Here is a 72089-nt window from a genome sequence, read left to right as displayed (position 1 = left end):
AACATGGTATCAAAGCTAAGGTGACACATCAAGGATGGGGAAACTCAGGAACACTCATCAAGGGGAAGCATCTACAAAGTTGAAGCATCAAACCTAGAAGTCTCAATCACTTCAAGGACAAGAAGGGTCTACAATCCAACATCCATAAAGGAGGTCTACAAAGCCAGAAGAAGAGCCTTATATAAAGGCACCTACAAAGAAGAGTAGATTGAAGCAGGACCTACATCAAGCTACAAGTCTTCAAGCAAACCTCATCACCAAGCAAGTCCACTTGGAGAAGGCAACTTGAAGAACATCAAGATCCAGGGAAGACAAGCCATCAAGCCTTTAAGGAGGAAGCAAATCCATTACATCTCAAAATCTATCAAGTAAGTACATGTCCCCTTCTGAATATATTTCAATGTCTTTTTGCAAGGAAAGCAATAAATTGGTAGGTACCAATAAGTTTCTTGCATGGAGGAAGAGGATTGATCTACTACTCAAGGAGAATGAACTCCTAGAGCATGTCAAAGGGAATATCACTATCCCTGCTAAGGAACAGACTCAAGCCTTAGCCAAGTACAACAAGGATGAGACAAGAGCTCAAAGGATTCTAATAGAATTAATCAAAGACTCTCTCATTCCCTATGTCTCCAAGTTTGAGACATCGAAAGAAATTTAAGATAAGCTAGTAGAGCTATTCTCGGTATCCACAACCAGAGAAGTTATATCTCTGGGAAATGAATTATACACGATGAAGATAACAACCGAAGGAATAGCTCCCTACTTTATGAAAATCTCTTAAATGAGAGATCAACTTCAAGAGCTTGGGGAAGTCATGTCTGACAGAGAGATGCCAACTATAGTACTCAATGCTCTACCTGAGGAGTGTGGAAACTTCACATTTAGCATATATGCCAAGAAGGAAGCAACCACTCTCAGTGAAATGTGGTCTCTATGTAGTACAGGGGGAAGAAGCTCACTTAACTCAAGAGATGAAAGAAGAAGGAAAGAAGCAAAAGAAGGAAGATCCTCTAGATCTCTACTATGACTAGGTCAAACTCTTTATTTCTAGACTTCTTTCAAAGTTTTGAGTAGTATAGGAGCATGTAGGAATAAATTAAAATTGCATGGATAGAAACATCCTCTAGAATCTAGCAGCATGATGTACATAGAGTTCTAGATACTCATGTAGATGTAGCATTTATGATAAGAACAAAAATGCATAAGTAGAAATATCTTCTAGAATATAGGAGCATGGCAGATATAGCTCTAGGTATTCATGTAGAAGAAGCATACCTAGTATAGGACCTCATACATGATGAAAGAAAATTGATCATGATAAGAATCTTAGAAGACCTACATCATCAAAAGAAAGGAAACATTTGAAAGGCAAGGATCTTTAAGATCCTATGATGGAATCTTCAAAAGAAGGTTCATGGACCAAAGTAGATGTTTCATTGGCAATCCCATTCATGGGTTTCAAGAAAAGAATGATATGCAGGAAAGCTAAGATGAAGCAAGAAGGGCCACACCAAAGGATGATCAAAGGAGAACCAAGATGAGGTATGTATGCATCAAAGTTTAAGTCATGTTATCATTTGTATATTATTGAGTCATGGGTATAGTTCTATAACATGATCAAGCATGAAAGAATCTCTTTCACCAAGAACATGCTCGAAGGCATGTACCACGATGCAATGAAGGTCAACAAAGGAATGTGCTCACATAAGGAGCATAAGATTGCTGACTAAGAAGCAAGAAGAAATGCTGACAAGTCCAGAAAGCAAGCAATGAAGGAATGCTCTCACAAGAAGCATTAGATGGTTGACCTATCTATCTAAGAAGAAGCAAATGAAGAAAGAGATCAAGCATGTGAAGAACACCATGATCACCAAGAATCACTATCTGACAAAATGCCTTGAAAGATATCTCCCGAAAGAAGGCAAGACAACTCTGATAAAGGAAGAAAGGACCCTTGACACCTATGAAGGCCTTGGAGATATAAAGGTGCAGATAACTTATTCTACTCTACAGAGATGTCATGATGAAGAGAGCATCCAACACAAGAAAAGGTAATGTTGAAGCAATATCAGGATGAAGTCATGATGGGCTACTAGGTCAAAACATGTAATCAAGCAAGTACAATTAAGCATCCATGAGAAGAGTATTCTGAAGTGTGGACAAGATGACAAAGGAGTAGCCAAGATGACAAGAAAAACTTGATAGTCACTTTCCATGAAGCAATGACATGACAAACCAAGAAGGAAAGTGATCGATAGATGGTGCCCTACCGAGAAGAAGTTCGAACAAAGAATTCATGACATCAAGAAAGGGAGGAGATCAAGTAGCTGAAGGACCCACGAAGAAGAAGCTGCTAATGAAGGAAAGAGTCCCCAGTTAAGAGGGAGCTTTGACAGGTCCCTGATCAAGAAGGAGTTTTGGATCATCCTTGATTATAAAAGAGTGACAATTGTGTTTTCCATTTCATGGGTCATGTACTAGACTAGGACTAATAGCCGTAAGTCTAGATGAAGGCCATGAATGAAAATGTAGACACAAGATAGACACAACATTCTTGTCTTCACTCAGGAAAAAAGAATGGGAGGATTAGGTAATCATATGGCATCGGATACTCTTTGAGGATGTGTAGGGTATCCAAGACAAGAGTAGGCAAGAAGACCGATATTCTTTGAGGGCTGGGAACCCATGATAAGAATAGTCCTAGAAGGTCATACTCGGAGAACACCCAGGTGGGTATGTACCTTGAGAGACAATGATGAAGATGTCTATAAATCATTGGTCTTGCCAACATTGTAGCTCATGGTCTCGTAAAGAGATGGAGCTGTTTGTCAAGGCATTGCACTATGACAATGATAATGGATATGATGCTATAACAAATGGATTGCTAATTCGGTTTCTCTTATGTGAATTCTTCAAGATTGATAATAGCCAAACACTTTGTAATGTTGTATGAATACCTCCCTAGTTAAGAGGGAGTGTTGAAGGAAGTGTAACTAGATTCAATCTTCATAGATGTACTTTTGATATTTGTACTTGTTCAAGAATAGAAATATTATTTTTATAATATATGTCAATGAGTTTCTTGCTCATTGAAGTAGGTCTAGCACATGTCAAAGTGCTATAAGTGAGTGAAATAGTCAAGAGAAAATATTGAAGGCCTTAAGGGCATGTTACACTATGTATAAATATATATTAAAGTCAAAGGGAAACCTCCAAGAAGCTCGTTCAAGCATGCTACACCACCATGGGAAATGTGTGAATTTTGCTAAGAAAATCAACCACCAATGCCCTCCAAATCAGCCTAAAACAACCCACCAAGTCGGTCTACAACTTAGAGGACAAGTTGGCCTAAAGACAACCAGACAAGTCGGCTTAAATGGAGGGACAATCCTCTATTTATAGAGGTTGTCCACTCCAATTAGAACACATCAATTGTGCTCTGAAATTCGCATGAGAAAGAGAACCAGAAGGATGAAGATAGGCCAAGGAAAAGATTTGTTAGGGCAGCAAAGAAAGAAGGAAGGACAACGAAGGTGCAAGATTGTTTTCTAGGGCAGAAAACAGTCACACGTGTGAAGGAGTGAGGGATAGTCTGTGGCTAGATTAGCAGAGAAATTACAATGGTATATTGTTTATGGTTTGGGCTAGTAACTAGGCCTACAAAGGCCTCCTACTCTAGTGTGGAAGAAGGACTCTCAAGCAAAGTAAGGAAGCATAAAACTGAAGTATGAAGGACTGTTTCTAGGGCTAGAAACAATCACACATGCGAGGTGCAGTAAGGGTATGGCAATAGCTAACAGTCGTTTGTTTGGGTGAGAGATCAAGTCTCCAAGGACTCCCAAGCCTAGCGTCGGAACCCATCTCTCTAAGGTGAAAGGACTCTAATTGGAAGACTAAGCGCTGGAAGACAAAGTGCCAGAAGAAGTGCCCAGGTATAAGGTGTAGAAAGGAGTAAAGACTTGACTTGTGCTTGGATGATCTCTTACTCAGGGGTCTAGGGTTTGGCATTGATCAATAGAAGCTTCAATAAGAGAAATTCACTAAAGGGTTTTCCTCTCAAGAGTAGAGAGGTTTTGGCCCTGGCAGAGAGCCAACATCTTGTGTTCTTTTTTTTTTATGTTTTGGTAGTAGTTTGATGAATTACACACATATGCACTAATAATAAGAAGAAGAATAAGCTAACAAGAAAAGTAAATAGACTCCACAAATTGTTATCAAATAACAAAGAATCACACTACACTACTTTGCCCTAGATTCTTCAACATGGTATCAGAGCTAAGGTGACACATCAAGGAAAGGGCAACTCAAGAACACTCATCAAGGGGAAGCATCTACAAAGTTGAAGCATCAAACCTAGAAGTCTCAATCACTTCAAGGACAAGAAGGGTCTATAGTCCAACATCCATAAAGGAGTTCTACAAGCCAAAAGAAGAGCCTTATATAAAGGCACCTACAAAGAAGAGTTGATTGAAGTAGGACCTACATCAAGCTACAAGTCTTCAAGCAAACCTCATCACCAAACAAGTCCACTTGGAGAAGGCAACTTGAAGAACATCAAGATCCAGGGAAGACAAGCCATCAAGCCTTCAAGGAGGAAGCAAATCCATTACATCTCAAAATCTATCAAGTAAGTACATGTCCCCTTCTGAATATTATTTCAATGTCTTTTGCAAGGAAAGCAATAAATTGGTAGGTACCAATAAGTTTCTTGCATGGAGGAAGAGGACTAATATACTACTCAAGGAGACTGAACTCCTAGAGCATGCCAAAGGGAATATAACTATCCTTGCTAAGGAACAGACTCAAGCCTTAGCCAAGTACAACAAGTATGAGACAAGAGCTCAAAGGATTCTGATAGAATCAATCAATGACTCTCTCATTCCTTATGTCTCCAAGTTTGAGACATCAAAAGAAATTTATGATAAGCTAGTAGAGCTATTCTTGGTATCCACAACCGGAGAAGTTATATCTCTGATAAATGAATTATACAAGATGAAGATAACAACGGAAGGAATAGCTCCCTACTTCATGAAAATATTTGAAATGAGAGATCAAATTCAAGAGCTTGGGGAAGTCATGTCTGACCGAGAGATGCCAACTATAGTACTCAATGCTCTACCTGAGGAGTGGGGAAACTTCACATCTAGCATATATGCCAAGAAGGAAGCAACCACTCTTAGTGAAATGTGGTCTCTATACAAAACAAAGGGGAGAAGCTCACTTAACTCAAAAAATGAAAGAAGAAGGAAAGAAGGAAGATCCTCCGGATCTCTACTATGATTAGGTCAAACTATTTACTTCTAGACTTCTTTCAAAGTTTTGAGTAGGATAGGAGCATGTAGGAATAAATTAAAATTGCATGGATAGAAACATCCGCTAGAATCTAACAACATGATGTACATAGAGTTCTAGATACTCATGTAGATGTAGCATTTATGATAAGAACACAAATGCATAAGTAGAAATATCTTCTACAATATAGGAGCATGGAAAATATAGCTCAAGATATTCATGTAGAAGGAGCATACCTAGTATAGGACCTCATACATGATGATGAAAATTGATCATGATAAGAATCTTAGAAGACCTACATCATCAAAAGAAAGGAAACATCTGCAAGGCAAGGATCTTTAATATCCTATGATGGAATCTTCAAAAGAAGGTTCATGGACCAAAGTATATGTCTCATGGGAATCCCATTCATGGGTTTCAAGAAAAGAATGATATGCAGGCAAGCTAAGATGAAGCAAGAAGGGCCACACCAAAGTATGATCAAAGGAGAATCAAGATGAGGTATGTATGCATCAATGTTTAAGTCATGTTATCATTTGTATATTATTGAGTCATGGGTATAGTTCTATAACATGATAAAGCATGAAATAATCTCTTTCACCAAGAACATGCTCGAAGGCATGTACCACTATGCAATGAAGTTCAACAAAGGAATGTTCTTACATGAGGAGCATAAGACTACTGACTAAGAATCAAGAAGAAATGCTAACAAGTCCAGAAAGAAAGCAATGAAGGAATGCTCTCACAATAAGCATTAGATGGTTGACTTGTCTATCTAAGAAGAAGCAAATGAAGAAAGAGACCAAGCATGTGAAGAACACCATGATCACCAAGAATCACTATCTGACAGAATGCCTGGAAAGATATCTCCCGAAAGAAGGCAGGACAACTCTAATAAAGGAAGAAAGGACCCTTGACACCTATGAAGGCCTTGGAGGTATAAAGGCGCAAATAACTGATTCTACTCTACAGAGATGTCATGATGAAGAGACCATCCAACACAAGAAAAGGCAATGTTGAAGCAATATCAGGATGAAGTCATGATGGGCTACTAGGTCAAAACGTGTAATCAAGCAAGTACAATGAAGCATCCATGAGAAGAGTATTCCAAAGCATGGACAAGATGACAAAGGAGTATCGAAGCTGACAAGAAAAACTTGATAGTCACTTTCCATGAAGCAATGACATGACAAACCAAGAAGGAAAGTGATTGATGGATGGTGCCCTACCTAGAAGAAGTTCGAACAAAGACCTCATGACATCAAGAAAGGAAGGAGATCAAGCAACTGAAGGACCCACGAAGAGGAAGCTGTTGATGAAGTAAAGAGTCCCCAGTTAATAGGGAGCTCTAATAGGTCCCTGATCAAGAGGGAGTTTTGGATCACCCTTGATTACAAAGGAGTGACAATTGTGTTTTCCACTTCATGGGTCATGCACTAGACTAGGACTAACAGCCGTAAGTCTAGATGAAGGCCATGAATGGAAATGTAGACACAAGATAGACACAACATTTTGTCTTCACTTGGGAAGAAAGAATAGGAGGATTAGGTAATCATCTGGCATCCAATACTCGTTGAGGATGTGTAGAGCATCCAAGACAAGAGTAGGCAAGAGGACCAATATTCTTTGAGGGCTGGGAACCCAAGATAAGAATAGTCCTAGAAGGTCATACTCGGAGAAGACCCGGGTGGGTATGTACCTTGAGAGACAATGATCAAGGTGTTTATAAATCATTGGTCTCGCCAACATTGTAGCTCATGGTCTCGTAAAGAGATGGAGCTATTAGTAAAGGCCTTGCACAATGATAATGCTAATGGATATGATGCTATAACAGATGGATTGCTAATCCGACTTCTCTTATGTGAATTCTTCAAGATTGTTAGTAGCCAAACACCTTGTGATGTTGTATGAATACCTCCCTAGTTAAGAGGGAGTGTTGAAGGAAGTGTAACTAGGTTCGGTCTTCATAAATGTACTTTTGATATTTGTACTTATTCAAGAAAAGAAATATTATTTTTATAATATATGTCAATGAGTTTCTTGCTCATTGAAGTAAGTCTAGCACATGTCAAAGTGCTATAGGTGAGTCAAATAGTCAAGAGAAAATATTGAAGGCCTTAAGGGCATGTTACACTATGTATAAATATATATTAAAGTCAAAGAAAACCTCCAAGCAAAGTCAAGTCTAATCCTATGTAAGGACACCTTCAAGAAGCTCGTTCAAGCATGCTACACCACCATGGAAAATGTGTGAAGTCTGCTCAGCAAATCAGCAACCAAATGCCCTCCAAATCAACCTAAAACAACCCTCCAAGTCGGTTTAAATGGAGGGGCAGTCCTCTATTTATAGAGGCTGTCCACGCCAATTAGAACACATCAATTGTGCTCTGAAATCCGCATGAGAAAGAGAACAAGAAGGATGAAGATAGGCCAAGGAAAAGAACTATTAGGGCAGCGAAGAAAGGAGGAATGACAACGAAGGTGCAGGACTGTTTTCTAGGGCAAAAAATAGTCACACGTGAGAAGGAATGAGGGACAGTATGCGGCTACATCAATAGAGAAATTACAGTGGTATATTCTTTATGGTTTGGGCTAGTAACTAGGCCTACAAAGGCCTCCTACTCCAGCATGGAAGGACTCTCAAGCAAAGTAAGGAAGCAGAAAACCGAAGTATGAAGGACTATTTCTAGGGCTAGAAACAGTCACACGTGCGAGGTGCAGTAAGGGTATGGCATTAGCTAACAGTCCTTTGTTTGGGTGAGAGATCAAGTCTCCAAGGACTCCCAAGCCTAGCGAAGGAACCCATCTCTCTAAGGTGAAAGGACTCTAATTGGAAGACGAAGCGCTGGAAGACAAAGTGCCAGAAGAAGTGCCGAGGTATAAGGTGCAGAAAGGAGTAAAGACTTGACTTGTGCTTGGAGGATTTGTTAGTCAGGGGTCTAGGGTTTGGCATTGATCAATAGAAGCTTCAATAAGGGAAATTCACTCAAGGGTTTTCCTCTCAAGAGTAGAGAGGTTTTGGCCTTGGCAGAGAACCAACATCTTGTGTTCTTGTTTTTATGTTTTGGTAGTAGTTTGATGAAGTACACACATATGTACTAATAAGAAGAAGAAGAATAAGTTAACAAGAAAAGGGCTCTACAAATTGTTATCAAATAACGAAGAATCAAACTACACTACTTTGCCCTAGATTCTTCAATAGGTCCAAGGACCAAGAGCAATCTTTATATAGCATGCTTTTCTTGTTCATGTGTTTGGAATATTGTAGCAATATCTCTACCACTGATTATGTTTGAATTTTTCTCTCAAGTGCATGATTCATCTTGAGCTCTGCCATTATCTTGAGGAATTTATCAAGTGTGGAGAGGGATCAAATGATAAATCTCTTGAGGTGCAAATCTTTTTTCAGGTTTTGCATTCCAAAAGAAGTTTGCACCTGAAGAGATTCATCCTTCTTTATGCTTGATAGACCTGGGATTAAGATAGATCTATGCTGGTTTCATTAGTGTTACGCACACCCCCATGTGACATATACACACATCTCTTCCAGACTTCCACCCTTGAGGCTCTCTCTTTCTGCATTGGATCAAATAAATCACTGATTCTTTCCTCTCTGCCCATGTGTGTAAATGTTTCTACGTGGTAGTAGAGCAATGACCACTTGATCTGGAGGCATCAAATAATTGTGCTGAGACGAAATTTGGTGCAACAGTCCACAGTTTAAATTTCTGCAAATAGGAGTTTCACAAGAATTAAAGTGGCATACCAAAGGCAAGTTATGTCTATTGTTGAGTTAAAGAGGGCATCCGTAAAGTTACAGCTGATAAGTTTACAAGCCGAATAAGTTTCTAAAAGTCCTACTTTGAAACCTTAGAAAAAAATTTAAATTATCTTGAAACAAGGCCAAAAGTATAATGTATGAAATCTTCAGAGGAAAATGACATTGGATCTATTCAATGGCAATGTCATACAACGATGGATATTGCATTCAGAAATAAATGTTGCAGATGAAAGTGTCTCGGCAGATCATATCTACCATACTCATTGAGCCTTAAAACATTATGTTTTATGTTGAATCAGGATTGAAGTTTTCAAGTTGCAAGTTGCGTTCAACATTTTTTATAAAGTTGTCTTTCTTGGCTGATTGTTTTTGTGGTTTTGCTCTTTTACTGCTGGCTGTTTCTTGCTGGTCAGAAACCTGTGAGAAATGGATTTCCCATCAAAAGACTCTAAACAGATATGCCAAAAACAACATTTCTAGTGCAGTTTCCGTTTTGGAAGGTTTTTTTTTTTTCCAGAAACACCACCTCAATGGTCCCCCCGCTTCTGTTCCTGGTAGCAAGGTTGCGGACTATCATAAATTACATTTGATAGTAAGATACTTTATTTCACTGTTGCATCTTTACATAAATGTTAATTCTATCATGTAATATTTGCCCTACTAATTTGCAGATTGTTACTTCAGGTTTGCTTTATTCCTCAGTTCTTTTACTAAATTCTTGTTTGTCATTTTGGTGTGATAATGAACGTCTTAAGCTGTTCTTCTACATAGCCGTTGATATAACCTTTCAGATATTCTCACTGATTTAGCCTTATGTTGGTAAAATGACTTGCTTAGTAACTGACTGCTTCATTTATAGGAAAGTTGCTGCAGCATACAAGGAACTAAAGGAAAGAAAGAAAAGAGCAGATGAGATGCAAAACATAGCTATGGACATGAGTTTGCGTTAAGGAGTTGTTGGTCTGCATATTTGGTAACTCTGCAATTTACTTATTTGCATGTTTTAACTTGCGAGAGTTTGTTTTGGAGTAACTGCATAAAATATTCAAGCGAGATTTGTGAAAATTTACTTGCTGAAAGATTTTAAGTTTTCATTAATCGATGGGTATCTGATACAGCATTTGTATATAAATTTTCATTTTTTTTAATTTTTTCTTCTTGTAGGGGAAGGGTAGAAAAAGGAAACTCCGTGACAAACAAATTGTTCACCAATCAGCAGGACCAGTTTATAAATGGTGCTAGTGGTACAAGGCTTCCACTGGAACCATTTCTCCTAGCGTCCGAGGCTGAGACAAGAAATACCTGAATAGTTCTCTGTTTGGAAAGGGTAGAAAAAGGAAACTCCATGATGATGAAATTGTTCACCAATCAGCAGGACCAGTTTATAAATGGTGCTAGTGGTACAAGGCTTCCACTAGAACCATTTCTCCTAGCATCCGAGGCCGAGACAAGAAAAAATTGAATAGTTCTCTGTTTGGAAAAAGAGTTGGAAGAAGAGCTGGAATCAGTGTTGTATCATTGTTAGAAGGAAGATCCTATTGTTGTGCTTGGGAAGATCTCATCTACTGTTGATCTGTCTACTAGGACATGAGTTTGCGTAAGGAGTTGATGGTATGCATATTTGGTAACTCTGCAATTTACCTCTTTGCATCTTTTAACTTGCGAGAGTTTGTTTTGGAGTAACTTCATAAAATATTCAAGTTACATGTTGAGATTTCTGAAAATTTGCTTGCTGAAAGATTTGTTAAGTGTGTATTCATTAGATTATTTATTGAGAAATAGCTCACTAAACAACCCTACATGGGGCGACTAGGACTCCTAATAAGAGTAAGGAGCTTTGGTTTCAACTTCCTCTTGTGATTGAGGAGTATCAGTGGTAATTTGCCCTTGATGACCATTTTTCTTTTGAACTAGAGGCGCATTTTGCCAATCATAGTTTTTGACCCTTGGCATGTAGAAAATTCATGTGTCTTAAGGCTTGATTTGGAAACTATGTTACCAACATAATGAATAGGGGGAATTATATAGGAAAGCTAAGAAATCCACATAGGTAGAGGAGCAAAGAGGTAATCAAGTTTCAAAATGGCTAGCATTGAAGGATCTAGGTTCATTATTTAACCAACATACAAGCTTCCTTTGAGATTATAGTGAACACCCCCGTTTGCCAATCAAAGGTCAATCTAGAAACACCACGAGTCTTTATGGGGAATAAGTGGATGGATGATTTTAAACCAGTGAGTATGTGGTGAATTGAACCATTGGATGAAATTCTTCCCAAAGAATCTATCTCTCTTAAGTTCTTAACCCAAGGAAAAAAAATTATGCCAAGAGGATAAGTATTCTCTTTTAAATGTATTGAGTGTCCCAATTGTTCACAAAAGTATTAGTAGTAACTTGAACAATCAAATGAGCACCTTAGTTCATTGAACAATTAAACAATCCACAAGATGATAGAGCGATATATTAATATGGCTCATTTACATTCAACTTTCGAGGCCAAGAGTTCAAAAGGCTAACTTATAAGAGAAAGTGAGGCAGAAAGATGAAAATGGAGATACAAGAAATTACGGAATTTATTTTCAATGCTGGCAATGCACATCCATTAGCTATTGGGGCAAAAGGTGTTATTTTATTGGGGCTATCTAATGCAAAGCTAAAGATAATGCATGTCCATGGCCTATCTGAGGCTAAATAGATTACTAGTTAGAAATGACAACTTAGAGTGCAGAGTAGAGGTTTGAGGACAAGATTACATTCAGATCAAGAAAGTTGCCTTGTTGAGAGACATAAGGTTGAATGTGTATTTTAGTGCACTCATCGATTTACAAAACTTCAAAATTTCAATGACAGAATTCATGACATGTTGAGAAAATATTTGCTGAGATTTTCCAATGATGGTCCTAGTGCATGCAATGTAATTGCAGGTACAATATGCATTGAACTTGTCCCACATATACACTCTAGTAGTTTGAGGCAATTAAATTTCATGTGCATATGGCCTTTTGAAGAATCAAGTGTGTAGGTAGAAGTGATTAGCATAAGGAGTGAAATCCTAGATGCATTGTCGAATATCCAACTCATGAGAAACATGCTACTTCACACCATTAGCTCAAAGAAATGGACATTTTCTTTGATTAGCATAGGGAGAAAGTCATCCAAAACATTGAATTGAAACAAGCTTCTTCAATGAAGTCCAAGATGTTGATGTGGCTCTTAATGTTCGTATAATGGTTCCAACCGAGTAAATCAAAATGCTTAACGTTGTGCTTATTGAGTTGTCAAATAAAAAGGTCAATGTAGAAGTTAGGTTTGTGGGAATTAGGCCAAAAGTAGGAAATTTGTCATTCTAATGTGAAAAGTTATTTACGAAAACTTCCACTCATCTTAGAAATTTACCTCAAGTTTGATGAATCTAAATAGTAGTTTATTTGTAGCTTTTGAGTCAGAAAGGTAGAGAATGTGAAGTACAAGAGTAGTTGAAAAGTTAGGAAGTTGGAAGGAACTCAAGTTTGATGAATTTAAATAGTAGTTCGATTGTAGCTTTTGAGTCAAAGAGGTAGAGAATGTGAAGTGCCTATAGTAGTTGAAAAGTTAGGAAGTTGGAAGGCCAAATACCTCAAGATAAATTTATAAATAGAACCTTTACCTTCAAGCAAGTGTTCTATTTTTTGATATTGTAAGTTATTTTCATCTAGTAATAAGGAGATCATGGCTAGTTAGTGTGTTTATATTCTTATAGGGTTGCATATAGTCTTGGGACTCTTCTCTCCTTACTTGGGGTCCTTGTCGGTGTGATCATCCTAACTTATGAGTCCTTTCTTGTGTTATGATGCTTATTCTCACTTATGTTATAGTTGCTAAAATCTGATATGAAACATGGAGCTTCTCAATCATCAAAAGAAACATTTCCTAGATCCTTAGAATCTTTGATTAGGTATACGTTTTAGTTTGTGGACTATTATCCATATTGTTTATATGCCTAAACTTGTTTTATTTCATCTTGTTAGTTTTATGAGAGAGAATTGTTTTTAACAATTGGATCATCACTGTTAGGCCTCTATACTACTAGTGTAACCCCTTATTGTTATTAGTACAACCCCCTTATTATATTGTTGTACCCATGTAGTCCCCATAGATGCCCACTATTGTTATTATTGTGTCCCATAGAAGCCCACTATTGTTATTATTGTGCCCTTCCATTATTATTGTTATGTCGACTCTGATTATATTATGACCCCTTAGACTCCTATATATAGAAAGGAGGTCTTGTCATTTGTATCATCCAAGAATTTTTCATTTGTGTAATGTAAAGGAGGTTGCCCCCTCAAAGAGGCTTATTTTTAAGGCGTTGATCTATCTTTTCTATCTTTTTGTGAGCTGGTTTCATAACATTTGGTATCAGAGCTTTGGATTCTAGGGTTTTGCTGCTCCAAATGGGTCATCGTGGCATTTTCACTATAAATTTTTTATGTGACATTTCAGAAGCGAAAAAAAAAAACCCATTTGAGACGAAATCGCACTGAACCTCGGGTCCGAATTTCAAAGCTTTTCACGCTATGTTTGCGAAGATATGATTTGAGGAAGTTGGTCTTTTTGCAGACTTCTGAATTACATTCCAAACAGGTGACCTGGTGAAAATCGTCATAACTTTCTCTCTGAGCATCGGATTGAAATTTCATAAGAAGGTACAGAAAGAGGACTAACTTTAGTTTCTTGTATATATTTTTCAGAGCCAAAGGTCGAAACAGTGATACGTGGCACGTCGTACAAGTTCACTCTACTGAACTAGTCTATAATCAGGTCACTGTGGGAGATTTGGCATAACTCTTCCCTGGAGAATCCAATTTGGATTAGACTGGTGGCATTGGAAAAGAGGAAGCTGAGGGCTACTGCAGGTCGCAATTTCAGAACTGGATGATCTGAAATTACAGAGATACATCAGATTCAATATCAAAGCTCCTACAAAGTGAAAAAAAGTGTGTAGTTTTTTTTAAATTTTTGCATAAACTTGGTTTGAAAAATTAGTTTGAAGGAATTCAAAGGACATAGTAAAGAATTATTATCGGTAATTAATGCCCCGAGGAAAGAAAATGCAAACACCTAGTAAGCAACCTGAAAGCTCTAGCATGACTCATGAAGAAGAGAAAGAAATGCAACATGATATATCAAAATTACAAGACCAAGTGCAACAAGTGTCACTTGCACAAAAAGTAACAGAATCTAAGATGGATGGTTTAAAGAAAGATGTAGAAGCTAAGATGGATGGTTTAAAGAAAGGCGTAGAAGCTAAGATGGATTGTTTAAAGAAAGGCGTAGAAGCTAAGATGAATGATGTGGAAGCTAAGATGGACGATTTGAAGATAGATTTGAAGACAAATTTGAAGACAGGCATGGAAGATTTGAAGACAGATTTGACAAAGTTTCTACAAGAAATGTTTACTAATGGTGAAAGGGTAGTAAAGGAAACTCATGATGAGAACAAAAGAAATGTTAATCATGATTTCATAGACTCTAATGTTGGATCGAAGACCCGCCATATTCCAAAAATCGATATGAGGAAGTTTGATGGCAAGGATCCCGCAACATGGATATTACAGATGGAGCAATTTTTCAATCTCAATAATGTGCAAAACACACAAAAGGAACGTATTGCAACTTTATATTTGGAACCAAATCAGTTTGTATGGTATCAATGGCTTTGCTCTCGTAAACAAATTATCACTTGGGCAATTTTTACGGAAAAATTGACAGCACATTATGAGGATAGAAAAAGCAACACTTTTTTTAGCCAATTGATTAGTCTCAAACAAAAGGGTTCAATAATGGAGCACATTGAGGATTTCCAAAAATTGAACATAAGGGTAAAAAATATTCCAGAGGAGCATAGGATTGAAGTGTTCATAGGGACTTTAAAGGATAATATCCAACGTGATATTCGCCTTTGAGAACCTGATTCATTAGAGAAGGCATTCAGGTTAGCAAGAAAAATGGAAAGCAAAATTATGGCAACCCGGAAGCATACCACTCACAACTATAAAGATGGAAGTGTTGTTGCTCCTAGTCTTCCACAACCTATAAGGTTGACAACACAACAATTGAAAGAAAAATGAGCAAAAGGGCTTTGTTACAGTTGTGATAGCAAATACACTAAAGGTCATAAGTGTGCTGAAAAGAAATTATTCTACATAGATTGTGAAGAGGAAGAAGAAAAGGAGCAAGAAAGGTCAAAAGAAGAGGATATACTCTAGGAACAAAGCCTAGATAAAGAAGAAATGAATCCGACCGTATCTTGTAATGCAGTGGCTGGAATTACCACTCCTCAAACCATCAAGATAGAAGGATAAATCAAGAAGAAAAAGGTAATAGTGTTGATTGATTCAAGAAGTACCCACAATTTTATTCATTGTAAGATAGCAAAAGAATTGAATTGCTTCCTATATCTAGCACAAGAGTGTCAAGTGATGGTTGCAAATGGAGGAACGATAAATTGCTCTAGAAAGTGCCATAATATCAAGTTATCCATGGGAGAAAATGTATTGACTAGCCCAATGCTTTCCATTCTAATGGGAGGTGCTGATGTTGTACTAGGAGTCCAATGGCTACAATCCTTGGGTACAATAGCTTTTAATTTTCAAGAACTTTTCATGAAATTTTCTGTAGAAGGAAAGGAAGTCGAATTAAGGGGTATTGCAGGGAAACCGGGAAAGATAATCAGCTCTAATGGTATGACAAAGCTTCTAAAAAAGGAACAAAGAGGTGTAATTGCACAATTATGTTCGCTAGATGTTTCCACATCGAAATCATCTATTTCTCCAAATCTCCAAAAAGTCTTGGACAATCATTCCAAGGTATTTGAGACTCTCAAAGGTCTCCCACATATTCGTGATCATGATCGTGCTATTCATTTTATTCTAGGATGTGTTCCTCCAAACGTCAAGCCTTATAGATATCCATATGCACAAAGGAGTGAAATTGAACATATGGTTGCAGAAATGGTAGAGGTTGGTACAATTATCCAACCAAATTTGATAAACAAAGAAAGGTATGAATGGAAGAATGGTGAAGCAGGGTGAGAACTTATTCAAAAGTTGCTAAATATCCCAGTTCCAACAATATTGCCAGAACTTGACAAGGAAGGAAAAAGCATATTGGAACCTGAAGCATCTACATAAACGAGAAGTCGACAACTACGAAATCGATCAATTTCAAAGCATCTCATCAAGTGGAAGAACTTACCTATTGAAGATTTCACATGGAATGACAAGAATTTTATACAGAAGCATCAAGAACTACTCAAGCGTTGAGGACAACACTTTTTGAAGGAGAGGGGCATGTTAGGCCCCTATACTACTAGTGTAACCCCTTATTGTTATTAGTACAACCCCCTTATTATATTGTTGTACCCATGTAGTCCCCATAGATTCCCACTATTGTTATTATTGTGCCCCATAGAAACCCACTATTTTTATTATTGTGCCCTTACATTATTATTGTTATGTCGGCTTTGATTATATTATGACCCTTTAGACTCCTATATATAGAAAGGAGGTCTTGTCATTCGTATCATCCAAGAATTGTTCATTTGTGTAATGTAAAGGAGGTTGCCCCCTCAAAGAGGCTTATTTCTAAGGTGTTGATCTATCCTTTCTATCTTTTTGTGAGCTGGTTTCATAACAATCACATTTTAAAAAGGAGTTGGGAGGTTACAAATCAAGTTCATTTATTCACTAGGGTAAATTTGAGGTCTAAAATGGGTCCCCTAAGAAAAATATTAAAATTAAGTAAAAACATAAGTTGGAGTAGTTATTTAGTGAAAGTTATATATATATATATATATATATATATATATATATGGGCATTGGGTATTGCATGGGGAAGAAATTTGGCATCACTCTTAGCCCAAAGGCAAGAGAGAGGTTGTTGGTAGTAGGTCAACCTTTAGTATAGACCCAAAAGCGCAACAAAATTACTTTGTTCCAGAGCGTCAACATGTCAACTTATGAGACTTGATCCTGGGTGGGGAGGATAACAAGTATTCCAACCAACCACCCAAGCTAAACTCGATTGACTCATATATACACACGTGTGTATAAAAGTGTTATATTCATTGTTATATAATATTTTATATAAATTACTTATATAAAAAATATATTTAATAGTTGTTATAAATATAAAGATATTTTGTGATTATATTTATGTATACTTAAATGTAAATTATTATGATTTTAATTAATGTGAGATTTATTTTTTAAAGGAATCGAGAGTAGTGATAATATATTTTATTCTATATTTGTCATTCATAGAATATATATCATATCTTAAGATGATATTACTAATATTTAACCAAGGTGATATAACACATTAATAATCTTTCACTTTTATAAATCATAGTAAATGAGTAGTGTTACCTAATTCTTGAAATTTTATTGGTTTTTTTATTCCAACTTATCAACATGCATTTTTCTTATGGGACCCATTTTAAAACAAAAAATTATTCTAATGTATAAGAATGGCGGAGTATTGTCACTATTATCAAATATATTTCTAACTCTTGTTACTACTGACTAGGAATTAGTTTTTTGTATTCATATTGCATTCTTGCATGTAGTCAAGGCTACAAATCGAAGGGTTCTCCTTAAGTGAAGAATTTCAAATTGGGCACTTTTTCCAGGTGAGCCAGTGAGGTCGACAAGGGTTATTTTCTTGTGCCAACAATGCCATTTCATTAAGTGCTAGTTAAAGGAAGATTTAAGGTTCAAGTGGAGCTTTCAACATCCATAATGGCTTCCATCACCAACTCGGGTTCATGTATTCATTGCCCATAATATTCCCTGATAACCCATGCTTGCCGTGTATTCCCCCTGTTAACAAGATTTATGGACTAGACTAATGAATCATCATCCATATCTAGGAAATACTGCAATGTTTTTACAAAAGCATTCCATTTCTTTACCTTTCAACTGGTTAGACCAATTTCCTTTACTTCTTTCCAATATTGATAGAAAAGGAGACCATTCCTTTGTTCTACAACATCACATAATGTAAGATTGTCTTTTTGTCTAAAAGATAAGTGGAACTTGTTGGAATGTCTACAATGCCATCACAAACTATCCAAGAATATATATATATATATATGTGTGTGTGTGTGTGTGTGTGTGTGTTACACTGAAACCGCTCCCGAGAGGTGGGAAACCCGTCCCAATGGTTCCCGTGCTCCCGGGAGCTTTGGCACTGTATGGGAACGTTACCTTTTCAGCGGGAGCTGCAATGGGAGCTGGGGAAAGTTCTAGGAGCTTTGAAGACTATTTTTTTTGGAGTTCCGGTGTTCCTTGGGGTTGGGGAATACAAATCCAGAGAGAAATATGCTGAATTTCCCACAAAACATGAGCCTATGTTGAAACCTTTGCAAGAAGAAAGGCCAAAGACATCCTTAACACTGATATCCTTAATTGAGAAACTGGAGCAATCTCTTGATCGGTTAAGGAAGCGTGTGGCACCTCGATGTAAGGGCAATATCTGAAATGTCATGCTGTTGAGTATTTCTTTTGTTGTTTATGTATATATATCACATAAGATTGTGTATGCATATTGTATGTGGTAGTCAATGCTTAAACATTAGAGTTGCTTTGCTTTTTCTCTTAAAAATAACTAGAGAAACATAGGTAAAATTGTTCCTTTGTATTTTTAAGCCAAATTGTTTCAAAGACTGGTCATGTGTCAGAGAACGGATAATGAACTTGTCATTTTATATATATATATATAAAAGGGAGAGACTTAGTGAGAGAGACACCGAGAGAATATATTTATATATAAGAGAGATTATATATTTAATTGATTTTAATATTTGAATATTTTGATTCAATATTAATTTTGATTATTATATAAATTATATAATTAAAAATATATTTGATATATTTGTATTTTTTATTTTTTATTTTATACTATTACCGCTCTCGATTAGCCGTTTCCTGTAGATTTTGGGGAAACCTCTCGCTGTTCTCGACACCCGTACCCAAGTTCCCACATTCCAGAAACTCATGCAACATATATATATATATATATATATATAGAGATGATTTGCATAATCATTTAATTGCCAACCAGGGTTTGTTAACTTGTCAACACTATGTGATGTATGCACAAGTACCAAAGTTCCTACCATGTTGTGTGCCTATGCATGAGATCTACAGGTGATGGAAATCAGGATCAAGATAGGCTAATTTACTTAATTTGGTTAGCCATAAGTTCACCCAAATCCAAAAATAACGGTGTCCCTTGTGTCTTAGTTTATTTCAGTTGTTGATCTGTATATTTGTGAAGGCTGCATTTGTGTTTATTTAGATATTTATGCATTTAAATAATTTTTTAATGCAAAGAACAAGTAGGAGATAGTAAATCAAAAAATGTAGTAGGGGTTTCTGGTGTGTTAGATTCAAAAATTTTCACATTAACCTCCGCTTAGATTGACTCTGGTCCTCCCAATGACCTGACATTTGAACCCCAGCCCCAACGAGGCACCCTGCCCATAGCTTGCTAACCAACCCCCTTCCCTGCGGTTGGCCGAAGCTAGCCTGGCTAGTGTTCCCAGCATGCCAATTCCTCAATTTCAGAAGACTCCATCCCACGATAGTCTCCCCCCGACCAACTCTCCTTAGGGGCTTAGCGTCAGAGCATTTCAGGAACCAGAGTGGTCTTAACGCAAAGACAAATGCGACTTCCCTACCCTCAGCCCTCAAGTTTACCAGGCATACAATAAACAGGAATTCGCTCAGGCAGACTTCCTCCCGTTCCAACCCTATAATCCCCATGCGAGATAACAGAATGCCGAACCTGAGAGACACCCGTGTAGACCCCATGGACCTGGGATTATTCCTGCAGACCTCCTCCTCCAGGCTAATTCCATCGCCCCAATTGCTCGCCCCCACAAATCTCGTACCCCCATGCAAGCCCCAGTTACGAAACCAGACGTACGGAAGAATAATGGATTGTAGGCAGAGCCAGTTAACATACCTGATAATCCGCGTTTGGAGATGTTGTATCTCCTCTCGTTCCTGACGCCGTTGCTCCACTTTCGTTGTCATCACCTCTTTTCTTACACCCTCCGAACTGTTATCCCTCTTTGTGGTCGGTAAACTCAACCGCATGCAATTGCCACCTTCCCTCCTCTTGCTTGCCTTAAGCTTGTCGACGAACACCACGCCCTGCGCTTCAAGCGTGTGGGAGGCAGTGGCACCATCCTTGCCGTCCTTTTCATTATGACAACCTTAATGGCTATGTCTGGTAGCTTACACCCTGATCAGGGGTACTATGAATTCTACCTCTTTCTTTTTTTTCACGAGTGGTTCAGGGACACTGGGTCACCTCCATGGAAAATCTGCGCTGATCAACCCCGAAGGGAATCAAGCCCCTCAGCCAGACTAACAAGGCCTAACCCAAAGGACGTCGAGGAGAATTGACCCTATGACCTCCCGATCGAAGAGATACTTAACAACAGAGACTCAACGAGTTGACCAACCCTTGGAGCTTTGTACTTTAAATTTATATAATATTTACTATTTTAAATTTAATTTAAATTTATTCAATTTTTGATATAGTGATGATTACAGTGACAAAAATAAAGTGTGGAAAAAGTGTGGAAAAAAATAAGCTCACAACCAATAAACATGTGAGTAAACCAGAAAACTCAACCGTACCGATCTACATCTATACGCTGCCACATGGTAAGCGCTTTAAGTCTGGTTTTAATGTACTGTTCATATGCAAATATGAAAATTCTATGAAAACAAATATAGAAGCCATTACTCCCATATTATCTGCTCCAACCCTCAGATTATTTGTCCAACCACGAATATGTGTCTTCAGATGCCAATATGAAAAATCTATGAAAACAAATACAGAAGCCATTACTCCCATGTTATCTACTCCAACGCTCGATTATTATTTGTCCAACCACGAATATGTGTCTTGCATTAACGATTTTTTTATTTGATGTTTAAATAGAGAAAGCAAAACATTAAATCTATGAAAACAAATACATAAGCCATTACTCCCATGTTATCTGCTCCAACTCTCGATTATTTGTCCAACCAAGAATATGTGTCTTGCATTAACGATTTCCTGTTTAAATAGAAAAAGCAAAACATTAAATTCCCTTACGAGGGGCAACTTTATATAAACTTAATTTTCTTTTATTCAAAATTATATTTCTATTAAATAAATAGTATTTGATAGTTTTATCCGGATCATATCATGTAATTGAATTTTATTTTTATTTTGCATTTATTTTAAATTTCAATTTGTTAAGTTATATTAAAACTTTTTTATTTTTAATTTTATTTGGTAAATATTAATACCTTATTAATTTATAATGATAAATTTGAATTTTATAATATTTATGTTCCTATGTCATGTAATTTAAATATCTATATTATTGAGGTGACATTTGTTTTTGTTAGAAGACTAATTAAATATCATATCAATATGGTAGTTTAGTAGCTTGTTACATGGAAATACGGTTTATTTTAACCATACTAAATAAATTTAATGGGTAACTTTTGTTTGCTTAGCACATTTAACTCTTGCTCTTAATTATGCACTACGTATATCTATCTTTTATCTATAGCTTTTCTAGAAGGTTAAGAGAAAAATTGTCTTAGGAAAGCATTATGTTATAAACCATTTTGAATGTAATTATTAACTTTATAATAATTATTTAGTATAAAAATATATTTTAACTCAACTTAATTGAAAAACATCTAATCAAATTTTGGGCAAAATTAATTAGAAAATAACTAACTAATTGTTGAAAACTAATTAGAAAATAAAATCATAAAAATTTCAAAAAATCAAATATTCAAACTACTCTTATAATTTACACATTCTATCCAAAAGATAAAGATTCAAGAGTTTTCTACTTTCTAAATACTATAGATCCATTTTAAGTACATATCTAACATGAAATTTCTTTAAGTGAAACTTCTTTGAGTGCAAAATATAATGTTAACTAACTAAAAGCCAACTAGAGTATATATAACCATACAAACTTAATTTTTTTATGATATTATTTATTATTTTTTAATTTTAAAGAGACACACTTACACATCCCCTCATACTTGTAGAATATAGAAAAATCAAAACTCCCTGTTACATTATGGAAATATCTAAATTTCATATTAAATTTTTTTATTATCTTAAAAATTCACTGCAGCTTAACTATCCAATTTAAAAAATTAAAATTATTATTTATGTGTACTTTAAAATAGAGTGTATATATAATAAATTTTGAATATATCCATCAAATTAATTTTTAAATATTATATATATATTAAAAAATCTATCATCCATTATCAAATTGTACATTATTATATTTATCAAATTGTACATTATTATATTTAAATTAAGAGGCAGTACTAACTACTATATAACAATTGTTTTATAGAAAAATTGAAACTCCTTATTACATTATGGAATATCTAAATTTTATATTAAATTTTTTTATTATCTTAAAGATTCACTGTAACTTAACTTTCCAATTTTAAAAATTAAAATTATTATTTATCTATATTTTAAAATAAAATGCTTATATAAAATAAACTTTGAATATATCCATCAAATTAACTTAAAAAAATTAATAATTAATTGAATGTCATTAATTACATGTAAAAATACAATAAAAATAAAAAACAAAGCTAAAGATAAGAAAAAGTGAAAGGCAAATAAATACTTTCAACTTTGGTTTGAAGATAAGTTTTCCACTATTTTACTATATATGAGAGACAAGTAAATACTTTGATCTGCGCTCTTATTCTCAACTCCACTGTTTGTTTGAGGATGAGTTTTTTCACTGTTTAATATATATAAAAGTGAAAGGCAAGTAAATACTCTGATTTGCACTCTTGGTTTGACGATAAGTTTAGCCTTGTTTAAAATATATATACATATATATGGGATAGATTCACTCGCACATAAACTCAAACATCCATTTTAATAAACAAACACACTAAGTGCATCTAAAAAATACCCGGGATCTTTACTGAAATTCTTCATCTATTTATTCATCTTCCCCACTGTGCAGTTTCTGAATTCTGTGTGAAGAGTAGGCCTTGGGCAGGGCGGAAGATCGGGAGTTCGAATTTTGTTAAGTTATGGTATGTTATATGCTTAGAGCAATTTACTTTTCTGTACTTATTATTATTCATAGATTAGCAATCACATGTACATAAAGTAAAGTGTAGATAGAACATTAAACAATCGATAGAAAACAAGCCAAGACAAGAGACACAAGATGTGGTGGCTAGCCAGGGACAAACCCCACAATGTGTGGGGAAACCCTTTGATCAAATCTTCTTTTATCTTCAATAATTCAGCAGAGAGAAATAGTACAATAAATCTGATTTATATAAGTAGTAGCAAACCCTAGATCAGTAACATCAGCATTAGCGGCTTCATCATCAAACTAGGGCAGACAATATCTCACAAACCAACCATCGGATTGGCTTGATTCCACCACCAAAAGTTGCGACTTCCATAGGAGGTTCAGATGAACCTATAGCGCAGTTCAAATGAGGAGATCTTCTAGTCCACGCAGGTCAAACTTCATTTTTGCAGTTGCAGCTTCAGTTTCAACAGCTTCCTTCAAACTAGGGCAATCAATATCTTGCAAACCGTTCGTCGGATTGACTTGATTCCACCACCAAAAGTTGCGGCTCTCAGAGGAGGTTCAGATGAACCTACAGTGCAGTTCAGATGAAGAGATCTTCTAGTACACGCAGGTCAAACTTTACTTCTGCAGTTGCAGCTTCAGTTTCAGCAGCTTCCTTCAAACTAGGGCAGTCGATATCTTGCAAACCGTCCGTCGGATTGACTTGATTCCACCACCAAAAGTTGTGGCTTTCAGAGGAGGTTCGGATTAACCTACAACGCAGTTCAGATGATGAGATCTTTTGGTCCATGCAGGTCAAACTTTACTTCTGCTGTGGCAGCTTCAGTTTCAGCGGCTTCCGACTTCACATGTGTGAGGGAGAGACCCTTTTCTGCACAGTAGAGAAGAGACTCTTTTTTGCGCAGTAGAGAGAGAGAGATGTGATGAGATGAGTGAGTGCAAATGAGGAAAAGTCCCCCTGTATTTATACACAACGTTGGTGTTTGAATATATGCGACTCTTGGGTTTTTGAGCCTACATGAGTTGTAGGTCGGCGTGATAATAATTCCATAATCAAAATAAATTCATATCTCCATGAATACTTATCGGAATCGGATGATCTTTAGATCAATCCTACACCTCTCGATGAGAGGAATCTAATGAACATATTATCAGCCATGAATAAGATGACCCACATGAAGTTTGGCCCTAGTTGCCAATTTTAACACTCCCTCTCAACTAGGGAGAACTTCATCTACAATCTGTCTGTTGGTCGCTACTATTTATCCATCAAATGCACTACCCTGTACAACGTGACCCTTGCCCTGCTCTGCTCTATTTTGCTTGTTCTGCTTTGTCTTGTTCTACCTTATACTGATATGTACGACTTTGCTCTGTTATGCTCTACTCTGCTTTGTTTTGTTCTGCTATGCTTTTGTCCGAATTATGAAAAAGAAGAAATGATCGAGGATGTATCATACTGACTCAAAGTCAGTCTCAGAGTATGTACCACTAGTCCCAAACTAGTCTCAACCAACCCGAAGTCAGCATCATAGTGAGTACAACTCCTACCACTGGTCCCAAACCAGTAACATCCTCCACTGACTCAAAGTCAGTCTCAAAGTGCGTACCACTGGTCCCAGACCAGTAACAACTGACCCGAAGTCAATGTCATAAAGTGTACCACTCCTACCACTAGTCCCAGACCAGTATTATTGATCCCATATCAATGGAGGTCATCCTAGCATAGGGAGTATAGTAGATACAACGATGCGTCCATCGGTACTACTATGGTCCCTAACTTCATTTCTCTGCTCATTGATCAGATCAGAGGTACTTCCCATGAGTCCCAGACTGCATGGGTAGGATGCTTCGACATGAGAACTAATCAATCCTATTCTCACAGGAGAACACATCAATCCTGCTACAATCACCATGGAGAACACATCAATCTGGGCCTCACAGGAGAACACATCAATCCTGCTACAATCGCCATGGAGAACACATCAATCCAGGCCTCACAGGAGAACACATCAATCCTGCTACAATCGCCATGGAGAACACATCAATCCAGGCCTCATAGGAGAACTAATCATCCTGCTACACAGGAGAGCAAATCATCCTGTTCCACAAGAGAGCGAATCATATTGTCCCACAAGAGAGTGAATCATCTTGTTCCAATGCGCACCACCAGGGGAGGGTGAGTCACCCTGTGGTTGTATGTTGCTCCAGTAAGAACCGCAAGCCCTCAGAGCTCCCAGAGCTCAATGTATGCAACATGCAGGACCCTTGTACAAGGGTTTCTTGATGACTCCAAGTCGTTTGGGAAAATCACAGATTAGATCTTTCCTTGGGGCTTTGACAAGGTGTATTGACCTGTACATCATCTTAATGGGATGGAGCCTCCTTGCTTATCGACTTACCATATCCCAGATGATGTCTATCTGCTGGAGCAATTGACGAATATGGGATTCCTCAATAATCGAATCCCACCTTTGGTTGTTACAGAGAATCACAGTGGTATCCAATGTAAATCCAAACTGCTCCCTGAAGAACTTTCACAACTAGACTGCCTCATAGGAGGCCATGCTAACAGCAATATATTCTGCTTCGGCGGTGCTCAAAGCCACCGACTTCTGCTTCCTACTCATCCAGGATATCGAAGCAGATCCCAAGGTGAAACAACACTCGGAAGTGCTCTTACGGTCCACCACATTGCCTGCCCAATCAGCATCAGTATATCCAAGTAGGCTCACATCTCCGACAGTGTATCTTAACCCATTAGTAATTATGCCACGAAAATATCTCAGAAGATTCTTGGCATCAATCCAGTGAGGCTCAACCAAATATGAGCTCACAATGCTAACTGCAAAACATATGTTCGAACGGAGGTTCACCAAGAACATCAATGCAAATGAGTTTATGAAACTCAAAGGCATTTCCCAAATCTGGTCCGACATCACTACCATATGACTTCTAAAAGTTAAGATCCTCGAGGTAGTCACAGGCTTGCAGTCCATCATACCGAATCTTTCCAATATCTTTACCACATATTTTCCTCGAGATAGGAAAATTTCCCTTGGCTTCTGCCACACTACAAGTCCTTGGTCCTTCATTTCAAATTCAGAAGCCAACTCCCTTTTACATTTGTGAATGAGAGGGTCTGCACCTGTTAGAAAGAGGTCATCTACATACAACACTAGTATGAGAGGCTTGTCATCTTCAACCTTAAAGTAAAGGTTAGGATCGGCTTCACTCCTAGTGAATCTCAACTTCATCAAGTAGCTATCGATCCTCTCATACCATGCTCGGGGTGCTTGCTTCAGCCCATAGAGAGCCTTCTTCAACCTGCATACATCTCAAATCCTTCGGGTTGCTCCACGTAGACCTCTTCTTTGATCGAACCGTGCAAGAACGCGGTCTTGACATCCATCTGATGTAGGTTCCATCCTTGTGAAGCCACAAGGGCTATGATCAAGCGGATGGTTGTACATCTGGCAACAGGTGCAAATATCACATCATAGTCTATACCTTCCTTTTGGGAGAAACCACGAGCAACAAAACGAGCCTTGTACTTCCATCTACTGCAGCGTTATCTTGTAAAGCCATTTTGAAGTAACAATTGTCTTGTCCTGGGGTCTCGGAACTACTTCCCATACATCATTCTCCATAATGGTCATAGCATCCTTCCATACTTGATGCTTGACGAAATCTGTGAATGATGAAGGCTCATTTTGTATGATTGTGCTCATAATGGTCAGGTATCCCTAATACCTGTTGGGTTTCTTACTTTCACGGAAGGTTCCTCGGGGTGCAGCATGTCTTTCAGCATCATCAAGTATCCCCCTAAGCCATGAAGGCCACTTCCTGGAAGAGGAAGGCTCAGGTGGATAAATAGGATCCATTGGTTCTTCCACATCAGGCATTGTTACATCATCTACCCATAGAGACAGCGTCCACATTCGTAGGGTGCCACACCAATCTGCTCTGGATTATGTGATGTAGTAGTCTCCCTCTTAATTCCAACCTCAAGTATGCCTGAGTGAACCAACTGTAATATATCGGAGGTCTTTCTTAGGCTTGAGGGGAATGGTCCCCTTTTGAGCTTTCCTTCGGCACATCCCAAACATACACCTTCTTTTTCTACTCAGAATTTGGGCATCCCTATCACCATTTGTCTTACACCGGGTAGAGCTTTATAATGAAGGTGGGAAAACCTCCGATGCCAAAGTTCGGACTGAAGAGATGTGTCATAAGATATGACACCTAGCGGACTTCCATCGACCTGATATAATGAATCAACATGAAACCCAAGAGTAAAGGCATCTTTAACATTATTTTTCCATATACGTACCTTGCTATCACTGAAGGTTACCTTGTAGCCTTTGTCTTCCATTGCCGAGATGGACACCAAGTTCTTTTTGAGGTCAGGTGCATTTAATACATCCTGGAATTTCTAGCCTTCTTGAATGGTTGTCCTATTCCTTGATTCCCAACTCTTCCTCTTACCTTTGCTATTGAACTTTTCACTCCTTTGATTGCCATTAGAGGGATTTTGATCATCGTCTCGGTGTGAGTCCTTTCTATCAAGGCATTCCCTTGCATAGTGACCTGCTTTATTGCAAATGTAACATCGTCCTTTTCTTCCACCCTTAGGTCTAGCCTTTCTTTTCGATTTAGACTCGGAATTATTTCTTTTCTTAGCATGAGAAGAAAAGGCAGTAGGAGGACCTTTAGGCATGGGCATTTCTTGCTCTTCTACCCTTGTTTCTTCTTGAATGCATCTAGCCATTAATTCCTCGAACCCAGGAATTACATTATTGTTCAGAAGGGTAGTCCTGAACACGTACCATTCGGATGGTAATCCTCCAAGAGTCGTGAGTGCCATTTCTCTGTCAGTAATAGTCTCCCCAATAGATAGGAGATCGTTCTTGATCTCGGTGATTCTTAAGAAGTATGCTTGCATACTCTCATCTTTACCCTTCTTGATTTCCATTAGCTTATTTCTAAGAAACAAAACTTGATTTGCATCATTAACTTTAAATAAACTCACTAGTCTATCGTAGATTTCCTTGGAGGTGTCCTAGATGATCTTCTTTGTTTTGACTTCTTCGGTTTTCCATTTGTACCTAGCAGCAACGGATGCATTTGATGGAGGCTCAACAATATTGCCTCTCACATGGTCCAACACTCTTTGTTCTTCTAGGATAGCCTTGCCTATCTTCTCTTCGGTGATTGCTCTTGCTCTTGCTCGAGCTTTGTCTTCACCTCAACTCCGATACCATGTTAAGTTATACTATGTTCCATGCTTAGAGCAATTTACTTTTCCGTACTTATTATTATTCATAGATTAGCAATCACATGTACATAAAGTAAAGTGCAGATAGAACATTAAACGATCGACAGAAAACAAGCCAAGACAAGAGACACAAGATGTGGCGGCTAGCCAGGGACAAACCCCACAATGTGTGGGGAAACCCTTTGATCAAATCTTCTTTTATATTCAATAATTCAGCAGAGAGAAATAGTACAATAAATCCGATTTATATCAGTAGTAGCAAACCCTAGATCAACAGCATTAGCATTAGCGGCTTCATCATCAAACTAGGGCAGATAATATCTCACAAACCGACTGTCGGATCAGCTTGATTCCACCACCAAAAGTTGCGGCTTCCAGAGGAGATTCAGATGAACCTACAACACAGTTCGGATGAGGAGATCTTCTGGTCCACGCAGGTCCACTTCTGCACTTGCAACTTCAGTTTCAGCAGCTTCCTTCAAACTACCGCAGTCGATATCTTGCAAACCATCCGTCGGATTGACTTGATTCCACCACCAAAAGTTGCTGCTTTCAGAGGAGGTTTAGATGAACCTACAAAACAGTTTAAATGAGGAGATCTTCTAGTTTAGGCAAGTCAAACTTTACTTCTGCAGTTGCAACTTCAGTTTCAGCAGTTTCCTTCAAACTAGGGCAGTCGATATCTTGCAAACCGTCCGTCGGATTGACTTGATTCCACCACCAAAAGCTGTGGCTTTCAGAGGAGGTTCAGATGAACCTACAACATAGTTCAGATGAGGAGATCTTTTGGTCCACGCAAGTCAAACTTTACTTCTGCAGTTGTAGCTTCAGTTTTAGTAGCTTCTGGCTTCACATGTGTGAGGGACAGACCCCTTTTTGCGTAGTAGAGAAGAGACTCTTTTCTGCGCAGTAGAGAGAGAGATAATGAGATGAGTGAGCGCAAATGAGGAAAAGTCCTCCTGTATTTATACACAAAGTTGGTGTTTGAATAGATGCAACTATTGGGCTTTTGAGCCTACATGAGTTGTAAGTCAGCTTGATAATAATTCCATAATCAAAATAAATTCATATCTCCATGAATACTTATTGGAATCGGATGATCTTTAGATCAATCCTACACCTCTCGACAAGAGGAATCTAATGAACATATTATCAGCCATGAATAAGATGACCCACATGAAGTTTGGCCCTAGTTGCCAATTTTAACAAATTTCAGTGATGTGATTGACCTTACTCATTCGTATCAAAGGTTTGCTAGCGCAAAAAACCTTTAATTTCTCTGTAGAAGAAACCTTATAGGCAACATTACTTTTTTATATTGTATTTCGAAATTCGCTTGCAAAATCGGAAATAACATATCAATGAGATAACAGAATTTGGAACTTCTTTTTACCAGAGAAAAAAACAACAGTTATAGGGAGCATTACTTACTGCTCCTAATTTATGTGTTATTCCTGGTGTCATGAATTCCACATATCTTCCACTTTTATTTTCTTTATCGATTTCGACCATATTATGATAATTTCTTAGTTATTATAATTATCTCGAATCACCGACGTGTTTGTTTGCATTGCACAATCTTTTGTAAATACTGCAAATGTTAAGAGAAACCTTGAGCGTTATTGAGGTACTGGTTTCTATTCTGGGTTTTGTTAGAGGCTGGAACTCGGTTTTAATTTTATATTACGCATTGAAAAGCCCTTTATGGCGACATTTAGTAATATTACTGTCTTTGACTGGACTTGGAAAACTGGTAAATCGTGTGCAGAAGATTATAAATGATGGAATTAAGCGACTCCTTTCATTTTATTCTGATCAGCGAAATCGCTGCCTGGCTTCCGAAAATATGCTCTGGATTCGATGGTTGAACGGCATAATACGGACTTTCTTTAGCTCACGAATAAATATAAACTACCTTAAATGCGGTTATATATAAACCCTGTGACCTCGTTTTGCTTGCACCTGGTCGTATGTTATTTTTCTGTATGCATTTTGAAATTTCAAAAAATCACAACTCCACATCCAAAATTTATCATTAAACTCAAAAATTACATGCATCCATAAAATATAACATCGAAAACCAGATATGTCCTAAATATGCAATGATGTAAAAATAGTAACAAAATGATCTATTTAGTCTGAGTGATATCTTATTAAATGATTTTCCCCACCACATAACTTCATGTATTATCCCTTATTTCGACAAAGTGTGCCCGGTAGTATTTAACCGTATAGAATGTAAGTAATCAATGTCCACTTTAATGTTTATCTCCATATAAACATGAATATAAGTAACCATTTTAAATTGTAAAAAGTTCTCTTAAAAACTCATAAAGCATATCAATTATTCATAATATATTTATTTAATTATACTTAATATTCACACATGTTGAACCCAAATCTAATAATATTAAATATTCAATAATCACTTATTCAACTTAGTTATTACACATATTATCCATATTTACATTAAAACTATAATAATGATACATTTAAGGTTATAATTTTTTTATTTATTTAAATAGTGGGAAAATTTATCATAAATCGATTGTCAAACTAGCAATGAAGATAATTATTGTTGGCAGTTACTATCAATTTGTTTCCACTACACATCGGATGTACTGTTGTCCCACATTTCACAACCATAGAGAATCATCAGAATCACTAGAAGCCCAAAAAAAGTTTGAGTGGTTTTCCAATCCCATAACTCTGCCTCTATACACCTATTTTAAAAAGCATAAAATGCTTTCCAACCCCCCAAAGTTCTTTTCTTTCTACAGTCATCCAAGCTTAGATTTTTGTTGAAGTCAATTTCAAGGTATTTGTAATCCACAACTTTTTCCAAAATGTTTCCTTCAAAGTAGAATTTATGCTAGTTATGTTTTCTTTTTTTAAGAGAAAACCTCTACTTTTGTTTGGCTAATATTGACTTGCATACCCACCCTTCTACAAAAATGCTCAATGGATAGTAAGTTCTCTTGCAAACCAAGCGCAGATTTAGAAATAAAAATAAGGTCATCTGCATACAAAACAAGCCTTATAACAAACTTTCCCAAATGGGTACCAACAACCCCTTGCAAATTTAACCACTCCTCAATCTTGTTGATATATAAACCAAAAAGTGTAAGAGATAATGGGAAACCTTTCTTGACCCCGATATCCTTCTAAAAATTTCAGAAATGCATGTTGAAGTTCTAATTTTGACTTTCACCTTTTCATATAGCCTATACACAACTGCTCTCAAATGTTTAGGAACCCCAAGTTCCTCCATTCTGTGTCAAAGCTTATCCTAAGAACCGTGTTAAAAGTTTTTTCAGAAATCAACAAAGAAACAAAAAATTTCTACCTTTTTTCTCTCAAACTTTTTCAATGATGTGCCTTAAAGTTATACAATGATCAATTGTGGAATGTTTAGGTCTAGCACAATTATCTCTTTCATCTGCCCACTTGCTGATTTTATTTTCTAGCACATGCTTCCAAATAACTTTGCAAACAAGGAGTTTATCGTTATGGTCCTGTAATTGGAGGGATTATTGATGCCACCACTCTTGAAAAGAGGTATTTCTAGACTAGTTGTCCAATCCGTGGGGAACCCTTGTATGATGTTGTTGATTCTTTTTGTAATGTGAGGTGCAAGAATATTTGAGCGCCACTTTAGATACTCTCCTTGGAGTGCAACTAAATCTTTTGCTTTTCCAACACCCAAATTCTTGATACCCACCTCTACCTCTTGCACCGTGAAGAGTTTAGTATTAGTGTTGACCAAGGGGGGAGGGTCAACCTTGGGATCCTGCTCATAGAGTTGTCTTGCATAGTCAAACCATTTAGAAGTTGTAATACTATTTTTAGTTTGCATCTTTCTCGGTTGGAGCTCCTTCCAAAATAATTTGGGATTATTTTTCCCAAGGAATATTAGTTCTTCCCTCCTTGAAACCATGAAATCAACCTTTTTCTTTCTTAATATATGCTTGTAAGATTTGAGCTTTATGTTATCCTTGTTTGACTCTTTCCACATTCTCCTTTCCTTTTTGCATTCCTCGTCAAACCAAGCATTAACCGGAAAGCAATTAGTTTCAAACTTCTTAATTTTTTCTCTTTTGCACTCTACAAGTGTGCTTTGAATTAAATGTGCTAATTCGTGACTATGAAGGTCATGAATTGGGATTTTCTCTTTCTCGAAGAGCCTCTCTAGTGTCACTTTGAAGGTATTACAATTTTCTGGAATCAAAATAATTATGCCCTTTGGGAGATTTTGTTGAACACACTGAGTTTTTTTACTCTAATTGCTTCTTTCTAGTCCAAGAGAAACTTAAATAAATTGTCTTGTGATCTGATATTAAGTCCCAAAGTTGATCTCCAATCAAAACTTCCTCCATTTTCTCACACAAACCATCTAAGCAAATTACATAGTCTACTACACTTGCTCCGTTGTAAGTATTGCAAGTGAAATTATCGGACTTTTCCCATCTAGTCAAGCCACTACAAATGACTAAATTGAATGCCCCACATAGAGTAAGCAATTGTTCACCAAAGAGATTGGAGGCCTTGTCCTCTGAAATTCTTTCCCACTAATGATTACTCTCTTCTATAAGCCAAATAGGGTTGCAGTCTTCTTTACAACAAAGAATGCTAGCTTGCCCACTTGTAGTCCTAACATTGAAATCACCCACTATAAGGACTTCACCTAGCTGAGAACATGTTGCAATATCTGCTTTTAAGGCTGCAAAGGGATCTTTGTGGTCAAACCCTCTACTTTTCTGGTGATGCTATAATGTATAGATAATGTGACTTTGCATGGTTGGAATACATAAATAAAAAATGTTAGGAAGCTGGAATACGTTGGAACTATTAATTATGTATGTTTGGAAGTTGGAATACGTTGAATTATTAATTATGTTTATAATGGTGTATTTTGGAAAAAGGTTTTAAGAATTTTAATTTAATTATAAAAAATTATTAAGTGGATGGTAGGTATTTGATTTCCACATAATTAACTCAGACTATATAGTGATCTAGAAACACTTATTTCCCTGCTTTTAGATCATAAGAAAAATATTAAAGAATTTCAATTAACCTCTTACCTTCTTAAGGTCATAGTGGACATTAATCATCCTCATCATCCTTCTAAAATATTTATAATAGCATTTACAAGAGAAAGGTTGAGATTTATCTCCAAAGTAATTATGCCCTTTTACTTTTTTAATTAAATTAATTATTTAAAAAAAATGTTATATGAACCAGTGTTATATGAAATGAGTTATGATTTTTTGGGCATATTGTATTAACAAGTCATGGTATTGTGACAAAGCCTATTGACATATTAAAAATCTCAATAGTAGTGTTGGAGGTAAATTTTCATAGTTAAGAGTCTTGTTCCATGTTTTTTTAAATGTACATATGTTTAATCTATATGTTGATTTTTTTTATAATTTTTTTATTATAGTAATAATTTAAAATAAAATTATAATTTAGCTTTTCTTATGATTTTTTGACTTTTATCAACATAATGTATATAAAGTAAATGTGTTGATGTTTATTATGGATGAATGGTTTCAATTTCATTTAATTTACATAACCATGCTAATTATATTTGGAAAAGAAAAGGAAAAAAAAACATTACATCAATTATATTTTGAATTGTATCTGTTTTTTTAAATTAATCATATACAAATAAAATATAAACTAATATATATTTCATGTAAATTTTAATTATATATAATAAGTATAATTAAGTATTTCAAAAATAAATTTATGGTTGTTTTTAAATCAATTTTAATTAATATAAAGTAAATTTGTTTTGACTAATAAGGATTAGGGTTTATTAAAATACCACTAGATTGAGACATATAAGAGGAACAAAATGAAACCATGTGCCATAATGCAATCTTGTGAAGTAGAATACAAAACGGCAAAATTAAGAAGTTGAAAGCAATAATTGTATTTTGAAAGAGAGAATTGACCCTTGTGAATTAGGAATGCAAAACAATAACATTAGGAAATTGAAAGTATTAATTATATTTTGAGAGAGAAAATAGGGTAAGTTGTATTTTTTTTAATTAATTATATAATGTAAATTTAAGTTTAATTAATATAATATTATATAATATTAATTGAAATAGTATATAATATTTATAGTAGTATATAAGTTTAGTTAAATACATAAAATATTTTGTTGCAAAAATTATTTTAAGAAATAAAATCATTTTCTCAAGGCATTAAAAGTTTTAGAGGCAATGGGCTTGTTAGCATTCCGTAAATTTCTCTCAGTTGAGGAGAGAAATCCTAGAGGTAACCATAAATCTTTTTTAGACTAAGGTCCACCCCCCTCACTTTGGAGAGGACTCTCTCACTAGGGTTTCACTCAGTGAATCAAGTGACTGAAATATTTATTAATCTTAGGTTGGTTATGAGAATAAAAAAGGTAGGTTTAAGTTGTTGTTTGAAGGTAGGTGAAAGAAGGAAGATCCACTTTTAATAGGATCAGTATAGTTAATGATTCAAGTGAATAAGGGATGATGATGATATTTTGAGTAGGGGCAAGATATGCAGCTCTGCCAATAACTAACCAATTTTCGTTGTAGTGAGTGGATGGGTGCAACATCAAAAGGTGACAATAAGAGCATCAAACTATAGATGAATTCAAATTTCCATTAGAAGAAAATGAAACACATGAATGTTCAACTAATATAAAGCAGAGCACAAAGTGAATTATGCAAATTTCCTTTAAGCTGAGCATGAAGAATTGTTTTCACACCATGGAAACATAAGAAACACTGATAACAAAGAGAATACACATACCAACAAACATCTGACACAAGAATCCCTGTCAAAACACCTTCTGCCTTCTTCTATTCACTTGAGAAAATGATACAAAAATGCAAAATTTGCAAACTAGCTTCTTCACACTAACCAACCCATTTTTCATCTTTTTCCATCTTTAAATACAAAGAGGAATTCAAAATGACCACTAGGTGGTCGAATTCACAGCATGGAAACTAAAAGACTAGATATAATGTATGATTTATCCATTCAGAATGGACCGAAACACACACAATTAGAAACCCATTGTTTTTTCATCAAAAATTAGATAAAGCAACCTTAAACAACATATTTGTATTCTAAAGAAAAAACATAAAAACTACTTTATGTCTTATCCTAATATTAAAGTCTCGAACTGATGATGAAAATGGAAAATGCAACTTAGGTTGTGTTGCGTAGCAGCTCCTATTAGCATGCCTTCCCACATGCTAGAAGACAGTTGGCCTATGACTAGGCACTGAGTAGACATATGAGATGGAAATAAACTTTTCCGCGTACTCTTTGACACCTGGCATCTTCAAAACACCCCATTTCACCTATGTGCAGCACATGCGCAACACCTGTGCAACAAAATTTCAAAGTTGTGATTGACACTTTCTTTCCACCTCAAATCAAACAAGGTGGTTATATCTACTCCATTGAAATTCTATTAGACACCAGCAACCTCCAGAATGCAAAAATATCTATACATTTCCACATTTTCAAACCAAAATCCAAAAATTTCCTCATTTTGTCAACAAAAACTACAAAAAAGGGCCACCAAGTGATGCGTATAAATCCAAAACGGTAGCACCTAGGTGAAATATGAGATAGGTTTTTGTATATGAGCTTGTTTTGAAGAAACACGTCTCTCGGTTTCTTCAAATTCTTCCCCAGGTCCTCATAATATCTTCTGCAAAATCATGGCTAAAACAAGAAAATACACAGTCTGAAAAATAGGCCTTAAAGATTCATTAAAAAATCTCGATTTATGATACCTGTGTAGAAACTAGAAGAGGTTCTTGTGCTTTGGTTTGTGCTTGATAGAAACCTCTTTCAAGTTTTTAAAATTATGTTCCATGTGGTTGGAATAAGTGTTTAAAACGTATGTCTAAAACCGGGTATTTTGCACAGCACTGTGCAGTGAATAGTCTGAGTATCATTGATGCTATGTATGGTTGCACACCTCCTCTGGAAAAATGGATTAAATGGGTAGGCTTGAAATGACTGTGTGATGTTGTAGAACTCTTTAAGTAGGCTCTCCAACTCTTACAAACCTCCTACATGGTTGATACCCACCTGCGTAGCAACCATGACTCCCATTAACTTGCCACTCCTTCATGCTTTTGGTGAACCCTTTATAACAAAAATTTCACAATGTCGGACAATGACCTTTCAGACTATGATAGCAGGAGTGGTCATAGTCTCAACTCATTCAAAAACTGAAAATTAAAGGACATGGAAAATACATTTGATGATGAAACTAACGACCCTAGCAAGGTCTATGAGTGTTAAGAGGTTGAGTATATTTTGGTCAATCCAACATTCTTATGAACTCCTTCTACACTAAGTTTGACATTAGATAAGAACTAGCAATTGCCCTAAAAAGTGCAAAAAGAGGCCGATAGATTTTTAAATTAGAAAAATAGTATGGAAATTGGAAAAATGATAAAAAAATGCATTTATAGATATGTATTCAGCTCATAAAAATGAAGGACCCCATAACAAAAATGAATAATATATATTATAATTTTTAAAATATAATAATTAAAAATTTAATCTTATTGTTTTGAAAAAATTATTAACAATTAATTATTTAATAGTTAACATTTATGAATTTCACAATTTACTTCTCATTACGATTATTAGATTAAAAATAATATGTTTTTATTAACTAAACAAAATGGTTGGTATTTTTTCCTTGACTTCCATTTACTATAAAAATCATGTACTAACATTTTAATGGAATTATTTCCTTCTATTTTCATGTTAAATTTAACCTTTTTCGCATTATTTCATACATAGATTTCATATATAATCATAGTCATTTCTAATGATAACATATTATTTAATATTTCATACCTACATTTGATATATAGTCATTTCTAATGATAACATATTATTTAACAATTCATGCCTAAACTGAAATTGGTCAATTTAACTTTGAGATACAATTAATTTAACTTTGGAATTAACAGAGTTGGTCAATTTAACTTTGAGATACGTTTAATTTAACTTTGGAATTAAGGGAGTTCCATTATAATGTGTAATGGAGTGTCATTTTGTATTTTTTTAATACAATATTATTTATTAAGGGTTATAGTGATTACCTACTGATGGATGATGGTGGGCTTTGCATGAAAAAATTAAGGGTTATAGTGATTACCTGGGGTTTTGATCCTGTGTCAGGTGGATGAGATTTTGACTGGTTACTAATTTTGTTGGGTTAGTAAAAATAGCATGCCAACATGGTAATAATTTTGTTGGGTTAGTAAAAATAGCATGCCAACATGGTAATAAATTATCTGGAGAACAACTCTAACAAAGTAGCTACACTAGTATGTAAAAGATTGTTTCAAGAATTATATCAAAAGTATATATGAAAAAGCAACAGTAAACTTGAATTTTGGAAACGGAATCAAATCCATAGATAAGAAACAGTTATCCTTGGATGTAAAATATCATGTACAAGGAAGCACACATAATATACAGCGCTTCATGATGCAACGATTGGTCCCATGCACATAAACATGGCTATGTTTGGGTGGAATCCATCAAGCTATGGAAACAAAGGTATTTCTGCTTTGAAAATGCATCTTATATTCCATTATTAGACAACAAAAATTACATCAAGAATTATAGGCTGTGGAACCAAAGCATGAACATGCAAGCCTCCATGATTTAAAATGCCTAAAATTCCATGCAGTCAACAAATTATTTAAACCCGATGAAGGAATGTCCGTGAGTATGTATGGTACCAAACTTGAAAAGTCGATAGTGCATGCAAAGAGTCTCTCTAGGAGCAATAGAACAGGCTGCAGTGTACTAAAACTTTTGGGAATAACATGTTGGCCTCTCATATGCCTATAATGTAACTGCAAAAATATAAATATACTAAACTGGCAATACCAATGACCAAAAAATCATACCTATGTATGATTTCAAGTCAATGAAGATTCAAGAAAGATGGTTTCTAATTTTTGCAGGTTGTTTCCCCATCCATGAATCAATCATGTTCCTTTACTCTGTTCTCAGTTGCATATCCTCATTTGTTGAAGTTTTTCTTCCTGGGCAAACTACTATCATACTTTAGAAGGAGATCATACTGCTTGGCTCAGAAGCTGAACAAAACAAACATTCATGTATTTGAGTAGGGTTTTTTCAACTCTAGCAAGAAGAATGCATTTTAACACATGATATCTCTCAGCTTTCAAAAAGAGTTAAAACCAATTTAAACTGCAGATTGTACAACCCAAGCAGGACACTTGGCATGAAAAAGCGAGCTATAACTCATGGAATTAGACTGTGTCTACATCCCATATTCAAGTGTTCTTGCCTGTATGCTCAATTATGTGCATGGATAAATCACAAAGTGCTTTTCAGTTCTCCTGTCTGAATCAGCAAGCCTTGAAAAAAATTAGGCTGATGAGATATAACATTATAAGAATAAGGCGTTTCCCAACATAGCGCAACTTCTAGAATATATTTAGTTATTTCCAGTGGTAAGATTTAAAAGATTTCCAAGAACTCCTATAATGCTCACAACCAATGCCATGACAAGCATAGCCCACGGGAGAATCTTCTTCCTTAATCCTAAGCTTTCCTCTCGTTAGCAGGAAATATGAAACCTAAAGATAGACCTGTGGTTGCTCCTGTGAACTGAAAAGCTACCCAAATATTGGGAATCAAAGTAGATCCCATGTAAAGAAAAACCAAAACAGTGATAGTCAAGATGACAAACCTCTTGTTGCTCTCAGAGAGGGGCTTCAATCCCTTGAAGACCATGCAATCCATTGTCTGCCGAAGTGAAAAATGGATCACAGGAAAAACAAGCATCAAATGGAGCACATATCCAACCCTAATAATGTTATCAAGAATGGAACTGAAAGGAATTTCAAGGTCTTTGTCAAAATTTGACAAAATATCTGAATCTGTAGATTGCCCAAATAGAAGATAACCTGATATTGCAGTAGATTCGTACACCAACACACACAGCACTGTGGTGATCGTTCCAACCCTGTTCATCTTAGCAGGCGTTCTATCCTGCATTTCGTTATAGATCGGCTGTACATTGAAATGACATATGTATGCATTGGTCATGATTGGGATTACCACGAGAAGATCCAAAATTGCCCTTTTGGACCCAACATCAGGAAGCAGCCGAGGCCTCTCGATCTTGCCTTCTATAAGCGTAACAAAGGCAATAATTGATGACAAAACAACAAAAACAACTGCAACTGCAACAGATGTAGCAGATGTGAATTTCAATGAATCTATCTTTTTAAGAGCACAGAGAGGCGCCATAACAAATACCATTGTGATGAAAACTATCAGTCTCCGAGCGCTCCACCACCCTTCCTTTCCTGTCCATTGATCAAAAAGCCCCTGGTGATGCGAAGATCCGGACATCACATCTCCCATGATAATTAAATAAACAATCATAATCCCTGCATTGTTTACAATAATATAAATCTCTGATAAAACCCTGGCAGAGTGCCCACAAACAGATTCAACAGTTTCACCATATTTAGAAGCTTTCAGGCGAACAGAAAACTCGACCAGCAAATACCCATCAGGATTATCACTGCAAAGCATAATGGCAGACCCAAAACTTTCATTGTTGCAGGCAGTGCCATAATTCCTGCACCAATTACAGTCGTCGCCAGATTGAAAACTGCACTAGGGATACCAGATCCAGACGCCACTTCTGCTATCCCTGATTTTTCTGTTGACAATACGGGTAAAGCATCACTGTCTTCCGAACGCAATGCCTTTGAGGTAACCCCATTGACAGACTTCTTGATCTCTGCCTCGTTGTCCAGCGATATGTCCTGGGTTTGCAGCTCGATGAACGAGTGCTTTATATGGCCCTGCATTGTGTACCTGGTGGAATTGCGAATGCCAAGAACATTGCCCATCAATTCAAATAGTGGTTGCAATTGAGTGATTATTTACTATTTAAACTTGTTTTCAATTGAAATGCAGACTGTGGTGATGCTTTGTTTAATATTGAAACTGAAATTGTTTATAGCATTTGTGAAAAAAATCAGTTGTGTGAGATACTGCAGGGGGTCGCAGGCTCACTGCAACATGTTAGGCTAAAACCATGGATTTATGGTCCATGGAGACCTGCAAAAAGTAATCCCGAGATAAGAAATCTGCAAACCTTCAAACTCCACACTGGCAGTATCCTCTTTTTTGATATCTTGTCGTAAAGCTTGTAACTTTTCCAAAAATGTCGGAGATTCCAGAGTCTTCACCAACTGTTCATACAACTGAAACAGAAAAGAAAATTCATCAGGATCAAGTTGCTGCCAACTTCAGACTAAAAGGTAGTATTCCAAACAACAGTTCTTAGATTTATTCTGCACTCAGTTCCAATGTCAAACTGTCTGGTCTGCTAATTATGGGGCAAGCATTGTAAGTGATTATGGAAAATATCTCCAAATATTATGAATCGATATCTTTAACTCTGATAAATGATTGGTAATGGTCATTATTTAATATTTATCAAAGTTGAAAAATTCAGCTGGGTGAATGAGTTGGTGAGGCCAGAGCGTAAGACCGATTTCGAATCAGCAAAAATTGTTCAAAATAAGGGTTTTCTTTTCCTTATAGACATTTGTACGGGATTTTCCAATTGCCTGCCAATCGGACTGGCCAGGGAGCAAATAACTCACAGGTTACAGAACTAAGTGGCTGTCAGGAAGTTCGACTTGCTGGCAAAGAATCAAACTGGATATGAGTTAAGTTAGCCTGGGAGAGCAATTTTCAAATAGCTTCAGCGAAGAAAATCATACTAGTTCGATAAAATTCATGTTAGCTTTAGATTTTTGATCTAGCATGCCCCAAAAGATTAATTATATAATATGTCAGGAGCACTACAGATAGACTTCCATCATGATAGCAGGCTGACAAATCCCACCCCGGGGCTGCAATAGATTCACTGAAAACATGTAATTGCACAGAGAAAAGCTGGTTTCTTTTAAATCCCAGGGTGGAGAGATCTTGAATAATGTTAATAAATTATACTCTGGAAAAAAGAATAATGTATCAAATTTAATGTTAAACGACAAAAAATCCCAAAACAAAGCCTTGTTTGTCCCTGAGAGAAGCAATATGCCTTTGTGATAGGTTGCTGATCTGATTTATTTCTGGCTTATCTGTTCAGTTGAGGTGTGATGTTAGATTTTCTAACCCCAGCAAATTGATTTAGAGTGCCAATAACTTTTATATGCAGAATTTAATTTTAACAGCATAACCAAATCTGAAATTTATGCGCAGGGAATATTTAATTTAGTTTTAAGCTAATTTTAATTTTCTACAGTGAATGCACATCCCAGGGAAACTCTCTGGTCACTTCTGATTTCGAGGATGGTAGCCGGGGTGAACTGGCCGGTTGCAATTTTTGTAATTTAGTTTTAATCTAATTTTAATTTTCTCCAGTGAATGCACATCCCAAGGAAACTCTCTGGTCACTTCTGATTTTGAGTATGGTAAACGGGGTGAACTGTTCAGTTGCAATTTTTGGCAACCTAACCTAGCCCGGACATTGAATGAGGCCCAATAATATACACAGAGGTAGCCATCCCGGGGACTTGACCCCATGACCTCCTGCTTGTAATGCACAGCACTCAACCACTTGAGTTAACCCACTGGACTAGATTAAAAACTAAACATGCAATACCTTATGTGGGGTTTTGCCCATGCATTCAATTTCCTCTTGTTTTGTTTTGCACTAATTGCCCACTTTTTGTGATATTGATGTGTTAATAAAAGAGAGCTGATTTACAGGTATCATTTCAGGAAGGCATTTGAGTCATTCAATCAATAACGAAGTACATCTCTGTGTCCGCTGTTCCCAGTATTTGAATTTTCGCTGATGCTTGCTATTCTTTAAATGCCATAAACGTTACTTTGTTGGTAACCTGAACAGAGAACACCAACCCAACTATGTGGGTTAAGGAAGAAGGCATTGAGATTCATCTCAGCTGTGGCTGTTCCTATTCCTCCACCTCCAGTTAATGACAAAGAGGAAAGAATGCACCTTGCTGAAGATTATGGATTTACCCAAATTGGGGAGCCTGTTCCTGATAATGTGACATTGAAGCATGTCATTGATACACTACCTCAGGAGGTATCTCGTTGTCTCAGTTGTTTTGACATGTAATTACAAATCCTCTAGACGTGCAAGTTGTGGTGTATTTTAAGGTCACCTAATTCTGCTTTGTAATACCTGGACAGGCATTTGAGATTAACTATTTTAAGGCTTGGAGAACTGTAGTTACATCAGTTACTGCTTATTCACTAGGGATTTATATCATATCAAGAGCACCTTGGTACCTCCTCCCTCTTGCTTGGGCATGGACTGGAACTGCAATCACCGGGGTCAGTTTATTTTTATATATCAAACGATGCTTTCATGACAGTGAGCATGTTAATTTTTGAAAAGAGTTGTACAATTTGGGAATTTTGTCATCATGCCTTTTTTGTTTGTATTCTTCTGCTAATTGTTTTTGTTTGTAGTTCTTTGTGATAGGACATGATTGTGCACACAAGTGCTTTTCAAAAAACAAGATGATAGAGGATATTGTTGGGACGCTGGCCTTCTTACCTCTAATCTATCCATATGAACCATGGCGAATCAAGCATGACAGACATCATGCCAAGACAAACATGTTCTCTCTCTCTCTGTATGTGTGAAGTTTGAACAGAGGGAAATTAGTGAAGCAAATGGTAATTGTTTAATTTGGTTAAAATGCTGACTATAATTCATAACAAATAGTTTCATTTCTTTCTCATTTGCATGTAAGGAAGCAAATTATTATCGAATCTGCTAGTATGCCTGGAGAGGATCTACTTTGGATTTTTTAGACAATGATGAGTCCTTTTAGTTGTTTGTATTTAGCCTACATTCCAGAAAAAGTTACAGTCTATATGATAACTCATCTGAGATTAAATGGACCTGATGCAATTATGTGAGAGTGGAATTCTTACTTGAGTTTATTATTTTTTCTACAATATTAGCCATTGGATAAATAGTTGCTACCAGTTCAGCCTGTAGAATGGTTTGGCATAAACAGTTATTAAATAACAAAAACCTAAGTGAAGAACATATCTGCCAAGCCTCAACTTATGGACAAATATGTATCTAGCATACTCAAACGAAAATAAATATTTGGTGTTTGTGCATTATTCCATGCATGTCGACCTGGAGGCTGGCTCTATATGTGTGTGAGAGAGATTTCCTGCAATCCACCTAGAAAAAGATGAGAAGTGAAGGTTCCTCCTTGACAGCGGATCACTAATTTTACACTTATAGTCCAGTAATGGCACCTTGACAAGAACAGTTACTAATATTTGGATATTGATATGATCTGTGACTAATTTCTTTGCACCTTGACATAAGTTGTGACTCTTTTGTGCCTAGGCTAGGTGAAGACACTGCATGGCACCGATTGCTAAGGGAAAATTATGACTGTTTACCGCTGTCTTTGAGGCCATTGTTTGATGCTGGATTTGGTCCATTACGTCCATGGTTATCAGTTGGTCACTGGTATGCATCTATATTAAAGGACTATCTTAATGGTCTCGGATGTCCATATTACAGTACGATAGGGCATGATGTACCATTTAATTCAAGATGATCTTTGACAAATAAGATTAAATGAATGTAGTTGACGTTTTCTATTTGTTTTTCCTTTGTTATGCTGAGAGCTTCACCTAGGAAGCATGAAAAACGATGAATCCAATCTCGTAACAGCTTTTGTCTGTATCATACTCTATTATACCCACACACATTTTCTGCTTTATGACAGGTTGAATTGCCACTTTGATTTGAACAAATTTAGAGCATATGAAAGAAAGAAAGTTCTTATAAGTTTGACTTGGGTCTTTGCATTCATGGCTATTGGATGGCCACTGATAATATACAAGACAGGAGTTATAGGCTGGTTCAAGTTTTGGCTCATGCCATGGCTTGGATATCACTTTTGGGTAAGCTTCTCTTCTCTCATATTTGTCATCAACTCTATTCAAATGGGCATGTTCGTCTTATGATTTTCTACTGGTTATGTAGTTTATTTAATTTACTGCTTCTGAAATTGTACAAGGATTCGTTAAAGCTTGTGGCATTCTTTGTGTGCCTTTTTCTGACATGAAATTGTGCAGATGAGTACTTTTGCTATGGTCCATCATACAGCACCTCATATACCTTTCAAACATCCCAAACACTAGAATGCTACACAAGCTCAATTAGGTGGAACAGTTCATTGCAGTTATCCACATTGGTGATGCTCAATTTTACTAATTCATCCTTTTTCTATTTTCATTCAATTTGTTTTTCTTCATCTTATTATTTTGTGTGTGTCAGGATAATGAGGCCTTTGCAGATCACTCATATATTTATTTTGCAGGATTGAATTGTTGTGCCATGACATTAATGTTCATATTCCCCATCATATTTCTCAAAGAATTCCAAGCTATAATCTACAGTTAGCTCAGGATTCCCATTATATTACAAAATGAAATCTCATTATATAGGATTTATTAGGGTCATTACAGAGAAAACTAACATAAGTGGAGAGCTGATTCAGAAGGTATGACATGGACTCTGTAGAGTGAATCCCCTAATCTTGTCGAGTGAATCCCATCATATTACAGAATGAAATAGAAGTATAAAGGATTTATCAGAGACATTACAAAGAACGCTATCACAGTGGAGAGCTGCTTCACAAGGCAAGACATGGATTCTGCTTATTCACCACAGAAACTCTTGTTGTTGAAGATGAGAAGCAGCACAAAAGTAAGTCATTCCACAACTACTACAAACTTACAACAATATTAACATCCTGCAAATATTCTCATCTATGAGGAGTTTTGGGGGCCTATAGATTACAAGAGAATAGCAGAAATTCTTCACTAAACATGTTAGTAGCGTACTGATCATCTTGGCGGTTGGAGACAGAACTGAAACCCAGCAGGGGCTTTCTTGTCATAATTGTGAGTACAAAATTTGACTGTCATTTTCTGCATCTTTCTATTTATATAGATTGTTTGAAATGTCTCCTGCACTAGAGGTTCCAATCTCCAAAGCTGTCCAAAAACAGTAGCTGCCACAAGAGATCCCCATGTTAGGGGTTAGTATCTTGAAATTAAGTGAAAATTTATGTCTTAAGATTAAGTAAAAAATTGTGTCTTAAGACTTGCATAAAATCCTGTGTGATTCCAGAACAGAATTAAAAATGTTATACCTGAGAGGTTTGTAATAGCATTAGATATTGCCAGGGCTGTACATACTCCTTTACCACCACCTGACATGTCTTCACCCAGCAACAACTTTGAAAATCTTTCTTTCATCATTTCAACTTCTGCAAACATAAAGCAGTAGAGTCATTAAGGCAAACAAGTTTACTTGCCTGAAATTAGACATACCATCAGGCCAAACAATATGCAGTTACTCATTTGTCACCAAAAATTCAGTGCCTCTGGTTGGTATAGAAAATGGTCAAAATAAAGGGACAGCAGTTCATGGTTAAGCGGTCAAAGCAACCAGACAGCTAGACAGCTAAAATTCCACACAAGGCATATCAATACTATCTAAATACACCTCAAAGTGACAAACTTGAAAACGTATTGTCCATCCCAAGGGACTTGATGAGCAAAGGTGAAGAGTTAATATTTACCAACCAAATAAAAATATAAAATGAGCCAATCTTTGACGAAAAACTGACCACACAGCATCCGGAGTAAAGACATAATTAAAACTTAGAGCAAATCTCTGAGACACGTCATAGGGGAAAAGTATACAGCAGAACCAGAGGCACAGACAAACTGCATAAGATCAGTTTCATTGAAATATATGCATATAGAGCATACGCAAAATACCCTGCAAATAGTTCCAGTGCAAGATAGCCATATGAAATGGTGACAAAATGCATTGAGAGGGATTTCAGGGCAGAGGATGCATATAGATCTCGGATAAATTGCATTACAAACAGTTATAGAAAAAATTATTTGCATTTAAGATGTTTCCATTGCAAGATTTGCAGCAAGTTATTCACTGACTGAACGGAAATCAGTTGGAGAATAAGTTATGCAGAATAAACTTAGAACGGAAAACAGTTGCAGAACAAGGTATGCAGAAAAATTAGGCAAAACTCATATCTAAGGGGGTATGCGCACCGGCTCGCAAAATGGATGAGAGAGAGCTTCATCTCAAGATATGCAGTTGGACAATAGTTAAACTACATCAGACGGCTTGTTCTCTTCAACATGGTTGTTATTGTGTACCCTAGAGCCATCAAGCCTCCAAGCAGACGAACACTAACTTCAAATGCAATATTTGGAGATATGATAAATGGATTATCAGCAACCCATTCCTCAAACATAAGACTGTACTTTCCATCCCTATTCCTCATCCGCAAGTAAGACTGACAAGTCTCTGGATCTTCCCCAGGGGGCAGTAGATGAATGTCATAACTTTCTTCAGTTCTCTCTGTATGATCTCTGCACAATATTTCTTTAATTTGGTCTACTGTGGCAATACGGCTAGACTTTAAACTGTAAGTCGGTGTTTGAAATCCAGAGAAGGGGTTAAATTTGTTCACAATTTTAATATGGGCAGCCTGCAAATCAGGCTCAATGTAGGCCTTATACATAGGATAAACTGTCTCTGATATTTGATAAATGATGTCCGCCGGTGCCTGACCAGACCAATTTATATCCCTCAAAACCCTCTTGACAAGATCAAAGTGAACTCCTCCAGTGACAGACACGCGGAGATCCAAGAAAGGGCGTAACCGTTCGCTCAAAGCATAGATACCTTCAATAATCACAATCCTAGATGATGCAATGTCAATATCCCTGTACCCAGTGCGTTTGCTGAGTTTAAAATCATAGACAGGAACCTTCACAGATTTTCCAGCCTTTAAATCATGAATATTTTGAAGCAGAGTATCATAGTCTGTTAACCTGGGATCATCATAATTTCCGTCGATTACTCGGCTGGAATCGTTGTAATTATCCATGGAAATAGAGATGATGTTCGGCATGAAATTCAAAACCCTCTCAGAGAAGACCGTTTTCCCTGCACCAGAAGGCCCGGCCAATCCCACCAATATAACCCCCCCATTCCTCTGTGTCAGGAGCTGGCACGCCCTGATAAAAATATAGAAACCCTTCTCAAACGACAGACTATCAGGAATCATCGCAATTTCTTATCTGTCGCAGTCCTTCCTCTTCACAAGCTCAACCTGGTTCTTCAAGAGGCCTCCGCCCTTCCTATGGCTCGAACGAATTGAAATATGCGGCGAAGACGATGGTTCTAGAGCTCTCCGCCCATAACAACCTCTGCCCATAACAGAAATGAAGGCCATGTTCCGCCATGTTCCGTCCGTAACTGAAGGATGAACGCCATGACGAGTAACTGAACGAGGATGAAAGTCGCCAGGTGTCAGCGTCTAGTCGTTTCCTCAACAAAGAGGAAGTTCACCAGGTGTCAGCGTCAGAAGGAGAAGGACGACGAAAGGTCCCTTTCAAAGAAAGGCCTATCGGCCTAAACATAAAAAATATTGAAATTGATACTTTTCATTCATTACAAGTGGGTGCTTTGTCTTAGTTGATGCTTTTAAAGATGCTTTTTTCTATGGAAAATTTTCTTTTTATGTCCCCCTGAGTAGGGATGTCACCAAATGGTGCATTGAACTCAATAGGGTACCTATCATGATTATGTTTCCTTGGCACGATCTGGCATGAATGAGAGTCTTTTTACTCCAAAAAACACCCTTTAATGCCTCAAAATGATGGACACGAAGTTGAAGAGGTCTACAACATTCCATCCACAAATAGATGGGGTAAATAAATGCTATATCATTAAAATTCAACTTGGACACCTAAGTTATACTCCCTCTCAAACCATTATACTATATTATTAAAATCAAGCTTGTACACTTAAACTATGCTCCCTATCAAGGCATTATCAAAATCTGTCTACCCCTTCCATTGCAATTTTGGAGCATTCTAATATATATATTTATATAATATATATATATATATATATATATATATATATATATATATCTAAGTTAGATCTATTTTGATTATAAGAATTTATATATTCTCATAGCAATTAAAGATAATAACTTATAAAGATGTCTGCATGGGGTAGCTCAAGTGGCAATGGCCGTGGAAACGAAGTCTCACCGAACCGGAGATCATTGATTTTTGTGCTACCCTCCCCGGAAATGGGGTGAATAACGGACATGTAAAAAAACTCGAAAATGAGAGGGTCCTACCAAGCTTACAAAAAACATAAAGATAATAACTTATAAATATATAATTATTCTATTATTCGTTCAAAGATGAGAGGTTTAAAACTAAACTTTATTCTAAAACTATTTTCAATATAATGTTAAGTTGGGATGATAGGGGTGGCTTGCAAGGGGATTTTCATTAATAACATAGCAAAAGTGAAACATTTTATGCATGGGAATAGGAATGTTATTCAATTTCTTATTCAATAATTAAACATAAACTTACTAGTTATTCCAAAGTATAAAATTAGTAGTGAAAAAGAAAAATCAACCTATAATTATATTATGGATTCTAACATTGAATAAATTCATTTTTCCATGTCTTAAAAGTCATAATCACTAAGTTGACTCCCTATCTAAAAAAGCATAAAAACTTAAAATATAAGAGATCTAAATTAATTGGAAATTTACCATGCAAGTCCTACACTAATTTTACTCTATGTATTTAATTATGTACTGTGTTTAAATTTAGTGTTGAATTCACATTGATGGTTGATCCCATTTCCACTCTATATGCTCTTCTTTTGCTAAATTTGGACTGTGTTGGAATTTAATATTGAATCTTAGATTTGGTCCATTGCTACTTTATGTGTTTTTCTATGGCTAAATTTGGATTATGTTTGCATTTAGTATTAAATCTCACATTTGGTCTTATGGTCACTCTTTATGTTTTTCTTTAGCTAAGTTTGGATAGTAAACCATTAGTCTTTCTTCTCTAGTTGTGGGCAACCCTATGGTTATCATCTATTTTTTTATTTAATGAATTCAATATTTTTTATGGGTGGTGGGTGTTAATACAATAAATATTTTATGTTATTAGGAATGCGAAATTGTATTTGAGTATTTATGAGCAAGTGTAGGAAGTGCATAATTTTTATTCCACTTGTATTATTATGATTTACAATAATTCATTACAACAATATATTTAATATGAGTTTAATATGTCATTTGGATCTATGAATGGGTGCATTATTAATGGTCTCCTTGTATCCCCTCTTCAAATCACCTACCTAACATTAAAAAAATAATTATGAGCTTAACATGTCACTTATATAAAATGTATTTAAATAGAAAAATAACCTTATCAATCAAGATAAACTCAATTGAATATTATATTATTATGTAAAAATAAAGCATAAAATAATAGAAAAAATAACAAATAAATACATTGAAAATAACTTACCTAAAAAACAATTAAAAATAAAAATTATTCAAAGGAGAGTAATTTACACTCGATATGGTCATAAACCGATATAATAATTTTTAATATATTGTCATAAACATATTTAATCATTTTTAAAAAGAATAATTCTGTAAATAAAACTATTTTTTTTAAATTAATTAGAACAATTTACTCAAAAAAAATATTATACGAAAATAAATTATATATTAATTTTTAAAAATTAAATAAAACAATTTACTTAAAAAAATATTACTCAAAAGTAAATTATAAAATATTATAATTAAAATAAATTATAAGTAATTTTGTAGCTAAAAATATTAACAAAATTTTGAAAGTCAATATGTTCTTGGATGGGCCTTAAGTATGCCCTAAAACTGTTTTTGCTTGGCTAAGAGCTTATCTCTCTTGGATGTTATGTTAGACACAAACTTGCGACTTTCATAGAGTCGGATTTGTATAGGATGATGAACTAGGATCCACTTGTCGAAGGTATTGTAATGTTTGTTTATGATTTTATAGATGTTGAAATTTGTACGACGCACATAGGTTCAGTGCAGCTGTCCAAGCAGTGTGAGCAGTGATCAGTGCGCAGTGAACAATGAGTGGTGTGAGCAGAGAAGTGTGAGCAGCGAGCAGTGAACAATGAGCAGTGTGAGAGCGGGGAGCTTTTATGCAGTGGAAGTATCGAGCAGCGAGCAAGAAGCAGCGATAACCTGAACAATAGGGAGCAGTGCGAAGTAATCTTAGCATTTTATGGACCTACATATTTCTCGAAATAGGTTGGACGACAAATGCATTCAAACATGAGAAAGGGACAAGAAATTTCAGAACATGTGGAGACAAATGATTCAGGACAAGTGAAAATTGTCTCATTCGCCAGAGTTGGGAAGTGGGTTTGGGTTAATGCCAAACAATATTGGGGCATTTTAAAACGAAGAGTAGCCCGTCTAAAATTGGAGCAGACAAGGAAAAAATGGTCTAAAAAGGAAAGTACTCGATCCCTTCGCAAGAAGCACTCAAACAAGTCCTCTCTACAAGCACGTGGCAACAAGAAGTCCAGAGGAAAAGTCATTGATGATTCTGCCTTATATAGTCCCACATCCACACCTCTCACCTGGTCATTTGATCTTTATGTGAAAGAATTGTTAAATGCAAAATAAAGGTTGGAGATTTTAGAAGCTAAAGATCAAGAACGAGATCATAAAATTCATATAATAACAACTGAGAACAAGGCTTTAGCAAAAAGCAATAAAGTGTTAAAAAAACAAATGGCTTTGCTACAGGAAGCTCTCCTAATAGGGAAGACAAAATGGCAACACGTGAAGGCGGATGTCAGGGAAAATTTTAAGAACCCCCCTAAATTTATAAATATAATAAATGGGCGAATCTCCATGGTATATAGGAAAAATGGAAGGCGATTTTATCAATAATATGATATGTATATATAATTTTTTGGCGAATCTCTCACCAGGCATGGCGAATATTTACTCAATTATAAAATCTTGTAAGATCTTGGCGAGTCTTTCACTAAATAATAAAACTTTGTAAAGTCCTAGTGAATCTTAGCATAGGCTACATGCTTGTTTAATTCCCCCACTTAAATAGGCTACATTCCAGGTGAATACCATGGGTCAATACCATGTGCCATTCTGGTGAATACCATGGGTCAATACCATGTGCCATTTTTATTTTTATTAGAATATTTTACTCAATTATAAAATCTTGTAAGATCTTGGCGAGTCTTTCACTAAATAATAAAGCTTTGTAAAGTCCTAGTGAATCTTAGCATAGGCTACATGCTGGTTTAATTCCCTCATTTAAATAGGCTACATTCCAAGTGAATACCATGGGTCAATACCATGTGCCATTTTGGTGAATACCATGGGTCAATACCATGTGCCATTTTTATTTTTATTAATTCTAATATTAGGGTTAATAATGGTTTTTTGCATGGTATTAATAACAATCTAGTCCATGGTATTTGTCCCATAGTATTTTGGCCATAGGTTTCACCTAAATATAACTCATTTTTTGAGTGTTCGTAAATATAAGGTGACTTATGGAGTAAATATAAAAAAATGTTTTATTTGTTTACCATACCTCTCGTTTATTTATATTTTTATTAATTTACCATACCTCTTTTACAAATATGGTATTTGGCCCATAGGATTCACTTAAATAAAACCTCTTTCTTGAGCCTTCATAAATAGAACGAGGGTTATGGACTAAATATAAAAAGAGGTTTTATTTATTTACGATACGTCTAGTTTATTTATATTTTTATTTATTTACCATACCTTTTGACTAAGTATAAAAAGACATTTTATTTATTTACCATACCTCCACTTTACTTATATTTTTATTTGTTTACACCCTTACATGTATATAAGGTGACTTATGGAGTAAATATAAAAAATGTTTTATTTATTTACCATACCTCTCTTTTATTTATATTTTTATTAATTTACCATACCTCTTTTATAAATATGGTAATTCGCCCATAGGATTCACTTGAATAAAACCTATTCTTGAAAATGGGCGAATGGATTCACTTAAATAAAACCTATTCTTGAAAATGGGCGAATGGAAGGTTGTAAGTCCTAATTTCAAGGGCTAAATTTACCTTTTTTACCCTCTCCCTTAAAATAAGGTGGGCTATTTGAGGTGATTTGTAAAAATGTACTATGATAGAAAATATTCGCCCACTAAAAATTTAAAACCCCTTAATTTCGCCAAAGGGCGAACATTCGCCCCTAAAATTATCTTTGGCGGATGTGCAAAACATAAAGAAATTTGTAGTGGAAAATACAAAGGTGGTGAATGTGAAATCATCCCAGGATAAAAGGAAAATGATTACCCAAATAAACAACCATGAAGAGAAAGAAAGAGAAGAAACGAAAGGAGATTCCACCAAAGTTTCCAAAACTTAGGCTCAAGTTATTAGCAATTCTGCTGATAAGGAAGGAGAAACAAATATTCAGGTTGACAACATGAAATATAATGAAGGCAAGGAAAGACAAAATAGGGCAGCAAACATAATTATTAAAGGGGTGAAAGACTAGTATAAGAAAAATGAATGTACTCTTGACCTTGCAAGAGCCTTCTTCAAAGACAAGTTGCTATGGCAAGGAAAAATATGCCAAGCATGGAGGGTGGGTAAGTTTAACAGGGAGAGATCCAGGCCCATAAAATTTATCATGCTATCTTGCGTGATAAATATATCATTATAAGCAAGAAACATCTCTTGAGGGGTTCTCGTTTATTCCTAGGAGAAAATTTAACTGTAAAACAATAAGAGGAAAGAAGGGAGGAAATTTTAAATATTAGGGAAACAATAGATGAAGGCAAGAGAGCATGGATTTATAAAGGAAAAGTTGTGATAACGCGATTTGGACCTCCTTCCAAAACAGAGTAGCAATATGGTAATAAAGAAGAGGCAACAAACTCTTCAACAGGAAATCAGAAAGCAAGGTCAGTATGGGAAAGCAGGGAAAAAGACTCAAAGGTGAGTCTTGCATGTCAAAATAAATAGCAATCAAGTCATACCCAGTTTTCCTTAAGATTAGTTTATTGGAGCTGCGGAGGTTACCCATGGAGACGAGGACCTGGGTTAGGGCCTATTGCGGAAGATAGAGACATAATTTGCCTCATAGAAACACATGAGCATGAAGGGTGCAAGACAACTTTGTTTGAAGGATATCGAAAGATGACAGTCTGGAACAAGGCAACAAGGAATCGCAAAGGGCACGGGGGTATCATGGTTTTAGTAAGGGAGAAAGAAGGTCGTCTCATTCAGTTAGAAAAAGAGGACTCAAATAAGCAATTCATTTGGTTTAAAATATCATAAAATGGAAACCACATCAGAATTGTAGCATGTTATTTTGCGTTGCAGGTTTCAAAAATCTATAAAGGTAGAGGGCTTGACCACAAAGATCCATTTGCAACCTTAAAAGTAGATATTGCAACATATTCACAGCTAGGTGAAGTCCTTATATTGGGTGATTTTAATGCTAGGACTGCAAGTGAGCAACTAGCATTCTTTGTTGTAAAGATGATTGTGACCCTATTTGGCTTACAGAAGAGAGTAATCATCAATGGGAAATAATTTTAGAGGACAAGGACTCCAATCTCTTTGGTGAACAATTGCTTACTCTATGTGGAGCCTTTGATTTAGTCATTTGTAATGGCTTGACTAGATGGGAAAATTCCGGCAATTTCACTTGCAATACTTACAATGGAGCAAGTGTAGTAGATTATGTAATTTTTTCACATGGTTTGTGTGAGAAAATGGAGGAAGTTTTGACTGGAGATTAGCTGTGGGAATTAAAATCAGATCCGAAGCCAATTTATTTATGTTTCTCTTGGATTGGAAAGAAATAATTAAAGTCAAAAATTCAGCATGTCCAACAAAATCTCCCACAGGGCAGAATTCTTTTGACCCTAGAAAATTGTAATACCTCCAAAATGACGCTAGAGAGGCTCTTTGAGAAGGAGAAAATCACAATTCGCAACCTCCATAATCATGAATTAACACATTTAATTCAATGCACACTTGCAAAGTGAAAAAGAGCAAAATTTAAGAAGTCTGAAACAAATTGATTTTCGGTTAATGCTTAGTTTTATGAGGAATGCAAAAAGGCAAGCAGAATGTGGAAAGAGTCAAACAAGGATAACATCAAGATCAAAGCTTACAAGCAATTATTAAGCAAGAAAAAGGTTGATTTCATGGTTTCAAGGAGGGAAGAACTAATCTTCCTTGGGAAAAATAATCCCAAATTATTTTGGAAGGAGCTCCAACTGAAAAAAGATACAAACTGGAAATAGTATTACAACTTCTAAATGGTTTGACTATGCAAGACAACTCTATGAGCAGGTTCCCAAGGTTTACCCTCCCCCGTTGGTCAACATTGATACTGAACTCTTCACGGTATAAGAGGTAGAGATGAGTATCAAGAAGTTGGGTGTTGGAAAAGTAAAAGACTTATTTGAACTCCAAGCAGAATATCTAAAGTGGGGCTCAAAGATTCTTGCACCTCACATAGCAAAAATCTTCAACAACATCATACAACAGGGGCTCCCCACAGATTGGACAACTAGTCTGGCAATACCTCTTTTCAAGAGCGGTGACGTCAATAATCCCTACAATTATAGGACCATCATGATAAACCCTTTGTTTGCAAAGCTATTTAAAAGCATGCTAGAAAACAAAATTAGCAAGTGGGTTGAAGAAAGAGATAAGCATGCTAAAGGGAAAGCAGGTTTTCGACCTAAACATTCCACAGTTGATCATTGCATAACTTTAAGGCACATCATTGAAAAAGTTTGGGAGAAAAAAGAAGAAGTCTTTTGTTGCTTTGTTGATTTCAAAAAAGCATTTGACTCGATTCCTAGGGATAAGCTTTGGCATAGAATGGAGGAACTTGGGGTTCCTAAACATTTGAGAGAAGTTGTGCATAGGTTGTATGAAGAGGTGAAAGCCAAAATTATAACTTCAGCGGGCATTTCTAAAAGTTTTAGAAGCGATATCGAGGTTAAGCAAGGTTGTCCATTGTCTCCTACCCTTTTTGGTTTATATATTGACAAGCTTGAGGAGTGGTTAAATTCGCAAGGGGGTGATGGTATATATTTGGACAAGTTTGTTATAAGGATTCTTTTGTATGCAGATGACCTTATTCTGATTGCTAAATCAACTCTTTGTTTGCAAGAGTACTTACTATCCCTTGAGCATTTTTGTAGAAGTGTGGGGACGCAAGTCAATATCAGCAAAAGAAAGTAGTGGTTTTCTTTAAAAAAAGAAAACATAACCAACATAAGTTCTACTTTGAAGGCAACATTCTGAAAGAAGTTGCGGATTACAAATACGTCAGAATTGACTTCAACAAAAATCTAAGCTGGAATGGTTGTAGAAAGGAAAGAACTTTAGGGGGGTTGGGAAGCATTTTATGCTTTTCAAAATAGGTGTAGAGAGGCAGAGTTATGGAACTGGAAAACCACTCAAACTCTTCTTAGGCTTCTAGTGATTCTGGTGATTCTCTATGGTTGTGACTTATGGGCCAACAGTACATCCAACATGCAGTGGAGACAAATTCAGAAAATTCAGAAGCGTTTGATTACAAACAAATTCAAGATTAAAAGTGCAGTTCTTTATGCTATCTTGTTAACCGAAACAGGGATTGATCCTATAGAAGCAATTTCTATGGTGAGAGTCATAAGGTATATGGAAAAAAATGAGCAAATGGAATAGGTTAGATGGCCTAAGGTTGTATTTAATGATAGATTGTGCAAGAGAAAAAAAACTTGGATGCAGCAAAATAACAAATGGTTTAGTAAATGGGGTATTTGCTTGAACGCGCGTATCATAAACAACAAAGAGATAAAAGCTTTTGTTATGGAAAAGTTCCACAAGTGTACGCTGGATAAGGAGATAGGAAGAAAGAAAAAGTACTATATTGAAGTGTTTAATCCCACTCATAGTCATCAACCAAAAGCATACATCGAGGCCAATATCTCTTGGAGAGCCAAAATTCTTATTGCTCAGTTAAGGACTAATTCTCATCAACTTCATTATGAAACAAGGTGCTGGAAAAGGCCAAAAGAAGTGTGGGAGGAAAGAGTATGCTTTTTTTGTTGTCATGAAAAGTGGAAACAGAAAAACATTTCATTTTAGAATGTGAGGTCTTCAAAGACAACAAGGAAAGTTATGCAGATATGTTGACAACTAGCTCTTGGGATAATCTATTGAGCGAGGGGTTTGTCGAGAAGCTGGGAGCATTTATTTTGAAGCTTCACAGAAAAAGGACCAAATACATCAAGAAAATGAAGAAGCAATCTGTCCCATAGGCTATCTTTAGTCTCGTGGACGTTAAAATAATTTCTTTCTTTCTTTTTTCTTACTGCATTATAAACTTTGTTGGCCTCATATTGTCACTATTTAATTTAATTCATTTTTATGTATGTTTTTAGCCAAAAAGTTTTAAATTTCCCTCCAGATATATTTTTCAAACATATATTTAAATTTTGTGCATTGGCAATACTAGGTATATGCAAATCGAATTCATGTAAGTTTGTATCCAACTATCCACGGTTGGATAAACTATTTATATAATAATAGATTAAAATTACAAAAATATATCAAATCTAAATTAATTATATTAAAACAATTATTTATTTATTTTAACTCACATTTTAATTCATTTAATATTTATTATTCTTTAAGTTTAATTTATTAAATATTTTTTTTATTTTTGTATTTTTTATTAATATATATTTTAATTAAATTTTATTTAAAAATAAAATTTATATAATTAAATAATTTATACAATTAAATTTATTTATACATTTAAAAATACAATTTAATTAAAAATTATATTTCTAAATTAAAAAATAAATAAATTAAATTATAATAATTTAACCCTATCATAACCAAATAATTAACAAAATTATTATAGACTCTTTTTTCTCACCAATTAGTTTCAAAATCATATATATTAGAACATGATTCTCCTATATTATTTTTCCTAAATAACTAGTTTTGACATTTAACTTCTTAAATAACTAGTTTTGACATTTAACTTCTTAGCATAATTCAAAAGTATTTAGCCTTTTTAACAATTTTATAAAAAGATTAAATATAATTATATAATTGGTTATATAATAGGTATGTAATGTGTAATCCCAAAATTGGTTATATAATATGTATTTAAGGAAAATTTAGAATTTTTTAAATACTTTTTATTTATATAATGAGTTAACATTCTAAACATTTTTATATTATATTAATGTCAAATTATATTAAAGTATATTTAAAAAATACTATAAAATAAAAATAAAAAGATTATTTTGATTATAAAATAAGTTACGTTTTTTATTAAGTTATTTTTATTTATTTTTTAATTAAGAAGTTGAATACTTCGTTAAGAGACTCTTGATGTAAGGTCACTAGTTCAATTCCTCGCCTCTATCAGAGTAATATGTAGTCTTACAAAATTTATATAAACTATTAATTACTATCTGAAATTATTAATTATTTTTTATATAGAAAATAAATACTAAAGCAATGTTGCATATTACATTTGTTTTTATAAAATATTATATATTTTTCATTTGATAATAATTACAAATTATAATATATATTTTTCATTTCATCCTAATTAAAAATCTAATTTCATAATAATTTATAGATTTTTTTTTTGATATATTTGAATGGGTTGGAATTGAGAATTTTGAAAAAAATTTAAATATATTTCAATTAATTGAAATTTTAAATTCTATATAATATAATATAAGTATTTATAGTTTTTTCCAAACACTAAATCTTTATATATTATTAAAAAAATATTTTAAAATACAAAAATCAAAATTTAACCAAAAATTACTTATAAAAAACTCTAACTAACCACTAACACCAATGCCAAAATCGTGATGTCCCATAGGAGATCAGCCTCGCTTCACTTACTCTCTCAGCGACAGATCAGATGCCATTTTGTGAAGCATTATTGCAGCTTAAGAAAACTATTATTGCAGCAAGTAGATTAATAGAATTATTATTGGACTAAATTGTGCTTGATTAGCACTGCTTTCAAACCAAATAAGTGAAACACCCTCGGTTGGTACTGCGCAGCTGGTACATTTACAATGTTTTGGGCAAAGACCATCTTTAAATATATATTTTTGGTATAATTAATTTAATTTGAAAATTTAATCTAAATTATCAAAACTATTCACCTTTAAAAATTTATATCTCGAATTTAAAATTTTAATTAAAAATATATAACATAAAAACATAAATAAAATTTACTATTTTTATAATAATCTCATATTTGATTTATCAATTAAAATTAAAATATCATAATAAACAAGAACCACGTAGTGGCAATGTCACTCTTCTTGCAATTTTTTTTACATTGCCACCATCTAACTTGTTTATTGTGCAAGGATGAAAAGGGCTTATGAAATACACTAAATCTAATGAATAAAAATGTAATATAAGGAGTAAATACTCTATCCAAAACATCAAAGTCATTGAAAAATTATAGCTTAAAAATTTGAAATTTGCTATGTGGAAGCTGTTTTAGATACACTCTTCTAAAAAATATTAATTAGAATTTTTTATATACAAACAAGTCATAACTAACAAGAATGAAAATAAAACAAAAATTTGAATAAGCACCTTGAACCTAATATTCCAATATATGTTCCACTTTTTTAGTAACGTTATTTTTTCAAACACCTAGAAGACCTTGCAAGCATGACTAAAAGCGTTCTCATCTTAAAGATGTGTTTTTATTATAATAAAGTCATTTAATATAGTGGGGTTGATCCCTTTTTGTTAATGGTTGGGTAATTACATTACCAATACAATCTTACTAATTTTACAACATCTAATTATTATTTTACTGGTTATAATAAGTCGTGACTTTATTATATCGTATAAGTCTTATTCTTCATAATTTCTCTTAAGGCTTATAATACAATTAACAACATTAGCTAAACCAATCTTTGGATGTTTCTCTTTGATAGAAAATTCTTGTACTAAGTAGGATTCCATTAGGTGGCCTTTAGCCCCAGTAAAGGTGTAGTTCCCAAGCCAAATTTTGAAGTTGTGAGATGCCACCTCCGTTAACTCCCAAATTAAATTATCAAACAACAATCTATAGCATGTCTCCTAACCCCATTATTGAGGAATAATTCCCTATACCCACAAACTCTTAAATTATCTACACAACGACCTATATTGAGCATCACCTTCACTTATCGCTTCCAAATATGTTAAATGTGGAACACTTAATTCATGAAAGCATCATATACTTTTATTATCTTATGTTAAGATAAATACTTCTCCATTAACTAATAATTAATATAAACTTAACCTAAAATATTTCTATAAAAATACCTAATTCTCTAAAATAATATTTTATATATAAAATTTATCTCACCAATCTTACCTCTACTGAAATAAACAATATAAAAAATAACCTATAAAATTAAATATTTATTAAAAAAATAACTAATATACCACTTATTAAAAAACTTCTGTAATTTTCGCATGATAACAATAATACTTTTGATATTATCTTTCAAAACAAATATTTATGCAATTTATGCAATTTAATGTAAGATATGGGATATTATATTTATGCCAGAGGTGTTTAAAAACTCCACTCAATAAAGACATTGCTTCTTCCCTACGAAGTTCGCAATGACGTGCCTCCACCATAAATTATATCTTCCAACAACTCACTATCAAAACATAAATTCTGAGCATTGAAATAGACTTTCATAACACACCTAAGAATGCATATAAATTATTCACAACCTGCTTTGAATCGACATAATAAAAGGGCCTTTACTCATAACCAATAATATTTTTTTAAATGAAGTTTGTAAGCTCATGCCCATTCTGATGGTGTGTTTTCAATAGAAAATTTGTGTTGGATTCTCTTTTTCCATTTTCTTTGTTTTTTATTTTTTTGTTTTTTTCTTTTTTTTTTTCTTTTTTTCTGGCAATGGTCGAAAAAATTTGGTGTCTACCTCAGAATGTGCAGGGTGTGATATGCAATGGTTATTTAAAATTTTTATCTCAACATTTTGTTTCGTTATTGTTATTCATGTTTTAGGTATTGGTTGGAAAACGACCAATACTGGACATAAGTTCTCAAGAACTCTCACAAAATTTTGAAGGTTGCTACAGTTAAACAATGCAAGGAAGTAATATATTGAAAAACGTACGAGGAAAATAAGCCCTATGTGAGAACCATAGATTGAATCCTACAACATTTGTTGAAAGACTAAGTCCCTTTTGCCAGTTCTATGTAATAGTGACTCATATGTGTGTCAATCTAACTAAAAGGCCTCTCTAATACCAACCAGAGTTGCTATTTGTAAATTAATTTTGAAATTGATTTTGACTTTGAGTTGGCAAAGATTAGGGTTACTCCAAAAACTTAACTGAGTGTTTGTTAGGCATCCTTGGTCTCACCATGGCTAACCACTTACAAATTCTCAATCATTGCAATTCATTAGCCTACAATTTATATCACATTACTAAGTTTTAATATCAAAAACAGATATGCTACCTATGCATGCATGAGAGTTTAAGCATATAAGTCTACTAATATAAATTATGCATATCTTTTATTCTGTAGAACAAAGATACAAATCAAATCCATCAGGGGTAAAAGGACCTTAGAGCAACTACCTTAGGGGAAAAGTATTCAGAGGATTTGTTGAAAAAGGGGTTATTAAGAAAAATTTGTAAAGTAAACATGGCCCTGTCATCAACAATGAAAATAGCTTAAAAGATTTGAAAACCAACAAATTGAAAAGTACCTGAAGCTCCATGGCTTGAGGGTTATTGGTCCTGAGCTCCAAAGAAATTTGAGCAAAAGTAGACTTCCAGTACCCTTTGATTGGAAAAGCAATGCTTGAAATCTAATAAGCGATTTAATCTCCATGGATGATGATAAGCTCGAAGTCCAGATCCCACTTAAACAAATCAATAAATTACTACATATCAGAAACTATGCAAGACAACAAAGAAGCTTACAGGTAGGGAACAATCAATAATATAGGGAGATGTACTAAAGCCAAGCAAAATGATTCATAGCTAAACTTGCAATTGATTCAAATGGTTCGATCAAACTTATTTAATCATAATACATATATCAGCAACATTATTGCAACTTATTAGTAGCCCTTGCTGAAATCCCATTCTAATTATTGAGTCTCCTTAGTTACAACATCATAGGTCATAAAAATATAATATGAATACATAAAATTATCATCATCCAAAGAAATCCAGCAGGGTCCGCAGACTTACTGCAAGAACAAAACCTAAGTAGGGATTTCAAACCCTAGTTTATTTCTTGAAAAGAACCTCACAACATATATAATAAGTTGGTTTTGGCATATTCAAACTTAACAACGTCCTTGAGCAGGCTGTCCTCTCCGAGGAGGAACTGAATTGGGGCAGGATCGAGGCAATCAACAATGACGAGCATGATGTTCTTCATCTCAGACCTAAACTCATTGAGGTCGACTTTGTCCTTGTGGTTTGTGTCGAATCCATAAAAGATAGAGTCGTAAAGGGCATTGAGATGTTGTGGGGTGCTGCTAATTTCCATGCCCATTTCAGACTCAAGCAAGCAGAATCTCTCAAAGGCCTTCCGGAGCTTAGAGCGGGATAGGGCCCCATCCTGGTTCATGTCCAACTCTGCAAACTTCGCATCCATTGTTTTGTTGAAAGCCTCATTGTCTTCAACAAATTTTCTTCCAACACTATTGTGTTCATCCTCGTTTGTTCAAACATAGAAATTTATGCTCCTGAATTCTTTCCTTCTTGGATACAGAATGACCTTTGATAGAAAGGCTTAGTTACATCGATAGGTGTCCTCCCTATTGGAATTAGAATTGGATACTTTAATCATTTTGCTAATTAATCCTTTTGATTAGATGGTCTAAATTAAAAGATGTTAGTATATTCTCATTGTCGTCACTCCATCAAGAAGAGAAATTGAAAGCCATAAATTCCTTGAATCTTTAAACCATGTGTTTAAACCCTATTTAAAATAATTTTTTACCAAACTATGATTACAAATTTACTATTACCTATTGTTTGTCACCACCTATGATAATTAGATAAAAATGGAACCAGTTATGAAGATTAGGGAAAATGGATTTAAAAATTAAAAAAATACATGGAAACATGTCTATGTGTGTTACAATACAAAACGTGTAAGTTGCAATCGGAATGGTGTCATTCCCATGAGAGACTGCCATTACTAGGTGTGCCAAGTGGATTTGATCGTGCGTTGCCCATGCCCATGACCTGCCTCTATTGTTGGGTGTTCCAAATGGTTTTGATAGGCAAACCAACATTATTAATTACTCAACATGGTGGTTGTAACGAACATTTTCAATAAACTCATGCAATCACCATTTCTTCTTGTCCCATAGCTGGTTTTATTTATTGGTCTTCAATCTGTCCAATTATTTTGGCATTCTATGTGGATTTAGTAATAAATTACTTTGATCTCACATCTTCTCTGCTTGTAAATTCTCCCCATGATTCCTATTTTTCTTTCTTATGTTTAGAGCTTTTATTCTTGACTCTGATATGTTGAGAGATTAGAAGTCGCTTTTAGATATTATTTATTCCCAATTTTTGTGTTTAGAGCTTTTATTCTTGAGGAAATTCATAGTTGATTTCCTTAAAATGTTTTATGGAGAGAAATTTTATTTACTTCTACATGTTTTCACAATCTCATAAAAATGGATGTACATAACTATTCAAGACAGCGAATAAACATTTAATGGTATGAAATGGAAGACTCATAGGCTGGAAACATGAAAGAAGGGGCCCTATTATATAAAAAAGTTAAACATTGTTGCAACAATTGCATATATTTTGTTATGGTAAAGACTATTGAACAAATAGTGAAAATCATATTATGCGTGCCTATTTTTGTGGTTAATATGGCTTTTGTAATAACTAGGGTTTCATCAACAACAATGGAAGCGTATAAGTTATGCAAGGTTAGCGACACTTGCTTTGACCATTTGGTTTTGGCTGCTAGAAAGGCCTAGTATCTACTATATTTTTTGATGATTAGGTTTCTTTGCTGAAGAACTATCGTATTTCCTTTGTATTTATGTTTTAGGTTTTTAGTTTTAGAATAATGGTGAAATGATTTAGGTTTACATGCATTATTGTTTAATTATTATTATTATTTTAAAATAGATAATATTAAAATAAATTGGTCATGTGCAGTTATGGCTCGACACCCCTACACATCTCCATAGATGATGTTCATCACCTCCTCTGACTGATTGCTTAAAGTTGTAGAAGTGATCTGACTGCTACAGGATAACCTACAACTTGTGCTCTTCACAATTGAATTCCATCCAATGGCTAAGGAAGTCGTTTATGGATACGTGGGAGAGAATCAATAGTTTTCGATTATCTGACTTGAGATTTTATGAGTGCTTGCAAAAACGATTTTGTTATTTCGATGTTTTGATATTGTTACTTCTAATTCTTCTATGTGATAATTGTGAAGCTTCGTTGTTGTTTTAATAAAATCCAAATTGTATTTTATCGATGAATTTGGTGACTAACAATATGAATAATTTGATAGACAACTACACACATCTCATTTGCTTTTTAAATAAGTTGCAAATAAATGCTGACAATCAGATCTAACATTGTATGTAATATGTTTTGTAAATGGTAAATTAGATTTAAATTCGTTCCATTTTAATTGAATTTTTTTCTAAAATGAAATAAAATAGAGTAAATTATTTGAATAAAAATATAATTAAAAATATGTATTTTTTTTCCCAAAAATTACCCATTTATTTTAGTAAATATTAATAGTAAATAAATATTAATAGTTAAATAAACCTAAGAACATTAAAAACATTCCTCCTTTTCCCATAAATAAAAACTTCGCTTCACTGTAAAATTAAATTATAATTATAAACATGTATTTCTTATGAAACTTACAAATTTAAGTCCAAAAAAAATGGTAGAAAGATGCATTATCTATCCAAAAACTTTTTTAAGGAATTAAAAAAACGTACCGAGTTCTTTTATTAACTTATTATTTATTTTTCGTGTCTTCTGTTAAAATAAAACCACTTCTTAGGATAATTCATATATGGTTATTTTACAGTTTCTTATAATAATAATAAAAACTCATTTCCATCCACAATCTTTAGGGAATCCATTTGTGGATAAGGTGGGAGAGAATCAACCTCTCATATAATAGGTAAAAAACATTGATCCTTTATCCCAAATATGTATTTGCATTATTTTAATACTATGCATAAAAAACAATAATCATTTCCATTCACAATGGTTAAGGAATCCATTTGTGGATAGGGTGGGAGAGAATAAACCTCTCATATAATAGGTATAAGAACATTGATCCTTTATCCCGAAAATATGTATTTGCATTTTTTTTTAATAAGAATGGTTGATTTTTATTTGGTGAGAAGACGTTGGGTCGGAGCTTTACAACCACTATTACATAATGTTTCAACATTTTTCTCCCAAGCAACACAACATCAACAGAATCTAAATGGATTCGTTGGCCATGCGTTGAAAATCCAGCTTAAACAATAGATTCTGGTGTAATTACATAGGGATGCTTGTTCTATGCATAGAAGCCTAAAAAACAGGGGAAACAGTTTATAGTCCAGTTCTGATTCTCTCTGATAGGATAAGACGAGACCTGAAGGTGCCCAGAAATGAATCCTACACACATCAGATCAGAATCCTCTGGTTATGGAACAATTTGTTGAGCCATTGTTTTATCACGTTGCTTATTTGTTGAATGCGTGTTCGCGTTGAATGTGACAAGCACGATATGCGTTCTGCTTATGTTGCTGCAGCAGAAATGTTGCAAGACCGAGCAATCATCAGCAATCAGGAGTAGCTCGATTATGTGATGCCTGCGACGTTTAGTTGGAAAATCGTGGAGACAAAAGCTTTGCCAGATGGAGGGCAGGCATAACAATCATTGCCACCAATGCCATGTTCTTGCACAACTCGAACTTCTATTTTAAGGAATAGGGTGCCATATTGTTGCTTCATCATTCTTTGAAAGATCACCTTGAGCTAAGAGACATCCCATGTTTGCCCTTGTGTCGGCTTCCTTGTTTAGACTTCGGAGGATGTGGTAGAATGAACTGGTAATGAAGTTCTGTAGCACTTTCCTGAGTCTCTCTAGGGTCTTGTTGAGCATTGAGTTATTGAGATGTTCATTTGTGTTTAGGATTTTTATCAGGATTTCTGAATCCTCGAAGACTTGAAGATTTTTTCCTCTGTTCCCCTGAGCAAGCTGACATGCTTTGAGCAGTCCTAAAATTTTTGCCTGGGTTTTGGTGCTTTGTCCTTGTCCCCAACTGAAGCTGTCTTTTTTGTGTTCGTCTGGGGAGTAGATTACACACTCTGCTCCTGAAAATCCAATTCAAAGGTCCGAAGTCGCCACTCTAGATTGTGGCAAGGCCGAGAGGGGTTCTTTTTATTGCTAGCACGCCTTAGAGACTCCCCTAGCCAGTTGATCTCTTTAGGGAAGAGCGCATTGTCTGGCTTATGAGGCCGATTCTTGAAAGTTTCCAACAACATAGCCTTGGCTTTGGCAACCACTACATTGGGAGATTGTAATCTGTTATTGAAGATGGCTTCATTCCTAGCTAACCACAATTTCCAGCAAATGAATTTTGGAATTGCATACCAGATTTTGGCCCACATTGATTTTCTCTTCAATGCGCGAGGAGAACCCTCTTTCCAGGAGGCGAATAGATTAGCTACTGAGAGTTGTGCTTAGGTTTGAGCATTAAGCCCGAGCATTGCTTGCATCCATACTTCTTGTATGAAGGTGCAGTCAATGAACATATGTTCAATCGTTTCCTAAGTCAAGCAACAAAGAGGGCATTTATGGGGTCCGATAATTCCATGTTTCACTAAGTTATCTCATGTGAGGACCCTTTTGTGCATGAGAATCTAGCAGAAGAAGTTGATCTTTGGGAGGCCAAAGGGGTCCCATACATGCTGCCAAAGAGAAGGAGAGTGGATCTACAGATGTTTTTCTTGAAGAGCTGCAAAGCCCTGTGATGTTGAGTAAGCACCGATCTTCCCCCAACCCCACTTGTCCCTTGAATGGAGGTTCACAAGATCCAGACCCGAGATCGCAGCTAGGAAGAGGCAATGTTGAGGATGCAACCTATCAGGGAGGCGATGGAAGGCCTAGTCGATCCAATTCCCCCCAATAGTCCCAAGAGGAAATATCAGCCAGCTTGTGGATGCCATGTTGAATGAGCTAGTCTCGCAAATCTGTAATTTCAGGGGCAAATTTTAGGGGATGGAGGCCCATGATCTTATCTTCCCACAGCCCAATTATTTTTCCGTTTCCAGGTATTCTGTAGAGATAGTCTTTAAAGAACTCCCAACCTCGGCTGCATAACTTCCATAGAGTGGTTCCTTTGCATGAAGCTCCTTCCTCCATATTATTTATTGAAAGCCCATGCAAATACTTTTAAATGAGGACTTGACTTACAGGATGTCATTGGTTTGAAAAGATTTTCCAAAGGATCTTTCCTCCCAAAGCCAAATTGGCGAACCCAGGGTCTCTTACTTGAAGTCCGCCTTCTGATAGTGGCCTTTTCACAATGTCCCAACTTACTAGGTGATTTTTTTTTATTATTCCCCTTTCCTCCTTGCCATAGGAAATTTCAAATCAGTTGAGATAGTTGTTCAGTGATCATTTTGGGGCTAAAATAAATGAAGTCTGATAGATTGGAAGGGAGGAGAGAACATATTGTACAAGGATAATATTTCCAGCTAAGGTGAGCCACTGGCCGCCCCACACAGTTATTTTTGACTTGGTTTTGCTGATAAGTTCCATCCAATGATGGACCTTGCTGGTTTCGAGAGTTAAAGGCAAGCCTAAGTACTTGAATTTGTCCCAAGAGGCCTAGCCTATGAAGCCCAAGGCTTGAGCAATCTGCAGAATAGTTTGTTGATCTATCGCCCAGCCATACACTGCGCTCTTCATCCTAATGACCAGAGCTCCAGAAACTCTGCAAAAACTTTGGATAACATCGTTGAAATCCCTTGCAATTTTAATGGAGGCACCTCCCATCAGAAGAGAGTCATCGACAAACAAGGCGTGATTATTTGGGATTGTTCCTTTTATCGCCCTGATGCCTGGAAGTGTCCCATTTAACTTTTTTTCTGTCAGCTTTCGACTTAGGGAATCTACCATCAAAATGTACAAGAAGGGGGACAATGGACAACCTTTCCTTATGCCCCTCGAGGCTTTGAAATAGTTAGCCGGCTTGCCATTTACTAAAGGAGCTATCCAAGGCTCTCCTATACATGCTTTAATAAATTTTATAAAATCAGAACTGAAACTAAAAGCGGAAAGAACTTGGAAGAGGAAAGAATGCCTTACTCGATCAAAGGTTGTTCGCCATGTCCAGCTTAATGAGCATGCCTTGTTCTTGACGTTGGTGGCTGGATTGAATGATTTCCTGCACTAGAATCACATTGTCCAAGATATGCCTGCCTTTAACAAACCCACCTTGATTGGGAGAGATGATTTTTTCCAGCAGCGACTTTATTCTATTCGCAAGTAACTTGGTGAGAATTTTGTAGGATTCATTACATCACAAGATTGGCCTAAAGCGATCAAACGCCCCTCGGTTCACTTCTTTTGGGATTAGCGCCAGAAAAGAGGAGTTTGTGCTTCCTCCTAATTTGGCTTTTTAAAGGAAGCCTTTGATCATTCGAAACATATCAGCCTTGATGATGTCGCAACAGATTCTATAGAAATGAATGGAGAACCCATCGGGTCCTAGAGCTTTATCTGGTTCCATCTTCCAGATGACATTGTTGATTTCGTCTTCAATGAAGGGTTGCAGGAGTCTTGAGTTATCCTCCCCGTTAAGCAATCTTGGAACATGAGTGAGGAAATCTTGTGGTTCCTCATCATCATCCGCACCTCCTTCTTTGTACAACTGCTGGAAATCAGAGGTTGCAACATATTTTAACAGAGTTTTGCCTTTTAGGGCAACCCCATCCAATGAGGTGATTTCAATGATGTGGTTTCTAGAAAGATGAGTTCGCATTTGTTTGTGGAAGAAGGCAGAATTTTTGTCTCCAGACATAAGCCAAAGATTACGAGATTTGAGCCTCAAGGATTCTTCCTCCTCTCTGAATGATTGAAGAGTGATGAGTTGGAGTTCTTGCTCATTCTGAATTTCTGAACAGGTAATGTCTTGCAGCTCCATGTCCATTTGCATATCGAGTAGCTGGTTGGTGTTCTACTTTTTAAGCATAATGGGGGAGTCTGAGGGCTTTTTTATCCATTCTTTTAGGGCGGTTTTGGTGGGCTTTAGATTTTGTTCCTACACATAGTTGGGCGATCCAAGAACAGGGATGGACCAGGTCTTCTTGACTGTGTTCATAAACCCTTCCCTGTCTGACCAGAGAGGGCTAAACCGGAAGGGGATGGGCCCCAACTTTTCCTCTTCTTTGAACAACAAAAGAATGGGTTTATGATCTAAAGTCAACTTTGGTAGAATTTTAGTTGAGATGATCTTATTTTCAAAGAGGAAGGTGATCTGAAGTAAAAATCTGTCCAACTGAGTTGATATATGCTCTGCCCCAACTCTGTTATTTGACCAAGTGTAGAGCCGTGTTTTTGGCTTAAAGTCTAGTAGATCCCATTGTTGAATCAAGTCTTCCACGAAGGGAAGGAAGTGGTCCCTGCTGTTTATTCCTCCTCTTTTTTCCTTTGGGTCAAAGATTAGGTTGTAGTCTCCCGCTAGGTTATATTCTTAGGGGAGTAAGCGTTAAGGAAATCAGACAGGGTTTGCCAGCAGTCTTTGTTTTCTGAATAGAGGACAGGGATGTAAATATTAAAGAGTGCAAAGGTGATCTTACTAGCAAGGTGCCAAAGTTCAGTGTAAATCCAATGCTACGTTTGGAAGGATCTCTCAAGTTGAAATTTGTCTTCCTCCGAGAGGGTGGAAAGCCCACCGCATGGACCGCTTGCACTTACTTCTTTTCTAGCTTTTGTTTTCTAGTTTACTTTGCTAAGATCAAGAAGGGAATCCCATTCTATTTTAGTCTCTTGGAGCATGAGGATCTCAGGATATTCTAATTTCAAAAGGTTCTTCACAACTTCAGCTTTTAATGAATTCCCCAAGCCTCTGCAATTCCAAGAGACTAATCACATTATTTACTAGCAAAGGGGGGAGAAGACCCTCCCTTGGGAGGCCTGGTTCTAGTATTTCTGTCGATGGACATCTCAATCGTGAGCTGGTTGCCTTGTATTTTTTTCCTCTCCGCCTCTTCTTCCCTTGCCTCTCTGTGAGATTTCCTTCCAACTCTTTTAGAAGGCCTCTTGGTTGTCTCATCTTCCGAGGATCCAAAAATCTTTGGAGTCTTCTTCCTTGTCATCTTTGCATAGGATGGGGGGCTGGAGCCACCTCTTGGGGTTCCGGTTTGGAGAGGGCATATTTCCTCCTGTCTTTTATCTTCTTCCATCGTAATGGCCTGCTGTTCAACCTTTTTGTCTGCTAGAGCTAGGAGTTTTTCTAGTGTACTGAGTATTTCAAAGGGATTACTGGATATGTCTGCTCTTAGAGGGAGTGTTCTCCCCTCCCCTTATACTATGGGTGGAGCACCGATCCCCGTGGGCACTCCTTTCCCTTTGCTTCTGTTGTTTTGCTTCGTTGATGCTGATTTCTGGACCTAAGTCCATTGTTCTCCTTTCGAGTTCTCTGCCCCTTCCTTTGTTTTCTTTTTACAATGCCAAGCAGAGTGCCCATAGCCATGGCAATGACGACATTTAAATGTGAGTTGCTCATAGTCTAACACTTGTATGTGAGACCAATCAGCCACCATGAGCTTTATAGCTTTAGGGAGGCCTTCCTCCAGGTCAACTTCTACACAAATTCTCGCGCAGGAGTACTGGTCCCTCCTTTCTGCTCGATCAATGTATTTTCCAAGCTTATTGCCTATGGTTCCTAAGGATTTGTGGTTCCAGCAATGCAGAGGTAAATGAGGCAAGCGCACCGAGACGAGGACAACCGAGGGCACATTCTGAGTCGGATCGAAGCCCAGAGTCCATTGGTTCAGGTACAAACCCTGAGGGCCCATGAAATACGAGCCATTTCTGAATATGATATTCCTATCCTCTATCGATTCAAATATGAAGACAAAGAAGCCTTTGCCGACTAAATGGATTTTGATTCCTTCTTTGACAAAAGGTCAATAGTTCCTTTGCACCCGGGCATCTATAGCTTTAGGCGAGGGCCATAGTTCGGTGAACTGCCCAATGAGCCCTCGTTTTTCTAGATTCAGAGCCAATCTGTAGGGTTCATCCGGCGGCAGAGCAACTGTGGGGATGATTTCCATTCTCTTGACAAACTTCAGCTGCTTTTCATTTGTTGGACGTTTATTGCATGGCGCTACCAGCTTCCGAAACGCAATTAGCTCAGGAGGAAGAGGAGAGTCAATCTTGGGGCCCTCTCCCGGGGCCATGGAAATGTTGCAGCATGCATAAGCTCTATGTTGGTCGTTTCTCCTCACATGCACTCCTCAAAACAATTGATCTATTTGCATTATCTTAATATTATGCATAAGGTAGATTATACACTGACGTGCAAGTTAACATTAAAGGTTTTGAGTATTCTCTAACATATGTGTTGTTGATGAAGATGCGATTTCTGGCTCCTTCGGCTCCAAGAATGAACCCTAGTTCCGCCGTCCCCATGCCCTCGGCCACAGTCGGGTCTCAGATCGCTTTGGCTGCGCAGGGGCTCGATAAATCAGGGCAAAGATTAAGGCCCCGGCTCTCAGCCGCAGGTCCGCGAGATAGCCATGCCAAGAACTCCGGCTCGAACCCTATTGCTGCGGCCTCCATGCCCCCGATCGCCGTTGGGTCTCTGATCGATCCGGCTACGAAGGGGCTAGAAAGATCGGGGCAAGGATTAAGTATTTGTCTCTCAGCCGCAAGTGCGAAAGATGGTCACGCCAAGAAAACTGGCGCCGCAGACTCAAAAGCTCCTGTAAACCTCGTCGCCGAGAGCTCAGGGGAAGCTTGGCCCCGTCCCCCTGCTTCCACAGAGCGCGTTTACAACCCTCTTCAGATTGACGGCGCAGAGGCCAAGGACGATCATTCAGATCCCTTAGCTTTCCCTCCGACCATAGCTTCCGGAAAGGAAGGGCAGGCACCGAATAACTGTGCGCCTCTCCTGCTCATGAGACAAATCCAGGAATCGAATAACAATCTAGGCATATGCCTACCCTCTCCACTGATCTGCAGGGGAAAGAGGCTTTCAGAATCTTCTTCACCATTCCAGGTACAAATAAAGCTCATTACAGGCAAAACCATGCTTCAATGGGTAAGCCAGACGGATCTAGTGCAGAATCTCACGCATGCACTGGACATCAAACTGGGGATCCCCTCTGCAGCTCAACGGCTTCTCTACGAAGGTAAACAACTTGAGGATCTCTTTCCTATTTCTTATTATGGCATTAAGAAAGA

The 72089-nt window shown here is 36.0% G+C and overlaps 2 protein-coding genes and 2 pseudogenes across 4 annotated transcripts; 1 reads left to right on the top strand and 3 right to left on the bottom strand.

Moving 5' to 3' along the window:
* Window positions 1-38679: 38679 nt before the first annotated feature.
* On the bottom strand, window positions 38680-45499 carry LOC149216713 (amino acid transporter AVT6E pseudogene; annotated as a pseudogene). The gene is made up of 3 exons (XR_016251121.1): window positions 45475-45499; window positions 40700-40808; window positions 38680-40416 (listed from the first exon to the last, which is right to left on the bottom strand). The product of XR_016251121.1 is annotated as an amino acid transporter AVT6E pseudogene (transcript).
* On the top strand, window positions 42049-44592 carry LOC149216714 (omega-6 fatty acid desaturase, chloroplastic-like). Its single transcript, XM_089390050.1, has 6 exons — window positions 42049-42371; window positions 42470-42670; window positions 42778-42921; window positions 43060-43226; window positions 43964-44089; window positions 44352-44592. The coding sequence occupies exons 2-6, from the start codon at window positions 42575-42577 to the stop codon at window positions 44590-44592; spliced, it is 774 nt and encodes a 257-aa protein (XP_089246176.1). The 5' UTR covers window positions 42049-42371; window positions 42470-42574.
* A 67-nt stretch (window positions 45500-45566) lies between the features above and the next one.
* On the bottom strand, window positions 45567-47948 carry LOC149216712 (inorganic pyrophosphatase TTM2 pseudogene; annotated as a pseudogene). Its single transcript, XR_016251122.1, has 3 exons — window positions 46717-47948; window positions 45786-45902; window positions 45567-45644 (listed from the first exon to the last, which is right to left on the bottom strand). The product of XR_016251122.1 is annotated as an inorganic pyrophosphatase TTM2 pseudogene (transcript).
* A 13956-nt stretch (window positions 47949-61904) lies between these two features.
* LOC149216711 (uncharacterized) lies at window positions 61905-62258 on the bottom strand. Its single transcript, XM_089390049.1, has one exon. It carries the CDS (start codon window positions 62256-62258, stop codon window positions 61905-61907), a length of 354 nt encoding a protein of 117 aa, XP_089246175.1.
* Window positions 62259-72089: the final 9831 nt, after the last annotated feature.

Source organism: Pinus tabuliformis, chromosome 1_1, assembly GCF_031772625.1.
Source record: "Pinus tabuliformis cultivar Carrire ecotype Pingquan chromosome 1_1, CPIR1, whole genome shotgun sequence".
Classification (NCBI taxonomy): Eukaryota; Viridiplantae; Streptophyta; class Pinopsida; order Pinales; family Pinaceae; genus Pinus; species Pinus tabuliformis.
This window is presented reverse-complemented; position numbering and strand designations above follow the sequence as displayed.

Excerpts from the sequence above, each read along its gene's own strand:
- LOC149216711 (XM_089390049.1), bottom strand. The coding sequence starts at position 62,258 with ATGGATGCGAAGTTTGCAGAGTTGGACATGAACCAGGATGGGGCCCTA.
- LOC149216714 (XM_089390050.1), top strand. The coding sequence starts at position 42,575 with ATGCACCTTGCTGAAGATTATGGATTTACCCAAATTGGGGAGCCTGTT. Across the intron at positions 42,922-43,059 it reads CTGGAACTGCAATCACCGGG|TTCTTTGTGATAGGACATGA; the intron begins GTCAGTTTATTT and ends TTTTGTTTGTAG. Across the intron at positions 44,090-44,351 it reads TGGTTATCAGTTGGTCACTG|GTTGAATTGCCACTTTGATT; the intron begins GTATGCATCTAT and ends GCTTTATGACAG.